At 43.1% G+C, this 51,437-nt stretch overlaps 2 protein-coding genes across 9 annotated transcripts; one reads left to right on the top strand and one right to left on the bottom strand.

Moving 5' to 3' along the window:
* Positions 1–731: 731 nt before the first annotated feature.
* On the top strand, positions 732–13,157 carry LRRN4 (leucine rich repeat neuronal 4). The gene is made up of 4 exons (XM_002829946.5): positions 732–1,386; positions 2,549–2,753; positions 8,635–8,772; positions 11,105–13,157. Exons 1-4 carry the CDS (start codon positions 732–734, stop codon positions 12,324–12,326), a joined length of 2,220 nt encoding a protein of 739 aa, XP_002829992.4. The 3' UTR covers positions 12,327–13,157.
* Positions 13,158–13,220: 63 nt separating this feature from the next.
* CRLS1 (cardiolipin synthase 1) lies at positions 13,221–46,700 on the bottom strand. Of its 8 annotated transcripts, XR_008516798.1 has the most exons (9): positions 46,208–46,227; positions 45,926–46,077; positions 42,875–43,012; positions 37,338–37,467; positions 21,842–21,927; positions 21,141–21,209; positions 18,675–18,766; positions 16,003–16,228; positions 13,221–13,576 (listed from the first exon to the last, which is right to left on the bottom strand). XR_008516798.1 is itself a non-coding variant. In XM_002829945.6 (7 exons), exons 1-7 carry the CDS (start codon positions 46,511–46,513, stop codon positions 16,144–16,146), a joined length of 906 nt encoding a protein of 301 aa, XP_002829991.3. In that variant the 5' UTR covers positions 46,514–46,700; the 3' UTR covers positions 15,909–16,143. The 8 variants fall into 8 exon arrangements, 5 of the variants coding, with proteins under 5 accessions (XP_002829991.3, XP_063576738.1, XP_024094517.1 ...); XR_008516796.2 differs by lacking the exon at positions 45,926–46,077 and having other exon boundaries at positions 46,208–46,696; XR_008516797.2 differs by lacking the exons at positions 45,926–46,077; positions 46,208–46,227 and adding an exon at positions 45,350–45,719.
* Between the last annotated feature and the right edge of the window lie 4,737 nt (positions 46,701–51,437).

Here is a 51,437-nt window from a genome sequence, read left to right as displayed (position 1 = left end):
CTAGGTACTCCAGAAATTCCACAACTGGCAGCTCTCAGCCATCCCTCCTGGGCAGGGCTAATACTGGGGGCTCTGGCTTTTGTTGGAACCCACATGGGACCAGCAAATGTTTGACTCCAGGGTTCACAGGGCTTTGTTCTTCTGCTGAAGGCAACCCTGAGCATGCTCCCAAGAAACGGACTCCAGAACTTATTTTAGGCAAACTAGGATTCCCCTGTGGCTGGGCAGTTCTAATGGGGAAAAGCGGGGTAACTGAGAGTTGTTGAACCGACAAAATCTTCCTCATGTTTCTAGCCTCCTAACTGAGGGCATTCACATTTATGGAGCAGTGACTGTTTACCTGGGGAGAGTTTGCAGCAATAAAGGGGACATCCCTTTCCTGTAGAAGCTCACAGAATGGGGGTACATAAACGGAGGGAGTTATTGAGAGATTCAGGCCCAGACTGGACAGATGAAGAAGGCGTCCCTCTCACGAGAAGAGGAAAAGGCATCCCTGAGGGGAGGAAGAACAGGAGGTACCAGTGCTCCTAGGGGAGACGACAGGGCAAAAGCAGACAGGGGAGAGGTCACTGCACACCAGGCGACTCTGGGAACGTCTCCCTGCCCTTCAGGGAACATCCAGCGCCTGTGCTCCTCCTCAGAGCCCTGGAGGCGGGGTTGGGACGCGCATCTGACTCTGCGGGGGTTCCCGTGGATTTGATGGGCGTCCTGCTGTTCTCTCCCCAGACGCCATGCGGCAAACCCTACTGCTGCTGCTGCTGACGGTGCTGCGCCCCAGCTGGGCAGACCCTCCCCAGGAGAAGGTCCCGCTCTTCCGGGTCACTCAGCAGGGCCTCTGGGGGAGCAGTGGCAGCAACGCCACCGACTCGCCCTGCAAGGGGCTGCCCGCCGCGGATGCGACGGCCTTGACCCTGGCGGACCGCAACCTGGAGCGCCTGCCCGGCTGCCTACCGCGCACACTGCGCAGCCTCGACGCCAGCCACAACCTGCTGCGCGTCCTGAGCACATCCGAGCTCGGCCACCTGGAGCAGCTGCAGGTGCTGACCCTGCGCCACAACCGCATCGCCGCGCTGCGCTGGGGCCCGGGTGGGCCGGCCGGGCTGCACACCCTGGACCTCAGCTACAACCAGCTGGCCGCTCTGCCGCCGTGCGCCGGGCCCGCGCTGAGCAGCCTCCGCGCCCTGGCGCTCGCCGGGAATCCGCTGCAGACGCTGCAGCCCCGGGCCTTCGCCTGCTTCCCGGCGCTGCAGCTCCTCAACCTTTCCTGCACCGCGCTGGGTCGCGGAGCCCAGGGGGGCATCGCCGAGGCGGCGTTCGCTGGAGAGGATGGCGCGCCCCTGGCCACGCTCGAAGTCCTGGATCTCAGCGGCACGTTCCTTGAACGGGGTGAGTCCGGGCGCCCCGCGTTTTCAGCCAGCCTGAGCGCAGAGCCAGGCTGCGCGTGCTCTCCTGGGGGCAGGGCTGCGTTCTTCCTCGAGGGGTGACCCGGGTGCCCAGCTCGTAGCAGGGTTCAAAAAAACACCAGCCACATTTTTCGAGCAAGCGGGCCCAGTTTGAAGCGCCACACAGGAGTCACTTTCTTGAATCCTAGGAGATGGGAACTGTTACCATCTCCGTTGTATATATGAGGGAACCATAGCCCAGAAAGGTGAAACTTGGTCATACATTAAGCAAATCTGAACCCAGGCATTCTGGGTCCAGAGCCCAAAACTTTAACCACTCTGTTCTGCTTCCCAGCATGGCTGGATAAGCGCTTGTGGAATGGGGAAGTGAGTGCATGCTTTGGGGCTGATGAATGGAGAAACTGAGCCGCAAACATGCAGTTAGCTGAAGTGACTGAGGCTTCCAGGATGAATTCACTGATTTTTCTACCTGGTTGGGCAAAATTGTTTCTGTGAATGTTTAATCACTCAAGCCACAGGAGAGCGGTGAGATTAACCGGTCTCCTGTTCTTGGTGTTCTTTGATTCACACGGCTGGTTTTACTATTTTTTTAAAAACACTGCACGTGTCTACAACCACCTGTTTCATCAAAGACAAAGAGAAAAAACAGCTAGAATGGGGAACACCGAGGGGAAGGGGCACGCTCTCCATGTATTAGGAGAGCCACAAAATTAGGTTTCTGGGGCCCCCTCGCCTCCTTAATTACGTTCCGCAGAAGTTCCCCACACTTGACAGACATCAGAACAAAGTCTGGTTATTTTTTGTGTGGACTTTAATGAGAAGGTGGAGCAGCAACAGACTTGGAGACAGTGTTCTGGGTTCAAGCCTTGTCTCTGCCGCTTTCCAGCTATGTGGCCTTGGGCCAATCAATCCCCTCTCTAGCCTTGGCTGACTAAGATTGGAAGAAAGGAAGGACTGGTTGTCCCTGAGCACCCTTCCAGCTGAAATGACCACAATTCTGAGATTCCTAGAGCTGCTAACTCTGCCCATGCTCAGCGATGACCTTCACAATTCACCTTGCCACTCTCGTTCTTTCCTTCATGCCGTGCTGGCCTCCTGGATTTGTGCGTTCTGGAGTAGTTGGCAGTTTCCCTTCTGTGTTTCAGTTGAGTCAGGGTGGATCAGAGACCTGCCGAAGCTCACATCCCTCTACCTGAGGAAGATGCCTCGGCTGACGACCCTGGAGGGGGACATTTTCAAGATGACCCCCAAGCTGCGGCAGCTGGACTGTCAGGACTCCCCAGCACTTGCTTCTGTCGCCACACACCTCTTTCAAGATACTCCACATCTACAGGTCCTTCTGTTCCAGAAGTAAGTACTTCTGAGGCACATCTTAATCACATGACTGATTTTTGCCCATTATGCTATGTTGAATTTTATAGAACAAACCAGACCTTAATTTTTCTCCCACTACTCTTCCAAATCCTCTCTGGGGCTTTGTTTTCCCCCACCCTTTGGGTGATATCTTGGGTAGGTCCCAGATAGTCCACCCAGCCATCTAGCCTTGCAACTCAGTCCGGTTCAGAGTAGTATTAGAAAGCCAAACTCCTATGCCTTTAAAGTTTGTTTTAAGCCCAGACTTAGAAATTTACAGCGGGAAGAGGTGAGGAGGACCTCAGGTCTCCTCTCTGTCTGGATCTGCTTTCTTCCGCACATGTCATGCAAGTTCAGTCCCTTCCAGAATTTGAGTGGATCTAGGGATGAAAGTATTGATATTGTTAGAAAATCCCTTGGAAGTCTATGGGCAGGCCCTGTTAGTCCTATTTTACACAATGCAGTCACTAAAGATGGAATTATTCTTCTAAAAGGATGAACAACTTTTCAAAGCAAAGGCAGAACCATTCACTCCATTCTTTCCTTTATTCAATAAATAGCTATTGAGCACATGATGTTGTGAGGGGAAATGCTTTATATCTCTGGCTCAGACTCCTTTGAGCTCGATAAAAACCCAAGAACTGTGTAAAGTGCCAGGATACAAATATCAAATAGTTTCTTTTTCTGTAAAATAGAGCTATGACAATAAAAGTTCGCTTTGGGGCTTTTCATGAGAAAAAGAGTATATGGTTTATGTAGAGCATTTAGCTCAGTGCCTGGCATATGATATTTTTCCTCTAAAATTAGTGAAGATGATGGTGGTGGTGATAATGGAGATGCTGATTGATGTCAGTGATGGTGATGGTGATGGTGATGGTGATGGTGATGATGGTGGGTGATGGTGCTAATTATAATGCTGAGGATAGTGATGATTGTATGACATAATAGTGATGGTGAGGCCAGGCACGATGGCTCATGCCTGTAATCCCAGCCCTTTTGGAGGCTGAGGTGGGTGGATCACCTGAGGTCAGGAGTTTGAGACCAGCCTGGCCAACATGGTGAAACCCCCATCTCTACTAAAAGAAATACAAAATTAGCCAGGCATGGTGGCACGTGCCTGTAGTCCCAGCTACTTGGGAGGCTGAGGCAGGAGAATTGCTTGATCCAGAGAAGTGGAGGTTGCAGTGAGCTGAGATTGCACCATTGCACTCCAGCCTGGACAACAAGAATGAAACTCTGTCCCAAAATCAAAACAAAACAAAAAAATAGTGGTGGTGAGAACACTGACGGTGGCAATGGTGATGTGATAGTGATGGTGATATTAATAAAGATAATGATATTGATGGTCATGATGACTTTGGTGATGGTGACATTGACAACATGGCCACTGCTTTCAGGGAGCTCACAGTTCAGTATAGGTAGCAGATATCTGCCATTTATCATAACACGTCATGATCCATAGCAGAGACACATGCCATGTGCTGTGTTATAAGGCAGGTGGGGGTAATGATCCATCAGACTGGATCAGAGAGGCTTCTTCAGGAACAGCATAACTGGTCCATATCTCAAAAGGCAAGTCCAAGCTCACCGGGTGAATGTCAGAAGAGAAAGGCCATCCAGGCCTAAAAAGAGCAAGCGTCCCAGGTTCAGAAGTGATGACCACTTCCTCTCATCCCTTTACTTGTCAATTCACTGCAATCTGACCACCCACATCAGTTGCCAAGTCAGTGGACACTTATGTCTGTGGAGCCTATTGTTTATTTCCTCCCTCTTGACGTTCTCTGTCTCTTTGGCCCCAGGATGTTGCCCTGGTGCTTCTCCAGCCTTCCTGGCTAGGCCTTCTTAATGTCCTTGCCTATTTCCACTTATAACTTTCTTGCAGGTCATTTGTCACCCTGTGCACTACTCCAGCACCATCACCTTCCCTCAAGCCTAATGCGTCCTCCTCCATCTCTGTGCTGAGGATGCTTAGTTGAGTATCTCCAGCCAAGGCCTTCTGATGAGCCCCAGAATCATGTATCTAATTGCCTGCTGGATAGTAAAGATCTATGAGGCATCCAGGGGAAATGTTCAGTAATAATAACACGAACCTCTTGTACTGTGCCAGGCATAGTTCTAAGCATATATTGAAGTATTTACTCTTGCAGCAATCCAGATAGGGAGGATTCAGTCATTATTCCCATTTCACAGATGAAAAAACTGAGACACAGAGATGTTAAATACCTTTCCCCAGTTCACATAGCTAGTAAATAGCAGAATCAGAATTTGAGCCCAGGCAGTTTGGCTCCACATCTGATACCTTAAACACAATGCTGTATCAGACCGAAGCTTGGAGGAGGAGAGTCTGAGCCAGAGGTATGAATTTGGGAGTATAAAGATGATATTTGAAGCCAAAGGAATTCATGAGATCACCAGAGAGATGAGGGCCCAGAACTGAGCCTTGAAGAACCCCAACTTTTAACATCGGGATGAAGAAGAACCAGGAAAGGAGACCAAGAAGGTATGACCAGTGGAGTAGCAGAAAAACCAGGAGAATGTGATGTCCTGGAGGTCAAGAGAGGAGAGTGCTTAAGGAGGGAGAGAGTGGTTGGCAAAACCATCAGGAGCCCTAGTCAGCTGAGAATGGGGTGACCACAGGATTTGGCAAAATGTGGGACATCAGCGACATTCATTCCCAAGGGAGCCAGGCGAAAGGGGTGGAAGAGTCATTGCAGGAGTCAAGTCCCCAGGACTCGTTTCATTTCCATCCCCAACAGCTCCTGTGCCAGCCCCCTTCCCTTTGACCCTTTAGGGCAACTCTAGATAAAGTCCTCTTCGTCTCCCATCTTCCTTACTGCCTTCTGATAGATGTTTCCATCTTCACAGGCCCCATTTTAGAGCAGGGAGGTCTTATTTTCATTTATGTTATGGGCCCTTTTGACAGTCTGGTGAAGCCTGTAGGTCTACTCTTTTTTTTTTTTTTTTTTTTTTTTTTTTTTTGAGATGGAGTCTTGCTCTGTCACCAGGCTGGAGTGCAGTGGCACTATCTCAGCTCACTGCAACCTTCACCTCCCAGGTTCAAGTGCTTCTCCTGCCTCAGCCTCCTGAGTACTTGGGACTACAGGTACGCGCCACCACACCCAGCTATTTTTTTTTGTATTTTTAGTAGAGATGGGGTTTCATCATGTTGGCCAGGATGGTCTCGATCTCCTGACCTCGTGATCTGCCTGCCTCGGCTTCCCAAAGTGCTGGGATTACAGGTGTGAGCCACTGCTCCCAGCCATGGTCCCCTCTTATCAGAAGAGTGGTGTGTGTCTGTGTGTGTGTGTATGTGTGTGAGTATGTATGTGTGTCTGCTTCTTTAACACCTTAAGTGACAAAACCTACCAGTAAGTCTAATAACTTTCATCATTTTAATGATTGTAAATGACATGGAACTACTGGAAAGTGACATGGAAATATCTGCAATTTCTATTAACAATTCTCCAATAGAAATTATTTAGGAGAGCAAATGGAGACTTCTTCCACACTAGGGCCCTATCAGAAGTAGAGAATACTCAAATGTGACACATATCAGGAACCAGCCAGGCTCTCTCCTTCCTCAGCATGTGGGACTTTATCACGTGTAGGTGGCACTGGGTGGCAGAAAGAACCACCAAAGCGAAGTGTACCTTTTCCCCTAAGAATAATTTTCTTTACATGTAGAACATGTAACATGCTGTCTACCTCACTAAGTTGTCATAGTGATGTTAATGAGACAATGTAAATAAAGGACTCAGCGGTGTTACTCAAAGGAAAAAAAAGTAATCCTCTTCCTTTCCCACTTCAGGGAAAAAGAAAAGCATTTGCTTTCCACACACACACAAAAATACTGATTGAACTCTCATTCTAACATTTCCATTCTAGCTATGTAAAATCTGCAAAAACAAGCATACACGCATATATACATATATACACTGGTATATGCACATATGGCTTAAGTTTTAATACAAATGGCACATACATAAATCTAGTGTTCCAGAGGTGACTGTCACTTTCCCACTGGCCAGAAGTGATAGAGCAGATCTGGGTGACATGTCCTTCCTTTCCCAGAACAACAGCATCTTCTCCAGAGTAGTAAAAGGCAGGTTCCCAGGCAGACTGAGGAAAGCCAGCCTTTGGTCAGAAGAGATTTGAATGTAAAATGCAGCTCCCATTGCCCATGATGAATTATCACTGAGTACATGTAAATGAGGCAAAATCTGGGAGGTCCAGGAGACTCACAGAGTCAAGAAAGTCAAGGCCAAACACTCTGTGAGAGTCTGTGAGACTCTGGGTAAGAAAGAAGTGAGCCAGGAGCAGATCTGCCATTGCTAGGTGTGGTAGACTCTATGCAAAAATGGCCTCAGTAATTCCCCCCATCCCTGTAGGCACAACTCTTTGCAACATGATTGCAGCTCCTCCTATATATATATTTTTTAATTTAAATTGTTTAGAGTCAAGGCCTAGTTCTGCTCCCCAGGTTGGAGTGCAGTGGCACAATCATGGCTCACTATAACCTCTAACTCAAGCGATCCTCCCATCTCAGCCTCCCAAGTAGCTGGGACCACAGGTGTACTCCACCATGCCTGGCCAATTGTTAAATTTTTTTTGTAGAGACAGGGTCTTGCTATGTTGCCCAGGCTAGTCTGAAACTCCTGGCCTCAAGTGATCCTCCCACCTTGGCCTCCCAAAGGGCTAGGATTACAGGCATGAGCCATTGCACCAGGCCCCATATTTCAAGGAGTCTATTGCTCTACCTCTTGAAGCTGGGCTTGGCCTTGTGATTTGCTTGAGCCAGTGGGACATTAGCAAATGTGATGTAAGCAGAAACTAGAAAGCAATTGAGCACTGGGGCCTGCCCTCTCCTGCTATTGGGGATCCCTCCACTACCATGTGAATAAGCCCAGGCTAGCCTCCTGGGTGATGACAGACACATGGAGAGAAGTCCCAGCACAGCCAGTTAAGCCTTACACATGAGGCCATCCCAGATCATCTGGCCCCAGCTGAGCTAATCCAGACCACAAGAACCACTGAGCCAACCCACAGAATCATGCAAAGGAATAAATATTTATTGTTTTAAGTTACTAAGTTTGAAGGATATGCTCTACTTAGCAAGAGTTCACTGACGCACTTAAATGAGGCATCTTCCAAAGGACTGGCATTGAGTGTCACCAGCCACAGTGCAATAACACTGGTCCATAATAACAATATCTACTTGTATGTAGAGATTTGCATTTACAAACACTTTTATCATCATGCACTCTTTTTGTTTTTTTGTGTTTTTGTTGTTGTTGTTTGTTTGTTTTGTTTTATTTTTTGAGACAGGGTCTCACTCTCCTGCCTATCCTGGAGGGTAGTGGTGTGATCTTGGCTCACCGCAACTTCTGCCTCCCAGGCTCAAGTGATTCTCCTGCCTCAGCCTCCCGAGTAGCTGGGATTACAGGTGCATCACTACCACCCAGCTAATTTTTGTATTTTTAGTAGAGACAGAGTTTCACCATGTTGGCCAGGCTGGTCTCTAACTCCTAGCCTCAAATAATCCACCTGCCTTGGCCTCCCAAAGTGCTGGGATTACAGGTGTGAGACACCGTGCCCAGCCAACACACATTCTTTTTGATAGAACGATCAGTCATGGGAATATTGTCCCCAGTTGATATGAAGCATAATATTTCCTGTTAGGTTGGTATCTCTGTTTTACAACAGAGGATAAAAAATGAAGTTCGAGGTCATTAAGAGTTTTGCCCAAAGCAGTATTCTCCAACCCCTATCAGAATGCTTCTGATACCATGGGCATGGTTCTGACACCATGCCTCTCTGGGAATATCTTTGATCCAATTGTAAAAACCTGACTTAATTATTTTTTTTGTTTGTATTTCAGCTGCAACTTGAGTTCCTTCCCTCCTTGGACCCTGGATTCCTCCCAGGTCCTATTGATCAACCTCTTTGGCAACCCCCTAACTTGCAGTTGTGACTTGTCTTGGCTCCTCACGGATGCAAAGAGAACTGTCCTAAGCAGGTAACACATTTACAAAGCAGATGGCTGAGGGGTGAGGGTCAGCCTTCAGAAGCTGAAGTTCTCCAGCTTACGTCTTGCTCACGTGACCATGCTTGGCACTTTGGCCATGTTGGGCTGGGCAGCCTTCCCCATGTAGTCATACTCAGGGATCCAGGTGATGGAAGCTGCCTCCATTCCAGCCAGCCAGAAGGAGCAAAGAGCATGGAGGAGCAGACCTGGAGGTTTTTATTGAGCCAGGCTGGGAGGTGTTACTCCTCACTTCCACTCACATTCATTAGCCAGGAGCCACACCTACCTGCAAGGGAGGCTGGGAAGTGTAGTCTGGCTTAACCACTGGGTTCTACTAAATCTTCAAGATGGAGCCTGGCATCCTGCTCCCGGGTTATCCAGTCCTAGGCCCGTGGGCTTACAGAGCTCTCCTGGGAAATTCCTATGAAGGCTATTGGCTAGAAAGAGCTGTTTTTGCAGTGGAGAGCTGCATTTAGGCTGGCCACCAGGAGACAGTGGGAGCTGGGGAGCTGGGAACACCCCCAGTCCTGAGCACTTTCAAACCAGTTCCACCAAGTAAACACTATACCTTGGGAGGCAACCCCCCCTCGCCACCATTCTGCAGGATTTGTTTATTTGTTTGCACCATTTTGTTTGTTTGGAGACAGGGTCTTGCTCTGTTGCCCAGGCTGGAGTGCAGTGGTGCGATCATGTCTCATTACACCCTCAACCTCCTGGGCTCAGTGATCATCCTACCTCAGCTTCTAGAGGAGCTGGGACCACAGGTGCAAGCCACCACACCCGGCTAATTTTTTTTTTATCTTTTTATAGAGATGGAGTCTCATCATGTTACCCAGGCTGGTCTCAAACTCCTGGACTCAAGTGATCCTCCCATCTGGGCCTCCCAAAGAGTTGGGATTACAGGCATGAACCACCATGCCCGGCCAAGATTCTTTTCTCATCTCCCACCCAAGCCCAGCTGTGAAGTGGGGCTAAGTCTGCCCCCCAACCCCACATTCCCTCCAGAGAGAAGCACCTGGGCCCTTTGCAGTTAAGGGTCTCATCACGGTATTAATGATGAAGCTGAGAGTACAGGCTCTGGAGCCAGAGAGTCCAGCTTCATCCTACTTACTACTATTTTATTAATTTATTTTAGAGACAGGGTCTTGCTCTGTCATCCAAGCTGGAGTGCAGTGGCATGATCATGGCTCACTGCAGCCTTAGACTCCTGGGCTCAAGCAATCCTCCTGCCTCATCCTCCCAAGTAGCTGAGACCACAGCCATGTGCCACCATACCTGGCTAAGTTTCTGTTTGTTTGTTTTGTTTTGTTTGTTTTGGTAGAGACGAGGTCTCACTATGTTGACCAGGCTGGTCTCCAACTCCTGGCCTCAAGTGATCCTCCTACCTGGGCCTCCCAAAGTGCTGAGACTCCAGGCATGAGCCACTGTACCTGGCCTACTTACTACTGTTGAGTTGAGCTGAGCTATTTCACCTGAGTTACTTCAGCCTCTACCTTCTCATCTGTAAAATGGGGTAATAGAGTCTACTGCGTAAGTAGTGCAGACTAAATTAGTTGACACATTGGAGTGTGAAGAATAGCCCCTAGCACATGGGAAGCACTCAGAAATGGTAGCTAGTATGAGTTTTTTTTGTTTTGTTTTTTTGTTTTTTTTGAGACAGAGTCTCCCTCTGTTGCCCAGGCTGGAGTGCAGTGGTGCAATCTCAGCTCACTGCAACCTCTGCCTCCCAGGTTCAAGTGATTCTCCTGCCTCAGCCTCCTGAGTAGCTGAGATTACAGGCACCCACCACCATGCCCGGCTAATTTTTGTATTTTTAGTAGAAAGGGGGTTTCGCCGTGTTAGCCAGGACGGTCTTGACCTCCTGACCTTGTGATCGGCCCGCCTCAGCCTCCCAAAGTTCTGAGATTACAGGCTTGAGCCATCGCACCGGCCCGAGTATGGTTTTTATTACTAGTGCTTTCTTGCCAGGAAGCAGACAGGTGAGAACAAAATGGCAAATGACACTCAGAGAATCTGGACTCCTTCTCACAGTGCTTGCCCCCGGGTAGGCTCTGCTATTGCTAGCTATGGTGTCTTGGGCAATTAGTTCCTCCTTCTAAACTTCTGTTTGCTTCTTTGCCCAATGGGAGTGAGGACAGGAGCTTCCTCCAAAGGTTTCCCCAGAATCAGTGAGGTGGTATGTGCGGCGTGTGTGCCCTGGGGTGCCTGGCAGAGACGCGTTGATGGGCTTGGCAGGGGGTGACGTCGGCAATGAGGATTCAAAGCTCTGCCCAGAGGTGTCCCTGAAGCCAGACGTCTTCTAACTGGTTGGCCTCCCCTCCAGGGCAGCAGACACTATGTGCGCGCCAGCTGCGGGATCCAGCGGCCCCTTCTCAGCCTCCCTGTCACTCTCCCAGCTGCCCGGAGTGTGCCAGTCCGACCAAAGCACCACTCTCTGGGCTTCACACCCACCTTGCTTCAACCGCTCCACCTACGCACAGGGTCCCACCGTCGCGCCCAGCGCAGCCCCAGCCACCCGACCTGCGGGAGACCAGCAGAGTGTCTCCAAGGCCCCTAACGTGGGCTCTCGCACGATAGCTGCATGGCAGCACAGCGATGCACGGGAGGGGACTGCCCCCTCCACGACCAACTCTGTAGCAGGTCACAGCAACTCCAGCGTTTTCCCCAGGGCTGCCAGCACCACCAGGACCCAGCACCGAGGAGAACATGCCCCCGGGCTTGTCCTTGAGCCTGATATCTCAGCCGCCTCCACCCCACTGGCCAGCAAGTTCCTGGGCCCCTTCCCTACCTCGTGGAACCGCATAAGCTCGCCTCAGCCCGACCAGAGGACACACGCCACACACCAAGCCCCCAACCCGAGTCCTTCCGAGGGCGAGATTCCAGTCTTGCTGCTGGACGACTACAGTGAGGAGGAGGAGGGGAGGAAGGAGGAGGTGGGAACGCCTCACCAGGACGTCCCCTGTGATTACCATCCCTGCAAGCACCTGCAGACCCCGTGCGCGGAGCTGCAGAGGAGGTGGCGGTGCCGGTGCCCCGGCCTCAGTGGGGAAGACACCATCCCAGACCCGCCCAGGCTGCAGGGGGTGACGGAGACCACGGACACGTCGGCGCTGGTCCACTGGTGTGCCCCCAACTCGGTAGTGCACGGGTACCAGATCCGCTACTCTGCAGAGGGCTGGGCAGGGAACCAGTCGGTGGTGGGGGTCATCTACGCCACGGCCCGGCAGCACCCTCTGTACGGGCTGTCGCCGGGCACCACCTACCGCGTGTGCGTGCTGGCGGCCAATAGGGCTGGCCTGAGCCAGCCGCGGCCCTCGGGCTGGGGGAGCCCGTGCGCCGCCTTCACCACCAAACCCAGCTTCGCGCTCTTGCTCTCTGGGCTGTGCGCCGCCAGCGGCCTGTTGCTCGCCAGCACCGTGGTGCTCTCCGCATGTCTCTGCAGGCGGGGCCAGACGCTACGCCTGCAGCGCTGCGACACGCACCTGGTGGCCTACAAAAACCCGACCTTTGATGATTACCCGCTGGGGCTCCAGACCGTCAGTTAGCCCAGCTTCTGGGATAACGCGTCTAATCGAACTGGATCTGAGCGCAGAAAGGAAGACACAGGGTCAAAAACGACCCCATCCGCTCCTAGGGTTTCTAATTCCCGTGAAGCCAGAATGCCTTGGGCACACATGGAACTTGCCACACTGAGTGTCTCGGTCCAAGGAACAACTGCCCTCCCTTCCTTCTACTTAACTCTCCGTTCTCAGAAACCTGATGGTCAATGCCAGATCGCTCCCCACTGCCACCAGGCCTTCTTGTGTGTTGGTTCATTTGGGGTTTTCAGCAGTCAGTGCCCCTCTATCCAGTAGAATAGTGTATGGAAGTAGGAAGGGATGAAACAGAGAAATTGCATAACCCAGCTTCTTTGATCATGTTAGAAATCACATCCTCAGGTCTTTCCAGCAGAAGCTCCTTCATTGGTCAAGCTCTAAGACACAACGAGCTCTGTTATTCAAGAAATCAATTCCAGTTCCAATTCCTGAGAACTAGGGTAAGGGGGAGAGCTAAGGGTTGCTTCCTAAGGCCTTCTGGGTTTATTAGTTCCATTTCAGGACATGACAAGGAAATGTACTTCCGGCTTTACAGTTAAAACCAGTTTTCTGGGAACATTTGTCAAACACAGGGAAAGGCTATCTTTTTAAGTTAGTGTTTACTGCATTTCACCAAAGACTAAATGGACAAATAAATTATAAATTCATTTTTTAGGAGGCATAATAAACTTTGGAAATCTTTTTTCTTAATTAGAAGGAAGAAATGAGCAAAAGAGAACCCGAAGCTCTAGCTAGAAGCCCAAGTGTTTCTCTGCCCTAATTGCATCAAACAATGCCTTAATAATCTGTCTTCATGTGGGAGGCATCTACTCTGTCCTCTACTTTTTCACTTTTATGCAAACTCAGGGGGAAACTCAGGGGAAAAAATGATTCTATGAAATTAGAGCCATATTTCTAGATTTTAATTTTCAACATTAGCATTTATTAATTTCCTGCAGCTGCTGTAACAAGTTACCACAAACTGGTAAAACTGGCTTAAAAGAACAGAAATGTATTTTCCTACAGTTCAGGCCAGAAATCCCAAATCAAAGCATCAGTGGGGTTGGTTCCTCTTGGAGGCTCTGAGGGAGTTGTTCCATGTCCTCTCCCAGCTTCGGATGGTTGGCAGCAATCCTCAGTATTCCTTAGCTCGCCGACATCATTCCAATCTATCCCTCCATCATCTCACGGCATTCTCTCTGTTCATATTTCCTTTTTTCCTTTTTTTAACAAAAAAAAACCTAGTTATTGGGTTAAGGCCCACTGTAATCCAGTATGACCTAATTCTATCTTGACTGCATCTAAAAAGACCCTATTTCCAAATAAGGTCACATGTACAGTACTGGGGGTTTAAACGTGAACATATCTTTCTTGGGAGATGCAATTCAAGCCACAAGAGCATTTACTTCTACTGTAGGAAGAAAACAAATCAAGTTTAAATCCCATGTATCTTTTGTTTCCAAACCATGCTGCAGAAACTAAAACTGAATTGCACTATATATTTCTAGGTGTTTGAAGTTTTGAAAGAGCTTCCCAAAACTTTAAGGTAGATCCCTAGTTTCATCATAAATGTAACTAAAAGAATTGGCCTAAATGATTTCAAAGATCTCCACCAGCTCCTGGTTAAAAACTGCAAAGCTATGATGTTGTGGGCTTGTAAAAAAAAAAAAAAAAAAAAACACACACACACACAAAACTGCAAAGCATGGTTGGTGTGCACCTGTAATCCCAACTACTTGGGAAGCTGAGGTGAAAGGGTCACTTGGGCTCAGGAATGAGGCCCCAACTAAAATTTGCTGCAAAGCCCAAAATCTAATTAGTATAAATTTCTCAGACATATAATTAAATGACACTAATGCTTTAAGCTTACTGTCAAGGTTAAGTCTATTCTGTGAAGACATTGAAATGAATTTTCATCATGTTTTGAGTCTAGAAACAAGTACATACTCAGACATGTCTAATACAATTCCAGTGTTTTATAAACTGGCAGAATTGATGTGTTTTACAACAATTCAGTATCCAAAAGCCTGAGGAGACTTGGACCATTTTCCTAAGGGATGAAGTGGAAAAAGTTTATTAACCAGAGCCAGATTGAGACCTTAATAATAAAAAGATTATGGGTCCAACCCATAAGTCACTCTAAATGGCATCAACACTAAACCATAAATAAGTGTAACAAAGTGCAAAGTTCTAAATTTTCACATAGCTACTTCAAGTCCTCTCTTTTTTAAACACTATTGTTATGTGGCTCACCCGTCACTAATGCAGAGACTCACTCAGTGTGCCTCTTGGGTGGTTCAGCAGTGGGAAGTCCACCTTCAGCCTAACTACTCCTAACAATGAAGCTGTTCTCCAGAGAGCAAGAATAGCCAGCCACATGCCCCCTTCTCTGCTTTTTCAACCCCCTCCATCTGATTCAATGGCGGTGTTCCTGGCTGCAGGCTTCAGTATGCTCTAAGCCAAGCGCAGCTCAGCTGCCGGTCTGAGAACAACCAGGACCAGCAAGCCACAGAGGGACACGCTGGTGCAGAATGCCTGGCCAAGAGGCATGAGTTTTACTTACAGCCTCCCATTCTAATTTAATGCAGCTCAACGGCTGAGAATGGATAATCTCACTGCAGTATTCTGTAATAGGCTTGGATTAAAACCAGGGACAATGGGCATAGGTTTAAGCAGCAGCAACTGGTCACCACTGGACTGTCTTCTTCTCCTCTTCCCTATATCCCACATTCTCCTAAACATGATGTACGTGTAGCAACAGTCTTTTAAAGTCAGATGGTCAGACTAATTATTTTTACAATTTAAGTGTAAGTGATGTACATGAATGGACTTTGTGAATCGGAAAACTTACGTAACAGCAGAGAATAAGTATGTTATATGGAACAACCTGAGTTGAAGGTACAATTTTTTTTCCAGCTCTTTTATTCCTTTAACTGCTTAACAAAAGAAAGAGTCTCCAAAGTTTAAAAAACCTTTGAAAAATATACAGCTTGATATTATTTACATAATATATGAATCCTGGTTCCAATATCAAACAAACATTGCTATGTCAGAAACACAGTGGAAGGAAGAAATGTAACTCACTGCCTTTTAGATGCAAAGACTAATAGACACGTTTTCCTATCTCGACTATCTCTGTTACCTGTTATCCTCAAACATAAATTATTAGGCACCTGAGAGGTTGGAAGACTACCGAAAATGAACTTCATACCTTCTGTTTGATTATTATCTTAAAAACTTACCGCATTTTAAATCTCTTTTATAACTTTACTTCATCTACAACTAACTTCACTTTCATTATCCCAAATGATCAGGTATTAACTACATGAACTGTTAATGTATACACAGACCTAAAAATCAAACAAAAATGTATCGCCCAGTTGTGTAGGATATATATTTGAACCCCACGACATCTCCTAGTGCTTTGTGAACAATCCAAATTTCATTAAGAGAGAGGTGTCAACTCTGCCCATGCTCTGGACTATGTTTTTAAAAAACATACAAAAAAGACTGACAATAATTGATCTCATAAATTAATCAAGAAACCTAAGATTAAAAATTCTAAATTACAGTTTTATTTGTATTTAAAAATACATTGGAAATTCTGCATATTCCCATGATCAACCTTATTTTCAATGCACATTACTTAAATTTTGATGACATGGTTGGTTCTGACAAGTCCTTTTTCAAGCTGAACACCAAAATAGGGAAACTCCTGTAGATTTCCACGGGCCCTGTTCCCATTGATGTATACTGCTTCCTTACTAATGGTGAGGGATGACTTTCATCAGTCTTTTATCACCTGAACAGTCTTCCGGCCATAATGATAGTAACTGTAAGCTGATGCAGCTGTGGTGAAAGCTGTAAAACACCTTTTATGGAAGAAAAGAAATAAAATTTAGTTGTCAAGTCTAAAAAATAGTAGCAACGGGAATCATAATGAATACATGCAATGAATTTAAAATGTAAAAATGAATTTAAAAAGTAAAAAGGGCTCTGTGGTGTAATTTTTCTTAACTACAAGAGTCTAAATACATTGCTTTTCTTTAAGACTTCATTTTAATTAGTAATGTCAAACAAAATTATTCTAGATAATGAGCCCTACAAATTAATACTACTAGCAACTGTCATTTTTTACTCAGGCATCCTCTAGGTGTCTTACATTCTCATTTTATTCTTACAACAAACTCATCCTCCAGAAGGGGGAAATGGAAGACCCAGATAACTTGCTCAGGGCTTATCACAGAACTATGTTTGAGCCTGACTTGGTTTGAACTCTAAAGCCCACATGCTCTTTCTACTGCTCCATGCTGCTCAGGGTACCAGACTCTACTTCCTGTAGCTTTTGAGAATTCTAAAGATATCTGAGTCATTTTAAATAAATTTCAGCTTTCTTTACCAAATTACCCTTAACCGGATTCTCCTTGAAATGACATCACCTGACACCCGTGGCATGCTGAATGCCCACAGCTAGATTACTTTTTAGTGCACCCACGCACTTCTGCTTTTATTAGGTGAGGCAGAATCAAGATTCCCTTTTGTTGAATCTTGAACCTGTTCATGCCACTTTGATATTCTAAATTCATACATAAACTAATGAAATATATGTGTTAGAAAAATTGCTATTTCTAGCTGGACTCAGTGGCTCATGACTATAATCCTACCACTTTGGGAGGCAGAGGCAGGAGGATTGCTTGAGGCCAAGAGTTTGAGACCAGCCTGGGCAACATAGTGAGACCCTGTTTCTACAAAAAATAATAATACAAAAAATTAGTGGCTGGGCACAGTGGCTCACACCTGTAATCCCAGCACTCTGAGAGGCCGAGGCGGGTGCATCAATTGAGGCCAGGAGTTCCAGACCAGCCTGACAAACATGGTGAAATCCCGCCTCTACTAAAAATACAAAAATTGGCCAGGTATGGTGGTGGGCGCCTGTAATCCCAGCTACTCAGGAGGCTGAGGCAGGAGAATCGCTTGAACCCGGGAGGTAGAGGTTGCAGTGAGCTGAGATCAGGCCATTGCACTCCAGCCTGGGCAACAGAGCGAGACTCTGTCTCAAAAAATAAATTAATTAATTAATTTAAAAAAATAGCCAGGTGTGGTGGCACCCCCCTGTAATCCCAGCTACTCAGGAGGCTGAAGCTGAAGGATCGCTTGAGGCCAGGAATTCAAGGTTACAGTGAGCTATGATCATGCCACAGCACTACAGGCTGGGTGACAGAGCAAGACCCTGTCTCCAAAAAAAAAATTTTTTTTAATTGCTATTTCTGAAAACTACATTGGATGCTTTAGAAAGACTCAATAAAAGTGACTTGATTAAAAAAAAAATACTGTCTCTCTCTTCATGGGTTCCTAGGGGAAAAAAATACTGTCAAAATAAATAGGCAAGATGATTGTGAAAAGACTAGGGAAAATATCTAAACAGTTCTTAGACTGCTTTGCAAATGTTTTAAGTTCTTGCATCACCTTAAAGAAGTAAAAAATGAAAATCAGAGAGGTTGTATTATGGATGTAGTTTATCCGAGAAAGAAAAAACTCCCATTGATGGACCTACATCCAAAAAGCCTTCATCCTATATCAGAAGGTATAAGATGAATGGGATAAATATACACTTAAATATTTTAAATTAAAATAAAAAGTTTAGAGTAGTTGTCATTTTTTAAAAGACTGCCTGGCTTAACTGACAGTGATTAGCCACCACTTTCTGGTCCAGACTGTACCAAGCAAGATAATTTTAATTCTAGTTAAAATTGTGCCAAAATATAATACTCCAATGTCAGCGTGACATATTTTGAACTCTGAAAGCGCGAATTTGACATACTTTTAAGATGATAAATAAGCAACTAGTACAATAAAATTCAAACTCCTTTCTCCAGTTTTCCCTCCTACAACAACCTTTTCAACAGGCTGGACTCAGCTTCCCTACCCTCTCTCCTACACTCTATCTCTTGGCTTAGGCCCTGTCTTTCACCTAGTGGTCTCCTCTCAGTCTCTTCCTACACACAGTCCACCTACACTTCATGCAACAAATGCCACTTCCTCCCTGAAACTGTCCCTCTTCTTCCTACGAAGTTATCTCTTCCTCCAAAACCCTAACGCATTATCAGTACCTTTTATCCCTTTTAATTTGTATGAAAGCTAACTTCTCCATCTCATACTTGGCAGGAAGCGTCTTAACAATGGTACCAATCACCAAATATAGCCACACCTTTACCCAGTCAGTGCTCAACAAATGCTGCAAGAACAAGGTCATTCTAGGGCTATCACCATAAGTCATTCTGTTGACATTCTAAGAGAGTGATTCTAAATTTAGCTTACCATAGTATCTGAAGATAAATGCTGTCAGCATAGTTGAAAACTGGAGCTGCCAAAGAAGCTGCCACCAAGATTAACTGGACTGCTGTATTCACCTAAATAAAAAAAGAAAAAGTTCTAAGTCAATAGTGCCAACTGGATCCTATTTCAAGCTTTCGAGACAAAAGCACAGCCCATCTCACTATAACATGACATACCCTCAGCATGCTTGCTGTTCATCTACACTATCCCTGCCCAATAAGCTTGCATTCACAGGTGAGCACACACAAAAGGGTCAACTTCACTAACTGACCCGTCTGTCTGCACAGCTGCCCTTAAGAGTGAGAGTAATGACAACTGTCAGAAAATACCACTACCTTGAATTCTCACAGCAACTCAAAAATGTTACAAAATTATCTGCCTTTTTTCCAACTGCCCATTAAAATAGAATATGAAAATAACTAAGCTACCTCTTTATGGGTAAAAGGGTAATGAGTTAGGTGACTTGCCTGCAGTCACAGCAGACAAGAGAACCAAAGCTGGAACCTAGATTTCCTGGGGCCTTATCCGATGCTCCTTTCTTGCCTACCTGTCAAACCTTGTGAGGTTAGAAAATTAAAAGGCACTCATCTCAGGACAGATGCAGTGGTTCATGCCTGCAATCCCAACACTTTGGGAGGCTGAGGCAGAAGGACTACTTGAGCCCAGGAGTTTGAAACCGCTAGTTAAAAACCAGCCAAGCATGGTGGTGTGCACCTGTACTCTCAGCTACTTGGGGGGCTGAGGTGGTAGGATATTTTGAGCCTGGGAAGTCAAGGCTGCAGTGAGCTATGATTGCGCCACTGCACTCAAGTCTGGGCAGACAGCGCAAGACCCCGTTTCAAAGAAAAAGCAGTCATCTCCATAAAAGAACCTCTCTCAAGGAGGAAATGAGTAGGCTTCCCTACACTAAAAGACAGCACTGGGGAGAAAAGAAAACAGAACAAGAAATACACTGGAGACTCCCTCTATCATCATGAGAAGCATTCCATGGAAGAGTCTGTAAAGTATGAAAAAGCGAGTGAAGCAGACGAGCGCCTCTGTTCTATCACCCGTTCTGCAGCCAAATGAGAAGGATTCTACTTCATTTAAAAAATAAATAATAGCCAGGCGCAGTGGCTCACGCCTGTAATCCCAGCACTTTGGGAGGCCGAGATGGGTGGATCACCTGAGGTCAGGAGTTTGAGACCAGTCTGACCAACATGGCGAAACCCCGTCTCTACTAAAAAATACAAAAAAAATTAGCTGGGCGTGGTGGCGCATGCCTGTAATCTCAGCTACTTGGGAGACTGAGGCAGGAGAATCGCTTGAACCCGGGAGGAGGAGGTTGCAGTGAGCCAAGATCGCGTCATTGCACTCCAGCCTGGGCAACAAGAGCAAAAATTCATCTATAAAAAATAATAAAATAAAATAAAATAAAATAAAATACAAAATATAAAATAAAATATAAATTTTATCCTAAGGACTTCCTGTAAGGGTTTAAGGTACTTGTCCCTGTACTTCTTTAAGCCACTTTCCATGTAATACTACAAATTGCCATACAACATAAATACAAGTCACTTGAAGCCAAACAAACAAACAAACAAAAAACAAACAAAAAAACCCAAACCCTATGCATGTAGGTAAAAGTCCACCCCAGGGAGTTCTGTATAGAAGCAACCACCCTTCTCTCCCAAAAATGATGGGCATTCTTAACCTGTTAAATCCTTGACATTAAAGATGGGACAAAAGAATGAACTGAGAAAACTTATCAAAGCTACTAGAAAAACAAATATGGCTTGAGAGGTAGACTGGCATATACTTATTGCCCTGAATGCTCAGGAAAACAGAATGGACAACTAAGAGTAGCAGTTGTTTATTAGTGAACAAAACTTTTTCCTATTTTCCTATCCCTTTCCACTTAACTATCAATCCTGAAAATGAACGGCCTTTTGGTATTTTCACCACAGGGAAGGAGGGAGTGAAACCACAAGGGACTCTTCATAATGTGTGAAACTGAATTAAGAAGCAGTTACAGCCAAGCTTGGTGGCTCACTCCTGTAATCCCAATAATTTGAGAGCCCAAGGCAGGAGGATTGCTTGAAGCCAGGAGTTCCATACCAGCCTGGGCAACAAAGTAAGACCTTGTCTCAAAAAAAAAAAAAAAAAAAAAAAAAGGAACAATTACATTTCAATTCCCTTTCCCTAAACAGTGGCCCAATTACCTCATTCAAAGCTTAAACTCTCAGACCACCAACTCAAGGCAAAACATGTATAAGGATGATCCAAAAAACATGGAGGACGAACTAGGTTAAAATTGCCTGCCCAGCGCCACTCTCTAGCCTCTATACTCAATGCATTTAAATTTGTCTCATTTTCAGCTGTTCTTGACTGAGGTTTATATATATGTAAATTTTATATATAATAAAAATTTACAAAGGAATAACTTCAAAGAACATTGCATTCTCTTACCTTGCTGATGAATGTTGGTTTTAACCTAGCAGTGGCATAGCAAGGATTGAAATACTTGGCAAGTGTTCGCTGGCAGAGGACCAAAAAAGATAAAGTAATTAACTTATTGTTTAAAATAGACATTTTTATTTAAAATAGACATTTTGTTATTATACTTAGGTAACAACATAATTTTATAAATCATACATTCAATATATACTGAAAATTGATTTTTAAAAATTTATAGATTTTTCAATTGCTGTAAAATTCGAAACAATACCTATCATAAAGTTTGCTTTATAAAATTTTACTAAACTCAAAATTCCCTTATTCACTATTTTCTTTTTTAAATTAAAAAATAAAATGAACAAAATACTGCTCTATTTTCAGTAGATTGGGAGCCAAAAGAGGTTAATATGCCATGCGTATATGTTCAAATATTTATAGAGCCTGTGAATAAATATGCAAACAAACTATCCCATGTTCATACAACTGTGATTTTTAAAACCAATTCTAGACTATCTATGGCGGAGGTTAAATTAGACAATATGGCTTGGACCTATATAAAACACCTTTAAAGAATTTGCTTCTAGGGATACGGGCTGGCTGGTCTGGGTTTCACATGCCATCAATTGAAAAGAGGTTGACTTAAAAAAATTTCTTTTTCTTTTTCCTTAAATCATATATAATGCTAAAAGAATACTTTTTGGAAACAAACTCACTGGTGTTGGAAGAGTTCGGTATCTGACATAAAAAACAGCAGCAATCAACATTACATCTCTCGAAATGATCATGTAAGTAAGTGGAACTGAAAATCAAACATAAAATAATTTTAACTGGGATTCTGAAGAGTACTAATATGCATTATGAATACAATAACATGTCATTCAGCCTTACCACAAACTGCTGTTTTCACAAATAGAAATTTTATAATGAACACCTATCGATGGTTTAGGGTCCCCTATAGCAAACTACTAATTTTTATATTCTTCTTTAACCCGCCCTCAAAACATAGTGAAGTACAGACTACGGCTCTGAAGTCTGTATCTGCCTTTCAGTATGCTGATCTTCTCATCTGTTTGTGGTTTTTTTTGCATGTTTTTAAGCTATTAGTCCGCAGTTATCAGCATCAGCTCTACTCAGCGCTATCTCCTCCTTTGCTACTTCTAAGCTCTGTACATTTGAAAAAAGATCACCATACTCAGAATTACACAGAAAGAGATTATAAAGAGGTGGAGAAGGATGTGGGAGGCCTCAAACTCTTCTGAAATCTCAGGAGCTTTGATTGCTTGTTCTGCATTTTAGACTATTCTCTGAAGAGTAAAATTTGCTGTTAATGTGCAACTAGTAGAGAAACAGAAATTTTTTTTTTTGAGACAGAGCCTTGCTTTGTTGCCCAGGCTGGAGTGCAGTGGCACGGTAACGGCTCACTGCAGCCTTGACCTCCTGGGCTCAATGCAATCCCCCCACCTCACCCTCCTAAGTAGCTGGGAACACAGATGCATGCCACCATGCCTAATTTTTGTATTTTTGTAGAGAAGGGATTTCACCACGTTGTCCTGGCTGGTCTAAAACTCCTGAGCTCAAGCGATCTGCCTGCCTCAGCCTCCCAAAATGCTGGGATTACATGCATGAGCCACTGTGGCCAGCGTGAAATATTTTATACTTATCCAGCCAGTTCCTTCCCAGGGATTGCTGTTTTTCTCCCTGCCCATTCAATGAATGCAACTTGTCAATAGTTTTGTCATCATTCCTCAGATTTTACACCATGGTCCCAGAGCCATAGCCAATAGAAGGATATTTTAAAATAAATACCCAAGGAACCCCTATTTCCTTACTGAATGGGAATGAGATGGCAGAGAACTTGCTTTACTTTATATTCTTCTGCACCACAGGAAGTTTTTAACTGTGAACGTATCTTTTATAAGAAAAAAAAATTATTATTTAATTTAATAATTAAATAGTGGGGAAAAAAAAAACCTGAGTTCAAACACTCGGTTCAAACACTATTCAAACTATTTCAAACAAATAAAGATAAAAATAAAAAGGATCATGAACATCCCTTCCAAAATACTTTCAAACAAATCTTTTATGAATTATTGGAGGCTATACTTATGGTCCTCTCCAGTTTTGACATTCAATTGGCTCTGCAATTTGAAGAAAATCTCTAATTACAGATTTAAAATTTAAATCTCTGCTGGTTATAGCTATGATGTACATGTTGATCCTTGGCCTAGTCCTTGATGGATAATACTATTCCAAAGAAAAAATGCTTATCCACTCAAGTCACGGCATTTGGAGCAAACAAGATATGGCTATATGAGCCAAGCATGAAAACAGTAAGTCATAATTTTTAGGGACATTTTTGTACCGGTAAAACAAACTTTTTCTGTAGCAATCATTAGCTGGCAAAATCTAACAACAATCACACTTTTAAAATGCAGCAAACCTGCGCGGTGGCTCATGCCTGTAATCCCAGCAACTTGGGAGGCCAAGGCAGGCAGATCACCTGATGTGAGGAGTTCGAGACCAGCCTGACCAACATGGAGAAACCCCATCTCTACTAAAAATACAAAATTAGCCAGGTGTGGTGGCATGCCTGTAATCCCAGCTACTCGGGAGGCTGAGGCAAGAGAATCGCTTGAACCCAGGAGGTGGAGGCTGCAGCAAGCCAAGATCGTGCCATTGCACTCCAGCATGGGCAACAAGAGCTAAACTCTGTCTTTAAAAAAAAAAAGGCAGGAAATCCATGCAAATTAAAATCTATGTATAGTATGCATGGAAGAACATGCAAGACTCCATTTAACCAGGAATGTAGGCTTATGAAATTCAGACTATGTTTGGGGCAGTGCATTAGGTTCCAACCCAACAGTGTGACCTAACAATTAGCATCTCTGGACTCAGTTTACCATCTGTAACCATCTGGTAGGGGAAAGAGCTATTTAAAAAAAAAAAAAAATCAAGGGTTCCCCAAACTGACTGCCCATCCAAAAGTCACCTTGAGAGAGCTCAGTAAAAGCCTAGATGAAAGTTCTCCTCTGGGTGACTCCTATGCACAGCAAGGCTAGAACATTTCTGCACCAGGTGGTCTCAAAGGCCTCAGCCAACTGAAGGATATGGGCTCCTACTGTGGTTAAAAAATGTTATCACATTTCCTGGCTTTCTCTCTTGGCCTCCTCTTCTCTTCTAGAGTTAAAACAGCTTTCATTTTTCCTACTAGAGTAAGAAAGTGACGGGTAGGACAGTGTAAAATGTGTCAAGGATTTCTCCAGGTTTTCCTCCCTACTTGCTAACTCTGAAACATGGGTAATATTTGCAACGATATTTCCAGTGTCTGTAAGTAAAATTTTATTAGAACACATTCATACTCATTAATTTAAATATTTTCTGTGGCTGCTTTCAGACTACAACAGCAGAGCTGAGTAGCTGTAATAAGAGATCACATAGCCCACAAAGCCAGACATCATGGACAAGTTTTATTAGCATTAAAGGGAAATAGTTCATAAAATTGTTTACATATTAAAAATGGTTAACATCAACACTATAGGTTTTTACGCTGAAAATGGTAAACTTAACAGAATATTCTAGAAATTGACTTAAACCAGAAATAAGAATTTACCATATGGTAAACCAGAAACAATATAATAATACAAAAATGTGGCAGAACAAATACACACAGACCTAAGTTCAGTGGACATAAATCTAAGTAGAAATTAACTTGGATTTGCCTTCCACTCTCTAATCAACATATAAGCCAAAGAATTTGTTTTCATCCTTCTCCCCCTCCCATAAAAAGACCAAAAAGAATATCAGAATGATTTATTATTCTAGCGAAGGAAGAAAGCAAAAAAATTTCTTGATCTCCAATCCTGCAGAAGATATTTCTTACTCTTAGAGAAACAAAGCTATTAAAATGAAGGTAGATGTGACTTTTAAAAAATGCAGCATAAAAGTAGGCACATGCAAGACTGCATATATGCATCATTCTACTTTCCAAAACTCTCCTAAAATGACAGTAAAGAAATGAAAGGATATAAAAACACAAACAGAATAAGTAGAGAAGACAGATTTCAAAGTTTTAACCAGGCTTATCAGTAATAACGTGGGAAGAGCCGAAACCTAAGTCCTTTAGAAAGGAATTCCCACAAGAAGCAACTCCACAAGAGAAACTCAGGAAGTCCATATAAAGAGCAGTTAGATCCCCACCCCAAGCCTTCCCTAACACCTTACTGCTAGGGCTGTGGCTCCCTGTGGCTAAGAGTGATTTTTTACATTTTTTAATGATTGGGGGGAAAGAAAGTCAGAAGACCAGTATTTCAAGACACATGAAAATGCTATGAAATTCAATTTCCACATAAGGCGGGGTGGCTCACACCTGTAATCCCAGCACTTTGGGAGGCTGAGGCAGGCAGATCACTTGAGGCCAAGAGTTCGAGACCAGCCTGGCCAACATGGCAAAACCCCATCTTTACTAAAAATACAAAAATTAGCTGGGTGTGGCGGTGCATGCCTGTGATCCCAGCTACTCAGGAGGCTGAAGCACGAGAATCACTTATTGAAAGTTATTGGGAGGCAGAGGTTGCAGTGAGCCAAGACTGCGCCACTGCATTCCAGCCTAGGTGACAGTATGAGACCCTGTCTAAAAAACAAACAAAAAACAAAAACAAACAAACAAACAAAAACAGGCATGGTGGCCCACGCCTGTAATCCCAGCACTTTGGGAGGCCGAGGCAGGTGGATCACCTGAGGTCAGGAGTTCGAGACCAGCCTGGTCAACACGGTAAAACCCTGTCTCTACTAAAAATACAAAAAATTAGCCAGGCATGGTGGTGGGTGGCTGTAATCTCAGCTACTCGGGAGGCTGAAGCAGGAGAATCACTGAACCCGGGAGGCGGGGGTTGCAGTGAGCCGAGATAGCGCCATTGCACACCAGCCTAGGCAACAGAGCGAAACTCCGTCTCAAAAAAAAAAAAAAAAAAAATCCAATTTCCAGTGTCTGTAAGTAAAATTTTATTGGAATACATTCACATTCACTCACCTATATATTTTCTATGGCTGCTTTCACACTACAATAGCAAAGCTGAGTGGTTGTGACAGAGATCACATTACCCACAAAGCAGGAAATAGTCACTATCTGGCCCTTTGCAGGAAAAGTTACCAACCCCCACTCCGCATGTTACTCTCTGAACCAAGGGGCACTGGAGTGGAGCAGGGATCAAGCGAAGGTCTACATACCGAACACTGAGATCCCAGCCTCCTCCCACAGCTTAGCTCCCAAAACCCTGGTGGGAAGGCATTTATACTTCCCAAGCAGCAGATGGAGAGCTAGGATCTACAGAATAGGCTTAAAGATACTAAGAATTCAGGCCCTGCACCCCAGTGCCTACGGAGCTCCCAATGAACTTTTCACGCCTCATTCAAATATAAGTTAGCAGCCAAGGATCACCATACATTTCAATAAAGTCTCCATCACAAAAGAGAGGCCGAAACAAACAAAAAATAGAATCTGAAGGAAACAGACTCAATATAGAGGTTTTTAAATAAATAAATAAATAAATACAAGCATACCTCAGAGATATTGAAGGTTCTGTTCCAGACCACCGCAACAAAGCTAATACTGAAGTAAAGTGAGTTGCACAAATTTTTCAGTTTCCCAGTGCATATGAAAGTTATGTCTACACTATAATCCATTTTGTGTATGGTAGTAGCACTGTCTAAATATATATATATATATATACACACAAACACACAAACCACATGCTAACAATCATCTGAGCCTTTAATGAGTCATAATCTTTTTGCTAGTAGAGGATCTTACCTCAATGTTGACAGCTGCTGACTGATCAGAGTGGTGGTTGCTGAAGGCCGAGGTGGCTGTGGCAATTTCTTAAAATAAGACAGCAATCAAGTTTGCCACATTAATTGACTCTGCCTTTCACAAAAGATTTCTCTGTACCATGCAATGCTATTTGATAGCATTTTACCCACAGAAGATGGAAGTTAATTCTCTCAAGCCCTGCAGCGGCCTTATCCATTAAGTCTGTGTAATATTTTAAATCCTCTGTTGTCATTTCAATAGTGTTCACAACATCTTCACCAGGAGTATATTTCATCGCTAGAAACCTCTTTAAAAAGCAACTCAGGTAATTTTTACCAAGAGATTGCAGCAATTCACTCACATCCTCAGGCTCCACTTCTAATTCTAGCTATCTTGCTATTTCTACCACATCTGCAGTGACTTCTTCCACTAGTGTTGAACCCCTCAAATCATCCATGTGGGTTGGAATCAACTTCTTCCAAAAATCCAGTTAATGGTGATATTTTTTACTTTCTCCCATCAATCACCAATATTCTTAATGGCATCTAGAATGGTAAATCCTTTCTAGAAGGTTTTCAATTTACTTTGCCCAGATCCATCAGAGGAATCACTATCTATGTCACCTATAGCCTTGGGGAATGTATTTCTTAAACAGTAAGACTTGAAAGTCAAAATGACAAGGACTGAAGAATGGATGTGTTAGTAGGTATGAAAACAACATTAATTTTTTTGTATAGCTCCATCAGAGCTCTTGGGTGACCAGGTGTGTTGTCAATGAGCAGTAACATTTTCAAAGGAATCTTTTTTTTCTGAGCAGTAGGTCTCAACTGTAGGCTTAAAATATTCAGTACATCATGTTGTAAACAGACGTGCTGTCATTCATGCTTTGCTATTCCATTTCTAGAGCACAGGCAGAGTAGATTTAGCATAATGCTTAAGGGCCCTACAATTTTCAGAATGATAAATGAGCACTGGCTTCAACTTAAACTCACTGGCTTCACTGGCCTCTAGCAAGAGAATCAGCCTGTTCTTTCAAGCCCATGCACTGACCTCTCTCTAGCTATGAAAGCTTTAGAGAGTATCTTCTTCCAATAGAAGGGTGTTTTGTCTCCATTGAAAATCTGTTGTTTAGTGTAGCCACCCTCATCATTAGCTAGATTTTCTGGATAACTTGCTGTAGCTTCCCCACTAGTGCCTGCTGCTTCACCTTGCACTTGCAATGTTATGGAGATGGCTTTTTTCCTTAAACTGCACAAACCAAGGTTGGCTAGCTTCTAACTTTTCTTCTGCAACTTCTTCACCTCTCTGTGCCTTCACAGAATGGAAGAGACTTAGGGCCTTGATCTATTATCTTGATCTATTGGCTTAAGGACATGTTTTGGCTGACTTGATCTTCTATTCAGACCATTCAGACTTTCTTTCCATAAGCAATAAGGCTGTTTTGCTTACTTAACATTTCTGTGTTCACTGGAGTAACAATTTTAATTTCCTTCAAGAATTTTTCCTATGCATTCACAACTTGGCTAGCTATTTGGCACAACAGGCCTAGCTTTCAGCCTCTCTCAGCTTTCGAAATGCCCTCCTCACTAAGCTTAATAATTTCTAGCTTTTGATTTAAAGTGAGAGACATGTAACTTCTTCCTTTCACATTGCAGGGTTATTAATTGGTCTAATTTCAATATTATTGTGTCTCAGGGAATAGGGAGGCCTGAGGAGAGGCAGAGTGATAGGGGACCCACAGATTGGTGGAGCAGTCAGAACATACACAACATTAATCGATTAAGTTCACTCTTGATTAACAGGATTTTGGAAAAAGTTGATTCTAACCCTCATGGATGACTCTGATGGGTTCACTACATCCCAAAGCAATTAGACAGTAACATCAGAGTTTGCTGATCACAGATCACCATAACAGATTTAATAATGACGAAATCTGGAATATTGGCAGAATTATTATAACGTGACACAGAGACCAGGTGCTGTGGCTCATGCCTGTAATCCCAGCACTTTGAAAGGCTGAGGTGGGAGGATCACTTAAGCCCAGGAGTTCGAGAGCAGCTTGGGCAACATAGGGAAACCCCATCTCTATAAAAAAATTTAAAACTTAGCTGGGTGTGTGGTGGTGTACATCTGTAGTCTCAGCTACTCAAGAAGGGGAGGCAAAAGGATCCCTTGAGGTCAAGGCCGCAGTGAGGCATAATTACACCACTGCATTCCAGCCTGGGTGGCAGAGCGAGACCCTCTCTCAGGGAAAAAAAAAAAAAAAATGTGACAGAGAGGCAAAATGAGCACATATGTTAGAAAAATGGTGCTGACAGACTTATGGACATAGGGTTGCCAAACCTTGAATTTGTAAAAAATGTCACTTTGCAAAGTGCAATAAAGTGAAATGCAATAAAAATGAGGTATGCACATGTATGTATAGATATCCTGAATGACATTCATCCATGATATAAGAACTTTTTTTTTTAATGAAGACAAAGAACATGAGCTCTTGAAAATTCAAAAAGAGAGCCAAAAAAGCTCAACAGAAGGTGGGGAATGGTAATGTTGGAGGAATCTTTTGGAAGAAAAAAAAAAGACAAAGATTTTTAAAAGAAAATCTGAAAGATAAAAAGAGAATCAATCCATGAAGCTCAGTTATGATGGGGTGACAGTAGCTAAAGCCCAGAGCGCTCGAGGTTGGGCTCTGATAAACCACCTCCTAGCTTGCAGCTAGGATCTGAATGACTATTCCCACAGGGTTGGGAGAAAAGATGGGCCAAAGTAAAACAGGACTCCCAGGATTGTCTCATCACCTGGTGGTCTATGTGGTCCCAGACTGTTAGCATTCCTAGGCACCTGGTAGAACAAAAAAATCTTCTCTGGTGAGTAATGCCTTGTTCGTAAGAATCAAATATTCCTCCAAATTATTTTTCAAAGAATGTATCTAAACAGAAAAAAAATAACAAAGAATTAAAATACCACGAGTAAGAATCAACAGAAACAGTGAACAAATGAAAGAGACTACCAAAAGATGTAAGATTTTTGAATCATCAGAGTCTATAAAACAACTCATGTTCAAGGGGATAAAAGTCAATATTGAAAACTTCAGCATGGAACTAAAAACCATAAAAGATGACTTAGCAAGTCCAAAAAAGAATAAAATAGAAGTTCTACAGTTAGAGAATACAATAGAAGTAAGATTAAATAGATTTGGTACAGCTACAGAGACAGGTAATGAAATGAAAAATTGTAAACCCATTAGTACAGCCAGAATGGAGCTCAAAAAGATAAAATGAGCTAACAAAGAAAAAACCCACTGAGATGTAATGGATACGGGGAGAACGTCTAACATAGGTATACCGTAGCCCCAAAAGGAAAGAAAGAATACACAACAACAACATTTAAAGAGATTGTGGCTGAGAATTTTCTAGCACTGACTTCAAGATATAGTCCACAGATTGAAAAGTCCAATAAATCCCAAGCAGAATAAAAAAGAAACTTGTAACAGGAAATATTATTGTGAAACTGAGAAAATCAAAAGACAAAGAAAATCTTGAAAATAACCACAAGAAAGCAAAATTGCCTTCAAAAAAAGCAACACGGCTGGGTGCGGTGGCTCTTGCCTGTAATCAGAGTGCTTTGGAAGGCCAAGGTGGGTGGATTGCTTGAGCTCAAAAGTTCAAGACCAGCCTGGGCAACAGGCGAAACTCCATCTCTAAAAACCATATAAAAATGAGATGGGCATGGTGGCACACACCTGTAGTCCCAGCTACTCAGAAGGCTGAGGTAGGAGGACTGCTTGAGCCCAGGAGGCAGAGAATGCAGTGAGCCGAGATCATACCACTGCACTCCAGCCTGGGTGACAGAGCAAGACCCTGTCTTGAAAAAAAAAAAAAAGCAATGGATTAACAGCTGATTTCTTATTATCAACAATGGAAGAAGACGACTGAGCAATACCTTAAACATGCTAAGAAAAACTAATACCAACCCGGAATTCTATACATAACAAAAATATTCTTCAAGAATAAAGGCAAAATAAAAACATTTTCAGAGAAAAAGAATTTACCAGTACACCTACATTAAAAAGAATTCCAAAAGAACATATTTCAGACAAAAGGAAAATGATCTCAGATGGGAGGTCTAAAATACATCAAACAAGACAGACTAGCAAAAAGTAATAAATATGATGATAAATTTAAATGAACATTGTATAAACAATATCTGTGAGTTTAAGAAATATATAAAAGTATGACAACAGTAGCCTAAGCTGAGAGAAATAATTGGAGTTCAAGAATTCTAAGGTGCCTCCCATGCCCAGAATGAGTACAGAATTATTAAGATCATATTTTTATAAAGATAAATGTTTTAATGTGGAGGAAAACTGAATGGAAACCGTGTAAAACTTTCAAACTAGAGCGAAAGAAAATATAATTTAAAAATACTAAAAAGGACAAAACATACGTGCCAAATAAAATACTTCAAGTAAAATAAAAGACTGAATGAAAAATCTATCAATCACAATAAATATTAATGGGTTAAATGCTTCTGTTAAAAGACTATATGGGTTAAGACAAAATGGGTTTTATTTAAAATATGTTATTTACATATATATTTACATAAATATGTTACTTACAAGTGATATCTAAAAAGATGCAGAAATGTAGAAAGTAAAACATTTATCATGCAAACACTACCAAAAGCAAGCCAGCAGAGCTTAACAGTCCACAAAATATATTTTAAGGTAAAAATCGTTACTACAGCCATAGAGGGTCACTTCATAACAAAACATTCACTTCACCAAGAAGACATAACAATTCTAATTCATATTCACTTTAACAACATAACTTCAAGACATACAAAGCAGGCCGGGTGCAGAGGCTCAGACCCATAATCCCAGCACTTTGGGAGGCCGAGGCGGGCAGATCACTTGAGGTCTGGGGTTCAAGACCTGCCTGGCCAACATGGTGAAACCCCGTCTCTACTAAAAATACAGAAATTAGCAGGGCATGGTAGCACGCACCTGTAATTCCAGCTAGTCAGGAAGCTGAGGTAGGAGAATCACTTGGACCCAGGTGGTAGAGGCTGCAGTGAGCCGAGATGGTGCCATTGGACTCTAGCCTGGGAGACAGAGTGAGACTCTGTCTCAAAAAAAAAAAAAAAAAAAAAAAAAGATACAAAACAAAATCACAACTACAGAGACAAATACTGGAGAACTAGACACATAGTAGGAAACTCTAACTGCCAAACAAACCAAAAGCAAAAGAACATTCAGTGAAGAAACAGAAGACTTAAAAAGCAGGATTAAAAACTTGATCTAATAGACCTATGAAGAACATCATACCCCAGAACTGTAGAATATACATTCATTTCAATTCATTTCAAGTATTCATGGAATATTTATAAAATCTGACAGTAGTGGGCTGAAAGGCTGAAATCACAGAGCATGTTCTCTGAACACAAGGTTATTATGACTGAAATTGTAACAAAAAGATAACTAAAAAAATCCCCACAAAAATGGCAACAAATTAAGATATATTTATTTTTAACCTAATAGGTCAATGAAAGAATAATAATGGAAATAGGAAAATATTGTATACTGGACAATGACACACTAAAACCAACATAGGAGATGCAATAAAAGTGATAATAGAGGAACATATAGTCTTATATGCAATCTTTAGAAAAAAAAAGCTGAAAAACAAGTTAGGTATCCACCTATAGCTGCACTGCTCAAAACACACTAGACTATGAAGGCGTATAGGAAAAAATTCTCATTAATTTATTGATTACATGTTAAAATGACAATATTTTTGATATAGTGGATTACATAAAATATATCAATTTTCACGTTTCCTTTTTTAAAAAAAGCTACTAAAAATTTTTAATTACATAAGAATCTTCATTTTATTTCTAGACAGAACTGATCTAAAGAATTTAGAGCCAGGCATGGTGGCTCACACCTCTAATCCCAGCACTTTGAGAGGCAGAGGCACCTAAGGTCAGGATCACTTCAGGATCACCTGAGGTCAGGAGTTCAAGGCCAGCCTGGCCAACATGGTGAAACCCCGTCTCTACTAAAAATACAAAAAAACTAGCCGAGTATGGTGGCACACACCTGTAATCCTAGCTACTCAGGAGGCTGAGGCAGAAGAATCACATGAACCCAGGAGGCAGAGGTTGCAGTGAGCTGAGATCATACCACTGCACTCAAAAAAAAAAAAAAAAAAAGAATTTAGAAAAAGAATAGCAAAGAAAACCTGAAGAAGAAAAAAATAAAACAACAAGACTTAATGAAGTAGTAAACAACAGATCAGAAAGGCTTGACAAAACCCAAAGCTGATTCTTTGAAAAGATTCATAAAACTGACAAACCTCTGGCAAAAAAGATGAAAAAAAAAAAAAAGGGACAAAAAATAATCAATAGGAAAAGGAGGACATTACTACATATCCCACAGACATCAAAAGGTTAATGAGAGCTATTCTGGGCACACTGCCTATGGGGTAGCCCTGCTCCACAAGCAGTAGTAAGTAAATACATAAATAAAGTTAATGAGGATACCATAAACACCGTATGATACATTTTTTATAATGTAGATCAAATGGACAAATTCCTAGAAAAACATCACAACTTAAAAACTGGTCAAAAGATGTAATATGGAGTGAGTTGGTTGAAGGTTAAAAAAAAAGATGTACTTTAAATCTGAATCATCCCGTAACAATTAAAGAAAATGAATTACCTATTTTAAAACTCTGCCCTAAAGAAAACTCCAGGCCTCAACGGCTTTAACAAATTCTACCAAACATTTAAGTAGAAATATTCATAATCAAACATCTTCCAAGAATGGAAGAAAAAAAGAAAGTCCCCAATTCATTTTATGAGGCTAGTTATAAATTTGATATGAAAACCTAACAAGAATATATGAAGAATTCCAAGCCAATCTCATGAATTAAAATTTGAAATCTTCCACAAAATATTAGCAAGCCAAATCCAGCAATCTCTTCACAATATATCATGGCAATGTTGGATTTATACCAGGAATTACAGCTTGTTTTAACATTAGAACTAATATTGCATTAATATGTGTAATTCACCACACATGAACAGCTAAAGGGAAAAATGATATGACCATAGTAATACACAAAAGGAGTTTGATAAAATTTAATATCCAGGCCAGGGGTGGTGGCTTATGCCTATAATCCCAGAACTTTCGGAGGCCAAGAGTTCAAGATCAGCATGAGCAACATAGCAAAACCGCATCTCTACAAAAAACGCAAAAAAATTCAGTACTCAATTGTGAGAAAAACTCTTAAACTCCCAACAGAAGTGAACTTCTTAACTTGGAAAAGGATACTTACAAAAACCAACAGCAAACATCATCTTTAATAGTGAAACGCTAAAGGCTTTTCTATGAGATTGGGAATAAGACATTGACACCACTCCTTGCCAACACCGTACTACTCAGTGCAGTAAGGCAACTAAAAGAAACAAAAGGTAAAAGGACTGGAAAAGAAGAAATACGTTGTCATTAATTACATACAAGACATAAATGAGCATGTAAAACATCCAAGCAAATTTATATGTATATTGTTAGAATACGAGTTAGCAAGTTTCACTAGACACAACAATCAACATTAGAAACAGTACTGATTTTTTCATATCAACATGGAGTTATAAGAAAATAAAATTTATTCTTTTTTTTTGAGGACAGAGTCTCACTCCATCACTCGGACTGGAGTGCAGCGGTATAATCTCGGCTCATTGCAACCTCTGCCTCCCAGGTTCAAGACATTCTCGTGCCTCAGCCTCCTGAGTAGCTGGGATTACAGGCACGTGCCACCACACATGGCTAATTTTTCTATTTTTAGTAGACAGGGTTTCGCCATGTTGGCCAGGCTACTCTTGAACTCCTAATCTCAAGTGATCCGACCACCTCAGCCCCGCAAAGTGCTGCGATTACAGGGGTAAGCCATTGTGCCCAGCCAGAAAATGAATTTAAAAGCTACCATTTATAAAAGCACCAAGAACTATCATGTACTTAGGAATAAGTCTAACAAAAGTGTTTATTATCTTTCTGGAGAGAACCAAAAAAACTTTGAGAGATATTAAAGCAGACCTCAATAGAGTAGATACTGGACTGGAAGACTTAACATTGTAAAGATGCAAATTCCTCCAAACAGATCATAAGTTCATTGCAATCCCAATCAAATTCCGAACAGATTTTTCTCTGGAAAATTGCTGATTCTTGGAAAAGCTGATTCTAAAATTTGTAACAAATGGAAACAAATGGAAAGGGCTAAGAATGTCCAAGGTGGAAGGACTCACTCTACCGGATATCAAGACTTTTAGCAAAGCAATAAGAAGAATGCCACTGATGCGAAGACAGACGAATCAATGCGGAAGAAAACAACTTAGAAATTACCTTGCACTGAGTCTGAAAAATACAAATTTTTCTAAAAAAAGTGCTAGGATAACTGGGTAGCCATATAAACATTAGAAAATGAATTAAGAGAGATAACTTTTTAAAGAAAACATCAATTAGGAATCACATTTTCTTAAAATCCTAAAAGCTTTCCAATACAAAACACAATCCCACGTAAAGGAAAAGGTATCCAAATGATAAGAGACTGCTCCGTAGCAAGTTGGAATCTCCAACTCTATGGAAGAGGGTCTTCACAATTCTGAATTAAAATCATCTGCAATTTAAAAATTATGCCTCCAGCCTGGGCAACGTGGTAAAACCCTATCTCTACAAAAAGTACAAATATTAGCCAGGCGTGGTGGTGCATGTGGTGGTAGGTTCTTGGGAGGCTGAGGTCAGAGGACTGCTTGAACTGGGAGGTTAAGGCTGCAATGAGCTGAGATTGTACCACTGCACTCCAGCCTGGGTCACAGAGTGAGACCCTGTCTCGAAAAAGAAAAAAAAAAGAAAAAAGATAAAAGATAAAAAAAAAGTGATGCCTACTTCAACTGTCAATCATGTATGGAAGACAAAATAGAGACACTGAGATGTCTAAGACCTCTAAAAATCTGGCTGCCACACTCCATCCTTCTACAGAAAACAATTGGAGAAAAGGAGTAACTTAAAGCAAAGGAAGACATGGGAGCCTGGAAAAACAGACTCAATACAGAAGAAAGAAAATGGAAACTCTAAGATTGCCAGTGAAGGGAAGTCTCAGCTTGGAAAGCAACCTACACCAATCATATAAGTAAAACTCACAGCAACATTACCCATAATTCCAAAAAACCTGGAAACAATTTCTATGTTGAACAGCAAAATCACTGGCCAACCTTTGTAAAATACTACATCAAAATACAATGTAACTTTGAAAGGGAGGGCCCAAGCAAGGTGATTCAAGCCTGTAATCCCATCACTTTGGGAGGCCGAGGTGGGAGGATCGCTTGAGCCCAGAAGTTCGAGACCAGCCTAGGCAAGAAAACTCACACACACACCCCCATTCCCCAATCACATACACACCTCAATTCTAACTTTCAAAGTAGCACATAAAAGTAAACATTAGTTCAATTTATTTTTTATTTTGGTACGGAACTTAGAAGACTAAAAATAAGAAAGAAAAATAATTTCCAGTTGGAGGAGACTAGACTGAAACGCCACTATACTTCTATCTACGAAGTGTCAATGATAACATGATACCGAGGGACCATGTGGCAGCTTCTTTGTTCTCAGATACAATTTCTTTCTTTCTTCCTTTTTTTTCCCTTTTCCTAAACCTCAAAAATGCAAACTCTTAGACTGACAGTGAAGGGAAGTCCCAGTGTGATCAGATATGATTCCTAGCTCTTGGGAAAAAAACAGTTTAACTTGGTCTGAGGGAAAAAAACTGAGAAATACAACTGAAGAAGAAAATGAACAATCAGAAAAGGACACGCAAAATACAAAGCAAAAAAATCATGAAATCTTATCAGAAAAAGTATTCATATAATGTACAAACTATATGTATGATATAAAAATTGCATAATAGGGTCTACATAATGTGAAATTTTATAGACATCTTCAGGATTTCAGACTTCTCACTTATGATTAAACGATATAAATAAAGATAATAAACGTAGGAAAACTAAATTGCTTTTGAAAAGCTAGGCACTAAAAATACATAATGTATCACCAAAAAATTTCAGAGTAATATGAATTGGCACTGTGAAATATTTATTCAATTTTAATTTTAAACAATCTTACTAGGAAAGCAACTGATTTTACTAGTAAAACAAGGACATAAATTCTAAAATCCACAAGTAGTTTGACAAATAAAAGTTCAACAGTTTAAAATTAGGGAAACAGTTTAAAGTTGAAAACTATATTTTTGGAACAAAAATTATTTGTCTCTCAAGAGAAATCCTAAGCTGACTAATGTCATTCTTCCCTGTGCTATTCAAAAGTACGCATGACGCGTTCTTACCTGGAATAAGATCTGCATAGGTCAAGCTAACATATAAGATACTGATAAGTATTTTATCAGCAAGTGGATCAAGAGCACTTCCCAAAGCTGATTTTTGATTGGCCCAGTTTCGAGCAATAAATCCATCCAACTGAAAATAGAAGTTTTTTTTTATATATATAAATGTCATAACAGGAACAGAGTAGATATTCTGAAGCTTAAGATATACCAGAATAACAATTATACTCTCATAAAATGTTAACAAAATGTCTTCTGTTTCTTACCCCCAAACATTCTCATTATTTCGCTGGTATACATTTCGCTTTTAAATTAGCAACTGGTCTTAAAATAAATGCACATTTATTTTCTTTCCCCCTCAAGTCCTTCTGGTTATTTCTCGGTATTTTCACAAGGCCCCTTTCTGGGATGAACCCAAACACACATTTAGAGATATGGTTAGTGATGTATTTAGAACTATAAAGAACCCAAAGAAAACTCAAAGAAAGCATGCCTGGACTAGGATAATATAATCCAACTCTGTTAAAACTTACTGTTTTTCTGTTTTTCAACTCATTTTGCTCAATACCACTGTTTATTCCATATTCTGACTGTATCTGCATTACCTACATTTGAGCAGAAAACTCAATCCTCTCTACCTGGCCTAGTTAAAATTCTGATACTTAAATTATTTATTTTTATATTATCGTGATTAAAAATAAACTATATTTAAAGTATAAGTCACATCCAGTTGCTAGTGGGCCAAATGGGGCCTGTAAGCTGGTTCTGTTTGACCTATCAGAGCTTTTAAAAACTGTAATTAGTTATCAATATTTAAGTCTTCAGTTCTTCCCATAAAAACCCAGGTCTCCATCCTAACTTGAGAAGGGAGAGGTCTGGCCACTCTGGGGCCACAAAATGGACTGAAACCAAGTATTGTCTATTTACATTAAACAAGGCAGATATTTTCTGGTTTATCCAAGTCCCTTCCTGGCTTTTACTCATTTAACTTCAAGTTTCAACAAATGTTTGAGTTCTCTAATACTATTTCTAAGGGGAAAAAAGATTAATTTAGACGCAATTAATCATGGTTCATTTTAAAGAACAAGTAAGTTGTCCATATCTCAAGTACTCCAATGAGTTAGAGGAGACAGCAGTAGTCCAGGACTGTGGTAAAAAAAAATGTGGTCTTTGTAGCAGAACAGAAGCTGTTCAAGTCCTGGCTCTGCCACTTACTAGCTAGCTGTGTGATCTTGGGTAAGCTATTTGGCCTGACTAAGCCTTGGTTTCCCCATCTGTAAGACAGAGATAAATTACTTACCTCAAAGCAGTGGGTGTCTTCAGCACAGAATGTGATTAATACTTGTTCAGCACTCAGCACTTAGTAAATCCTCAAAAGCAGCAGTTACTAGCTATTACTATTGCAACTGAAAAAATCTATTTCCTTCTTAAGCATACGAACATAAAAGTACCTAGCCTGGGGAGCTGGGACCTTGGAAGATCAGGTTTAGTTCAGTTTCTGACCTCAGGGAACTTAACCTTTCACTTTTTCGCCATCATCACCTCTCGTCTTCACTATTCCTCTAACCCACACTAGATTCCAAGGTCATCAACATCATTCCTTTATAAACATCTGTAACTCCCCTTCACTCCACTCTCCTTCAACACTGCTTAAAAACAACTCTCCATGTACTCTGGGCCTGCACCTAAGAGCTGAACAGTGCTTAAGGAAAACACACAAATGGGAAGACTGGTCTCACTTTAAACTGGTGACCACAAATCTCCCATGGGCACCCAATACTGCCTAGCAATCCCACACTTGTTTACCATATTTACCCTCGCTTTTCACACTGTCTCTGCTCTCACCTCAGACCTAACTCCATCCCTCTCGCTCATGGTCACGTCTATATTTTCCTTAAGGAAAAAGAAAAATGTAGTCAGCCCATCCTCATATTCCCATCATCAAATCCCCCACCTACCTGCATCCATTCATTCTCTCTGCCTTCCTTCATCCGTTCCCATGCCCTCTCACCTTCTGTGACCATCTCCCCTTGCATCATCCATCTCTCCCTTTCATTTAATCTCTCTACCTGATCATTTAATTAATCAGTTAACTAACAACAAAAATTCACTGGGCACAGTGGCACACCTATAGTCCCAGCTTCTTGGAAGGCTGAGGTGGGAGGATTGTTTGAAGTCAGGAGTTCAAGGCCAACCTGGGCAACACGAGATTTATCTCAAAAAAAAAAAAAAAAAAAAAAAAAAGGCCAAACAAAAATTCCTCAGTATATACATATACTCCAGCATATATATTTTTACATATAGGATTTTATATCTATCTATCTATATCTATATATATAGATATAATTCCCCAGTATATATCTTTTTAAAAGACCCTTCTGTGATCCTATTTCTCTATTCCCCTACAAAGCAAAACTGCTTCAAAGGAACGTCCAATGTCATTACCACCTCACATGTGTTCATCGACCCACTCCAATCGTCCCCACCCCTCCGGAGGTGAGGCTCATAAAGGTCGCCAAGGAATTCCGCATTTTTAGAGTACCTGACCTCGACACAACTGAAGCACTTTCTCCACTTTCTGGGAAATCTCACTGCCTAATTTTCTTCCTCGCCAGCTATTCCTTCCCAGGGTTCCTGACTAGCTTCTTTTCTGGTGCTCTACTTGTTGCTCATTTCTCTGACCCTTCATTTCTGTTACCTCAGCTTGGATGATTTTGCCCAGATCCAACCATCTATATCTGACAGCTCCCAAATTTCTCTCTCTGTAACGATGACTTCCACCAACTCCAAACTACTAAACTGCCCAATTGATACTTCTATGTGGATAGGCCACAGAATTCTTAGTATTCTCCCTTAAACTCTGCCCTACTCAAGTGTTGCCCATCACAGAAAATGTCATTTCCATGAACCTGGTTTTAGAAGAGAATTTTTTTTTTAAAGTAAGACCGTAATATTCATATTTGACTCTTCCTACTCTTACTCCATATCTAATCCATCAACATATTACCTCTGTCTTTAAAATATATCTCACACCCACATACTTCTCTCCAACTCCAAACTCCAACCCCAGTCTAAGCTCCCACCACTGCCGCCATGGATCACGGCCAGCCCCTAACCAGTTACTCTGCTTCCACTCTTGCTGGATCACGATCAGCCCCCTAACCACTTACTCAGCTTCCACTCTTAGCTGTCTATAACCCATTTTCCACACACAACGCAATCAGACTTTGTCATTCCCCGGCTTAAACCGATGAGTCTGGCCACCTCCCAGTGGCCAATCGAAAGGCACTAAAATCTCCATGGAACAAATGTGAAATGTGGCACCAGTTAACTTAGGTTTCCACAAACATCATTTTATGTATTTAGAAAAATGTTAATGGGGCCTCTCTAACATTCAATGAATACTGCAATCTCATGTGGCAGCTTAAAAGAAAAAAAAAAAAAACGTAGCAGACAAAAAAGGAGACTACAGTAACTGAAAAAGATCTTGTCTGTTATGTTAAAAAAAAACTCTTATCAGTATAATGGCCTTTGACAGACTTGGAGATAACATTAACAATGAGTGCAGGCTTTGGGATAAAAGAAGGAACAGGCCAGGTGCGGTGGCTCATGCCTGTAATCCAAGGCCAAGGGAGGCCGAGGTGGGTGGATCATCTGAGGTCAGGAGCTCGAGACCAGCCTGGCCAACATGGTGAAACCCCATCTCTACTAAAAATAGAAAAATTAGCCAGACATGGTGGTGTGTGCCTGTAATCCCAGCTACCCGGGAGGCTGAGGCAGGAGAACTGCTGGAACCCAAGAGGCAGAGGCTGCAGTGAGCTGACATCACGCCACTGCACTCCAGCCTGGGTGACAGAGTGAGTCTCCCATCTCCAAAAAAAAAAAAAAAAAAGCAGGGACAAAAGAAAAGGAGAAAGATTACGTTATGAGAATGGGAAGAGGTAGTGACAAATATTAGTAGACGCTAAACTCTGGAAAAAGAGAGGTAAAGCCAATTTGGAGGCTATGTTTGAAGCAGGTTTGGAAATGCCATGTAACAATGCAAATGCTCTCTTTTGTCTGCACTCCAAAATCTTCAGTTAATTCTATGTTGCCCACCAATGCTACTGCTACTAGGCAGGTGGAATTTTGTTTCTATGAACCTCAAAGAGAACAGCTGATGTTACAAAGAAAGACGGCATACAACTTTTATTAATATAAAACTAGTTTCTCTCGATTCTCAATAAATATTGAGCAAAGCTTTTCAAACATAAATTAGTTTGAAGAGGCACCAAAGCACCACCTGTCTGAATGCTCATATAGATCTCAGACCAATCTTGTACAAGAATATAATGTATCTATTTCTCCTGCTAACTCTGCCCTGGTTTAAAATTATTCCTCCATCTTTTCCACACTTCCCTCAACTATGTTTTTATACAGCATGAAGTTTTTCCTTTTTTTTTTTAAGAGACAAGGTCTTGCTCTGACACCCAGGCTAGAGTACAGTGGTGCGATCATAGCTCACTGCAGCCTTGAACTCCTGAGCTCAAGCAATCCTCCTGCCTCAGCCTCCTGAGTACCTAGGACTGCAGGCATGTGCCACCATGTCCAGCTAATTTTTAAATTTTTTGTAGAGACAGGCTCTTGCTATGTTGTGCAGGTTGGTCTCAAACTCCTGACCTCTCAAAGCACTGGAATTACAAGTGTAAGCCACTGTGTCCAGCCAGTTTTATAAGGCATTTCGAAACTTTCATGAAATAAAGTTGGTAATACAAATAACGTCATACATGATGACGGCTAGCCAGTCCACAAAAGCCTATTTAATGTAGCCTTCTGTTATAAAATTATTTTCCAGTTCTAATTTGAGATCATCTGAATAAATCCCCCTCTCATCAAAACTAACAATGTAGTATCAAGGAGTGCTCCTCTTCTTTGTCCATCTGCTGAGGGAGGAGAAGAAGGAAGGACGTTCAATTGTCAGCCCAGAGCAGAGTATTCTGCAGGGCAGTCAGAGGGGTGTAGAGCAGAGATCAGAAAATAAATCTGTGGGGCTACCTACAGCCTCCTGCTAGCATGAAACCTGAGCAAAGCTATGACTTCTACACGCTCCTGGTCACATCCCAGTTCCCTGGGTCCTAACAACTGGTCCAGTTTCCCTCTCCACTAGGAAAACCAACTTTTTTTGCAGATCTGAGTATTCCTCTTTATCACAATATATAGAAAAGTCATCTCAGATCTCCTCTCCTTTATTTCTATCCCTAAAGCAAGCACTCAGCTCTTTGGAAATTTCTAAGGGTGTTTCTTTCACTCTTAAAAACCAAGAGTACAAAGTATCCCCTCCTTTACTTCCCTACAACCTTCGCTTCCTCCCTGAAATCATATGAAAAAAAAACAAATCCCATATAGATGCTAAAGACAAAGTCCTCACAAAAAGTACTACGTCAAATTCATCTTGAGGATTTCCTCCCAAGGAAAAGCACGCTAAGGCTACGCTATTTCGGTTTAGTAGTACAGACCAGGATTTGGAAGGAGAGCAAACTGGGAGTGCATTTACAACTTACCAAATCTGTTAGTCCAGCTAAAGCAAAAACTCCTAGTGCAATATTAAAATCTTCTTCAATAATCAAATAGCCCAGAACTGGGGCCAAGCCAATTCTCGTCATTGACAACATATTTGGGATTGTCCACGGGTTTTCATACTGAAACACAAAGACAACAAAATTTAAATAAAATACTATGAATTCATACTTTGAATAACTATATACATACATTAGAAAAATATACTTCATCAACTTCAGTCAGAAGCTACATAAACTTTAAATTTAGTACATTAAATTGAATTTTAAAATCCATTCTGTTCTTTTTACAGTTATCTCCCTAAAATCTTCTTTCAAGAATAAAGAAGATGGCGGGCATGATGGCTCACGCCTACAATCCCTGCACTTCAGGAGGCTGAGGCGGAAGGATCCCTTAAGCCCAGGAATTAGACACTAGCCTGGGAAACAGGGAGAGAATCCCATCTCAATTTTTTTTAATTAAAAAAAGAAAAAAGAAAAGAAATACAAAAGATGAAGATGTATCATGTACCCGAACACAGAGTAAGGTGTCTTACATATTATAGGTTTCCTTTTCTCTTTTTTTTTTTTTTTTTTTTTTAGACGGAGTCTAGCTCTGTTGCCCAGGCTGGAGTGCAGTGGCACAATCTCGGCTCACTGCAACCTCCACCTCCGGGGTTCAAGTGATTCTTCCGCCTCAGCCTCCCAAGTAGCTGGGATTACAGGCGCCCGCCACCACGCCCAGCTAATTTTTGTATTTTTAGTAGAGACGGGGTTTCACTGTGTTGGCCAGGCTGGTCTCAAACTCCTGACCTCGTGATCCACCCGCCTCGGACTCCCAACGTGCTGGGGTTACAGGCGTGAGCCACCGCGCCCGGCCTATTACAGGTTTTCTTAAGAGAGGGAAGACAGAACACATGTATTATCTGCCATATAAGCTAAGCCTTTAACATATAACTTCATTGTAAGAACTCAGAACTTTCAACACTCTGCTTTTAAAGGTGAAACTTCAGGAAGATCTTGTAAATAGACAAATAGTGTCTACTTACAAGTAAAAGTGTCAGGAAAAAAGGCCAAATTATCAACTCCAGGCATTCAGCTTGAAATATTTACTGCAAAGAATCTCCCTCACTCCCTTACACATATCTAAAGAATGCTAAATGCTATATAGATTGTATGGAGGTTTGAACGAAGAGAACAAAAACAGATTTAATTCTATAACCTCATCACTAAGTCAGAGAACTGCTAGGAGAAAATGGAGATAGGAATAGGGATTGTGATATTTGGAAATCAAGAAATTGTGTAAATTTGTTCAAAACAGTCATGAAAATGTTAAGATCCTCAACTAAAAACCAAGGGCTTTCACAGTTCCCATCTGGGGGCTTTGCAATTCCTAGACACCTCATTTGGAGCCAAGCTGTTTGAAGTTGGCACTAACAAAAGAGCTCTTTGGCAGCTGTCTGAAGAATATCCCCTTCTTGCCAAACAGAATCTGACTCATGAGAGGGTATTTCAGCTTTGAAAAGCCTTGGCCCAGCGGAGCTAAGACACCTTGCACAACAGGGTACAGAAATAACAACAAGAAAACGCCTTTCCCTGAAGCCTAGATTTTTTTTCTCCGCTGTGTCAAGACTGCCAATTCTACCCCATGGCACTTTTTCTTCTCTAGAACCCCTTTTAACCTCCTTCTTAATCAGTACTAGCCAACTTGCCTGAATCTTAATTTTGGTTGTAAAAAAGGTGGCAAAGTCCATCTCTGAGGATTCTTTTAAAATGCTATGAACTATCCTGTAAAAAAAAAAAAGTATTCTCTAAAGACACTATGTCTGTGTTTACAAAAGAAACCCAGAAAGAAAGCACCTCAGCTTGGAGGGATAATTAAACAGTTATTGCTGGGGTCAGGTGGCAGAATACCGTCATTGAAAGGTACAGAAAAACTTCAAATTATCCGAAGAGCAATCACAAAACAAGAAGCAATACAAACCTCTACTCTGAGATCTTTTACTGAAAGTAATCCACATTATACAATGAAAACATTCTTGGAATACATCCCAAATTCAAGTTCAAATATCAGTGTTTCAGAGTCCAAAGAAAAAGATAAGTCTGTTGACCATACTATGGTAGAGAATAAGTCAAATACTGATCAAAGGTTACAGCAACTCAAAGGGAAGAGTGGAAGGGGAGAAGGCTGCACACGATTGCGAAAAAGCAGTAAGCAAAAGATCAGAAAAAAGGGCCCCAAATTAACTTCAGAAATTATCCAAAGGGCAAAATTAAAGACAAAGTTGTAAACAGAAACATCATTTCATTTGGCGAATTAACAAACAGAACTGAATGTTGCTGGAACAGTGAAGGGAGTTCTTTTTAGCTCCACATAGAATATTTCGGTTAAGGTGTCTCATTAATTTGTAATCATTAAATCCGTAAAAGTTTCAAAGTTAACATTACGAGAGCTAATCTCAGATTACTCAACCAGATAACCTGTGGCATACTCGACCAACTACTGCCGTTCTGGGAAGGACTTCAGTCAGGATATGGCAACTTCAAAGTATCCAGCATTCAAACCCCAACATGCTTTAGCTATTAGTGGAGTTGAGACCCCTGCCAGGATCTGGCCACCTCAACCCATGCTGTACAACTGATGAAAGCAGTACAGGGGCCACTGAAGACATAACAATTGAAGATGTAATAATTGCATGAGTCTTGCTAACATGACATCAAAAGCTCTCCCACACTCATGCTCGGGTGTCTTCTGTCTGGGCAGCATATCAACAGGTAAGTGGACAAATACTTCCCTCCGTTACCTCAAGAATAGTTTAAATCTTTTTCTATAATTAAAGGTTAAAAGATCTTTTAATTACGACCTAAATTATTTAATTAGCCTTCATCCTATAATGTGTAAGGTTACCAAAGGTCAAACGATGGTGAACGGAACTTGCACAAGCAAACAGAAGGGCCTGTATACCTTTCTAAATATTCCCAAAGACTTGCCCTGAACACTGGGATTCACTTCAAAAGAATTAAAAATAGGCTTTTAGTAAGACAAGCGAAGGCTACCTTTACCAATGCAATATGCAGAGGCGGCCCTTCCAGCAACGGGTGCAGATAGAAGGGGGATGAGAGGATTTCTAACTTGACCACAGAGACCGTAGGTGGGCCCCGCTGGTGACCCTGAAATTCATCCCGACCGAATGACCTGCCAGTAACTTCTTTTCAGAGAAGAATCTAAAAGTTAGGAAACGGAAGCGTCCGAGCTGCACCACCCAGAGCCTGTTACTCGAGTGCAGGGGCGGCGACCCCAGCCCAGGGCCGGCCCGCCGCCGCCTCATCGGTACGTACCAGGCTGGGGGTGCTCGCCGGGCCCCACTGGCCGCCCGGGGCTTCGGCAGCGGTGCCCGCTCCGGCCGCTGGCCTGGGGGCCGCCTTCCCCACGCCCGAGCAGTGGTTCCGCTGGCCGATCCCGGGCAGCCGCAAGCCAAGCGCGGCCGGACGCAGCCTCCAACGTTCGGCCAGGCAGCCCAAGCAGCAGGGCACGGGCGGCAGCAGGGCCCAGCAGGCGCGCCCCTTACTCGGCCGCGTCCCCGGAGCCCAAGCGGCGCCGCGCAGGGCCCCCCACGAGCCGCGCGCCACGCGCAAGGCTAGCATGGCCCTGCGGCCGCGCCGCGGGGACTCGGGCGGCGAGAGCTCAGCAGCCTGGGACACCGGCGAGCCGCTTCTCCATGGAGACCCAGCAACCACTCAGACACCGGGCAACCGCTGCCTCCATACTACTTTTCACACCCCAGCACGCTCCACTTATACAGGTGGCAGGAAGCCGCCAAGGGCGGACGCCTTCGCGACGCTTTTACGACACCGTCGCCGTCGGGCTTCCCGGCGCCCCTGGCACAGCGGAGGCGCGCGCGTGAGGCTCCGTGGGTTTTGGGCAGCAGCGGGTACGCGGCGCTCTCCTCTCTTGGCCCGCAGCCGGGAACCAAGGCCCGTGGCGGGGTGGGGGGGGGGAAAGGGAGAAACGAACAAGATAGGATGACTGCGCAGCCGACGTAGCCGCGAGCGGGCAGGAGTCACCTCAGGCCCTGGCCTGAAACCCTCTGAGGCGGGTGGCCGGCAGAAGGGCCGCCTCCAAGGTGCGTGCGGCGCCCTACGGTTCTTGTGGGTGGTTTACAGTATCTAGTACAGAAGAAATGATTAATAAATATTGGCTCTGTAATTTTCTCCTTTTTGAGCATTGAATAAAGATGCATATGCTAAAAATATAAGCATTAGTAAATGTTAGTAACAGCAATGGCTGATTGTTTTGCTGAAAACAGTAATACTATATTATCCAGAATCAATGTTTACCTATGAGAATTGTTTTTAAATAGTTTTTAAATTATTTTAAATTTTTACATTGCTAGTACAAAAGTTTCAATTATACTATATAACCAGGCTATAGTGCATCATCCCGTTTAATCCTCCCAACGACTGCAAGATGAGGGTTCCATTATTACCTTTAAAGAAAAGGAAACTTAGGTGTAGAGAGGTTAAGAAACTTGCCTATAATATCCGAGACAGTTATGAATCAGTTCACCATTAATTAGCTGATTAATATATTCAGATTAGTATACTAAACATATTGATACCTCAATATTTGCAATGTTACAGAATTTTTTCTTGTTGAATTCAGTGTTGAACTGAATTTGAATGATTATTGCCGCCTCTCCACTGTCGCCCCACTAACCCCATCTATGATGGCTGAATTACCTTACAGTTGAGTTTAAAGTCTTAATTCGGGTAGTTAGGAAAGGGAAAGGCCAACTGACAGTGAGCAACATTGTAGATGAAGCAGCGGGTATTTATCCAAAAAAAAATTTTATCCAGAAAAAATCTATTTCTTACATTGAAATCCTGACATTGAGAGAAAAATTGAAACTTCTGTAACAGCAATGTAAAAATTTTTTAAAATTTAAAAACTATTTAAAAACAATTCTCATAGGTAAACACTGATTCCGGATAACCCTGGCAAGAGGGAGTGGGCAGGATTCCAGTCTCTCCCTTCCTTTCATGAGATTGCCTTTATTCACTCTCCGCTTCCTAAGACACTCATTGTGTCTTGGGACTTCTTTCTATTCCGTACTTCATCTGCCTCTAATCCTTGGCACTGAGGACACAAACTTGCTTTTGTGTTTTTTCCATTTGTTGCTCTGATAGGTTTTATTCCTATTACTTAGGGTATTTGTCCAACCTTTTTAAAATTTTTTCTAAATTAATTCTAGTTACTGTGTTGATTTCTTCAACTTCCATACTACTATTTATGGTAATCTAGTTTTATCCAGGCTTTGTGCCCTCAAGAATAACACCATTACCTGAGCTCTTCACTTATTTGCCTTATTGTTTGGAGCTAGCACTCATAGTTTTCTGTTTTACATATCATTTTAGTTGTACACATTTTTTGTATATTTCAAAATATGGAATTAAATTATACTGTTATCAATGTTTAAAATAGAACATCCCCAAAATTATCTGTGTAGCAAATTTTATGTTCTTCCTATTTTTCACTTCAATATAAGATTAGAGGAAAAAATTCCAAGATACAATAGAGTCCACCAATTAAAATATAATAAACTGTTTTGTATTAAGAAAGCCAGCTCTACTACAGACTGCTGATGGCTAATTGTCTTTAAAAAGTAGGAAAATAAAGTGGCTGGCATTTTGGTCTGAAGGACAATGACTGCTCAATACTTATGACTAAAGAGTAACATGCTTTTAACAAACTGTTTCCCTAACATTTTAAGACGGGAGAACATCCAGCTATCAGTCTTTGATCTCATTTTCTAGAACTTGACAGAAGTCAATAAATGAACAGGTTAATCTGGGATAAAGGATGGAGAAAATGCAGAAACCCAGTGAAGTAGAGTTTAGAGCAGGGCAGGGGGCAGAGGAAACCAAAATATTCTACAGTTAGTAACTGGTTTATAATGTTCATTTCCTGTTTTATGAATTCTGTAATAATTTCTATCCAAGCAGATTAAACACACAGGCACCTCATATGTCTGAAGGGACTGGGAATATCTGTCATTGAACTTTTTTCCCAAAATGGGGAAAAAATTAGAATAGTAAGTCTGTAATAAAAATAGAAATAAAGATCCAGCTCCCTCTCCCCCTCCCCCTCCCCCCTTTCTTCAGTCTCCCTCTCCTTCTTTTCTTTTTTCGGTCTCCCTCTGTTGCCGAAGCTGGACTGTACTGCCGTAATCTCGGCTCGCTGCAACCTCCCTGCCTTGGGCTCCTGTGACTCTCCTGCCTTGGCCTGCCGAGTGCCTGGGATTGCAGGCGCGCGCCGCCACGCCTGAATGGTTTTTGTATTTTTGGTGGAGACAGGGTTTCGCCGTGTTGACCGGGCTGGTCTCCAGCTCCTGGCCTCGAGTGATCTGCCTGCCTCGGCCTCCCGAGGTGCTGGGATTGCAGACGGAGTCTCGCTTACTCAATGCTCAGTGGTGCTCAGGCTGGAGTGCAGTGGCGTGATCTCGGCTCGCTGCAACCTCCACCTACCAGCCTCCTGCCTTGGCCTCTTAAAGTGCTAAGATTACAGCCTCTGCCCTGCCGCCACCCCGTCTAGGAAGTGAGGAGCGTCTCTGCCTGGCCGCCCATCGTCTGGGATGTGAGGAGCCCCTCTGCCCGGCCGCCCCATCTGGGAAGTGGGGAGCGCCTCTGCCCGGCCGCCCCATCTGGGAAGTGAGGAGCGCCTCTGCCCGGCCGCCCATCGTCTGGGAGGTGAGGAGCGCCTCTGCCCGGCCGCCCCGTCTGGGAAGTGAGGAGCGCCTCTGCCCGGCTGCCCCGTCTGGGAGATGAGGAGCACCTCTGCCCGGCTGCCCCGTCTGGGAGGTGAGGAGCACCTCTGCCTGGCCGCCACCCCGTCTGGCAGGAAGTGAGGAGCACCTCTGCCCGGCCGCCACCCCATATGGGAAGTGAGGAGCACCTCTGCCCGGCCGCCCCGTCTGGGAAGTGAGGAGCACCTCTGCCCGGCTGCCACCCCGTCTGGGAGGAAGTGAGGAGCACCTCTGCCCAGCTGCCCCGTCTGGGAGATGAGGAGCACCTCTGCCCAGCCGCCCCGTCTGGGAGATGAGGAGCACCTCTGCCCAGCCGCCCCGTCTGGGAGGTGAGGAGCGCCTCTGCCTGGCCGCCACCCCGTCTGGGAGGAAGTGAGGAGCGCCTCTGCCCGGCTGCCCCATCTGGGAAGTGAGGAGCGCCTCTGCCCGGCCGCCACCCCATATGGGAAGTGAGGAGCGCCTCTGCCCGGCCACCCCGTCTGGGAGGTGAGGAGCGCCTCTGCCCGGCCGCCACCCCGTCTGGGAGGAAGCGAAGAGCACCTCTGCCCGGCCGCCCCGTCTGGGAAGTGAGGAGCGCCTCTGCCCGGTCACCCTGTCTGGGAAGTGAGGAGTGCCTCTGCCTGGCTGCCACCCCGTCTGGGAGGAAGTGAGGAGCGCTTCTGCCTCGCTGCCCCATCTGGGAAGTGAGGAGCGCCTCTGCCCAGCCGCCACACCGTCTGGGAAGTGAGGAGCGCCTCTGCCTGGCCACCCCGTCTGGGAGGTGAGGAGCGCCTCTGCCCGGCCGCCCAGTCTGGGAAGTGAGGAGCGCCTCTGCCCGGCCGCCCTGTCTGGGAGGTGAGGAGCGCCTCTGCCCGGCCGCCACCCCGTCTGGGAGGAAGTGAGGAGCGTCTCTGCCCGGCCGCCCCGTCTGGGAAGTGAGGAGCGCCTCTGCCCGGCCGCCCCGTCTGGGAGGTGAGGAGCGCCTCTGCCCGGCTGCCACCCCGTCTGGGAGGAAGTGAGGAGCGCCTCTGCCCGGCCGCCCCGTCTGGGAGGTGAGGAGCGTCTGTGCCCGGCGGCCCCGTCTGGGAAGTGAGGAGCGCCTCTGCCCGGCTGCCCTGTCTGGGAGGTGAGGAGCGCCTCTGCCTGGCCGCCCTGTCTGGGAGGAAGTGAGGAGCGCCTCTGCCTGGCCGCCCTGTCTGGGAGGTGTACCCAACAGCTCTGAAGAGACAGCGACCATCGGGAGCGGGCCATGAGGACGATGGCGGTTTTGTTGAAAAGAACGGGGGGAAGTGTGGGGAAAGGAAGGAGAGATCAGATTGTTGCTGTGTCTGTGTAGAAAGAGGTGGGCATAGGAGACTCCATTTTGTTCTGACTAGGAGAAATTCTGCCTTGGGATGCTGTTGATCTATGGCCTTTCCCCCAGCCCCCTGCTCTCTGAAACATGTGCAGTGTCAACTCAGGGTTAAATGGATTAAGGGCGGTGCAAGATGTGCTTTGTTAAACAGATGCTTGAAGGCAGCATGCTCTTTTAAGAGTCATCACCACTCCCTAATCTCAAGTACCCAGGGGCACAAACACTGCAGAAGGCCGCAGGGACCTCTGCCTAGGAAAACCAGAGACCTTTGTACATGTGTTTATCTGCTGACCTTCTCTCCACTATTATCCTATGACCCTCCCATATCCCCCTCTCCGAGAAACACCCAAGAATGATCAATAAATACTTCATAAAAAAAATAAAAAAATAAAAAAAATAGAAATAAAAATCTATATATAAATTCTAAGTTTCA

The sequence above is a fragment of the Pongo abelii genome, chromosome 21 (assembly GCF_028885655.2).
Source record: "Pongo abelii isolate AG06213 chromosome 21, NHGRI_mPonAbe1-v2.0_pri, whole genome shotgun sequence".
NCBI lineage: Eukaryota > Metazoa > Chordata > Mammalia > Primates > Hominidae > Pongo > Pongo abelii.
The sequence above is the reverse complement of the archived record's forward strand: the minus strand, read 5'-3'. Positions and strand labels throughout refer to the sequence as shown.

What these genes read in the sequence shown, in the direction of transcription:
- CRLS1 (XM_002829945.6), bottom strand. Translation starts at nt 46,513, where the DNA reads ATGCTAGCCTTGCGCGTGGCGCGCGGCTCGTGGGGGGCCCTGCGCGGC. An exon ending in TAGCTGGACTAACAGATTTG is followed by an intron (nt 37,468 to 42,874) that starts GTAAGTTGTAAA and finishes TTCTATTTTCAG; the next exon opens with TTGGATGGATTTATTGCTCG. An exon ending in ACCGAACTCTTCCAACACCA is followed by an intron (nt 21,210 to 21,841) that starts GTGAGTTTGTTT and finishes GTCCTCTGCCAG; the next exon opens with CGAACACTTGCCAAGTATTT.
- LRRN4 (XM_002829946.5), top strand. Translation starts at nt 732, where the DNA reads ATGCGGCAAACCCTACTGCTGCTGCTGCTGACGGTGCTGCGCCCCAGC. An exon ending in CGGCACGTTCCTTGAACGGG is followed by an intron (nt 1,387 to 2,548) that starts GTGAGTCCGGGC and finishes TCTGTGTTTCAG; the next exon opens with TTGAGTCAGGGTGGATCAGA. An exon ending in CAGGTCCTTCTGTTCCAGAA is followed by an intron (nt 2,754 to 8,634) that starts GTAAGTACTTCT and finishes TTTGTATTTCAG; the next exon opens with CTGCAACTTGAGTTCCTTCC.